The following is a 68224-nucleotide window of genomic DNA, read 5'->3' as shown; positions in this document are numbered from 1 at the left end:
TTAATTGAGCTTTGTCTATTCTCACAAAGGAATTGTGAAGTGAAGGTGAACAATTTGTAAGGGTTATCCTAAAAAGGATTCTGTAAGACATAGTCAACATATTGGCAGGAATCTGACCATTCTCAAGCCAAGATTGTACAGAGCCTCCAATGAGATCAATGGCTAACTGATTTTGGTCTTCAAAACATTTTGTCAAATCATCAAGGACCTCAACAAAGGGTAAATCCAAAAAATCCCTAATAACCTTATCAGTAAACTCAATCCAATGACCTCTAACGAAAACATGATTTCTTATATACTTCACTTTATCAATTTTAGACCTAAAATTTGAATAAAATTCCTGAACAAATGCCTGATAAGGCAAAGGAGGACTATCAATTGTCTTAATCCATGTTCTATCAACCACAATTGATTTTATATCAGGGAAATCATCTAGTTCAACATGCGATTCACACATAATAGGTCTATGTACAACAAAATCCTAAAATTTTGATTCAACAGTAGGTGAGAAAAAGAGAAGTTGTTTACCCAACTCCAGTGGTTCAGACGAATCAATTTTCACCTTCTTCTTCTTTTTCTTGGTGAGGACGGTTTTGATGCCTATTCTGAGTGTTTTGCCTTCTTTTTTCCTTCTTGTGCTTCAATTGCTCAACAGGATATTCATTAAAGGAGACCTTAGCAGGTGAAGTTGATGGAGAGGGAGTTTTGTCAAGTGAAACTGGAGAAGAGTCTAAAGGTTAATCAATTTGACTCGCCTGGGTTCTTTTCTTTGATTTTGATGCACTTCTGAAGTCCACGATTAAAGCTTCAAGATGCTCTATGAATCCTGGTCAAGTGAGGAGCAAAACTTTTGCAGAGAAACCTAGTTAGAAAAATGAGAGAAAATCTTAGAGGCGACACAAAATGATTCAAAATGAGAAACCCTGAAGGTTGTGACTTTTTAAAGGTTAACCTTAGAAAAATTAGGAATTTTAATTAGACTCGTCACTTACAAATGAGGAAGCACTTTTAGCATCACCAACGTCAGGGTGATGATCACATGAAAGGAAAATGAAGACAATCAGCGGGTGGTGACGCACAAGTCAGAGTGAGCATTTTTAGAAACAACTTGATCAAATTAGAGACTGAAGAAGGTAAAGTGATCACTGTGAAACAGTAGGTTAGCACATGAAACCTTAAGATGGTGACTTATGGGCAAAGGCCACAGACAAGGAACACGAAAAAAAATAATAAAATTAAAAAAAAAAAAAAAAACATAGTCATGAGTTCAATACAAATTTTCACAAGGTTTAGAAAGGCAAGTCATATTGATCTGATTCAGAAATCACAAGAATCATTTCTTAATCTTATGAAAGAAAATGCATAAAGAGTATCTCATTAAAAAAAATAACAACTTAAGGTGGTCACTCCTTTAATTCAAAAATTGAGCAATAAGGCACGCATTCTTAATCATATGTGTGTGAAGTGTCCTTAAGGGATGAGATTGACTCATTAGTCAATTGAAAAGAAAACAACTCCCCCTTTCCCTCATGCCTTTTTTCCGTTCGAATAATTCTTTTTCTTTTGAACTTAATCTCAACATTTTGGCTTCCTTTTCATATCATAGAGATTAATGGGCATAACTCTCAAGAGATAACCAAGTGTAGCTTTCACACTTACAAGTAGGTAGCCCTCTACATGGTAGATTTTCCAAGGACATAGGGGTCTCTACAACCTAGAAAATTATCAAATATGATTTTCACACTACACACAAGGTAGCTCTTTCATATGGTGACAAGAAATATGCATTAAGTTCTCAAAAATGAAAGAAAGTCATTACACTTCTTGAGGTGAAAATCAAGGTGGACATATCACTCACCACACCCATTTCAAAGATAGAACCAAATCTTTTATGAAACATCACAGATCATATAGACTTGTATTTTTAAACCAAAAAAAATTATGCTCGCATGACTTATTAAAAAAAAAAAAAAAAAAAAAAAAAAAAAAAAAAACCTTACTCAAGTTGAGTTACCAACGGATTTTCTCAAATTCATAAAAGTTTGAAAGTCTAGGGCCTTTGTAAATAAATCAGCAAGTTGAGATTTAGTGTTCACATGAGCTAGGATGATCACCTTATCTTCAACTAAGTCTCTAATGAAATAATGCCTAATATCAATGTGCTTAGTTCTAGAGTGTTGAACTGGATTTTTTGAAATGTTAATAGCACTTGTATTATCACGGAAAATAGTAACACATTCTTGATCAAAACCATAGTCGCTCAACATTTGTTTGATCCACAAAACTTGTGTATAGTAGCTTCCTGCAACAATGTATTCTACCTCGACTATTGAGAGAGAGATGGAGTTATGTTTCTTGTTGTACCAAGTTATCATGTTGTTTCCAAGGAAAAAGCATCCTCGAAAAATACTTTTCCTGTCGTCCAAGCTACCAACCCAATCTGCATCATTAAAACCAACCAAGGTAGAGTTAGTGTCATATGCAAACCATAAGCCAAAGTCAATTGTTTTCGCAACGTATTTCATGATTCTCTTCACTGCAGCAAGATGAAGTTCAGTAGGCTCAACTTGAAATCTTCCACAAACACCTACACTACAACATAAGTTAGGCCTACTGGCAATTAAATACAAGAAGCTACCTATCATGCTTCTAAACAATTTATTATCTACCTTTTTCTCATTCACATCGCTAGACAATTTTAAGGTAGAACTCATAGGTGTTTTAGCATGTTTTGCACTTTCAAGATTGAAATGCTTAAGTATGTTCTTTGCATATTTTGATTGTGATACAAACAAACGACTATCAAATTGCTTAATTTGAAGACCTAAGAACATGTTTAATTCTCCTACCATGCTCATTTAAAATTCTTCCTTCATTAAGTTTATGAAATCCTGCAATTGAGTGTGAGAAGTGGAACCAAAAATTATGTCATCAACATAAATTTAAGCACAACGAAACTCACCATTATTATGCTTGATAAAAAGAGTTTTATCAGCATTACCTCTTCCAAATTTGTGATCAAGTAAGAACAATGTGAGTTTATTCTACCAAGCTTTTGGAGCCTATTTCAGTCCATACATCGCTTTCTTTAGTTTGAATACATGATTTGGCTTGTATAGATCCTGAAACCTAGCAGGTTGCTCCACATAAACTTCTTTCATAAGAATGTCATTCAAAAATGCACTTTTCACATCCATCTGGTAGAGTTTCAACTTTAGGCAACAAGCAACTCCCAAAAGCAATTGAATACATTCCAACTGATTTAGGAAAATTTTCAAAATTTTTGTGTTTAGTTTGTTCATGTGTTTTAGCTCGAAATTGTGTTTCTTTTTGTTTTAAGTTCTTTGATTGTTATTTGTTTAGTGTGTTTTGTGTGTTGTGTTGTTGTTGCTTAGATGAATTGCATAAGTCTATGATGAGACTAGAATTGTTAGGATATTATTTTTGGAAAATGTTAAGCATTGCTTCAAGTTTAGGTTAGTTGACTTGAATTAGCTTGAGGTTCGTTGAGTGGTTCAACCACCATTTTCACTCTTTCAGCATGCTTAGAAACATTTTATGTGGTTAGGTGAAGTCTTGCTAATGTTGGTAGACTCTAGAACCTAGTAGAGAAGTACTTGAGGCGAAATTCTAGGATTATACATTGTTGAGGAAATGATTTAGGTATTTTTCGGAACGTTTGAGCCTTTCCAACCAACCCATGAATAAATCTTTCCCTAGTCACCTATTTGAGCCTTATGAGATTATCATTGCCTTATTTTCCTTGCAAACAAAAAAATTGTCCAATCCCTATACCCTAAACACTTTATCATACCCTTTAGGAGAATTATGGACCTAATGTATGACACAAAAGAGCTTTGAGAGGTGTGTGAATAAGTGATAGAGCAAATCTTAAGTTTGGGGGTTGCAAAAAGGGCAGGAAGAAGGGGCAATAGACCTCAATGGTGTTGTAAATATTTGTAATAAAAAAAAAAATTTATTTAGTTCAATTCAAAATCAAAAATAAGAAATGCATAAGTTTAAGGGTTGTAAAAAGGTTGACACTTTGATTGGTGGTTGAGAAAGAAAGCAAAGATTGATATAGCTCTTAGTGTTTGCATGAGGAAAACCAAGTTCTCTTACTTTGTTTATCACATCCTTTTCCTTGGAGCCCACTATCCGAGCCTAATGTTATAAGCTTGCAAAGACCTTTTGATTCTTAGCGATGTCTAGTCTACATTAGCGGAGAGTAGTTCCATACTTAGGCTTATGGAGTCTACCACCATTTGATAAACTTTATATTTCTGTATAAAATAATCCAGGAAGTCAGAATGTGGATTAAAGTGGGGATCACCTACTCGAGGGACCAATAGAGAAAGATAGTCAATGCAACTTATAACTTCTTGGAGTGCTGAACATTTTCTAGTAATAATTTTTCAACAACCTTAGAGACTTGTATAAATTCTAGGCAATTCTTGTGTTGAGTTTGATTCTAATTTTTGTTTGTTCATTTTCAGTTTTGTTGTTTTCCATTTTTGGTTGTTTGTTGCTTTTCTTTCTTTGAGTTTTTATTCCTTTTTGCTCGAGGACGAGCAGATCTTAAGTTTGAGGGTATTTGATAATCATATTTTACACTATGATTTTGCATTGAATTTTGATAGGATTTAGGATACTTTTCATACAATTTGGGTCATAATTGCTACCTAATTCTATTAATTTGTCTTTGTAGGCCTAAACGATGATTTTTAGCATAAATGACAGTTTTGAGCGTAAATTGTGTAACTTGAGCTTGAAAACTCGGAATAACCTGAATTTAGAAGCTTTGGAAAGCTAAGAAGAAGAGCTACAACGTTCATGTTTTGGGTTTTTCCTAATTCTGACTGGACAAAGGTGAAAACTTGGCTTGAAGTCGTGAAAAGGACGCTGGGAACTGAAGAAAAACGTCTTTGGACGTGCTTCAGTATTTCTGCCATAACTTGAGCTGTAGACCTCGGATTGTGCTGATTCTTGAACGACCAGAAAGATAATTGAAAGGGCTACAATTAATATGTTTTACACTTTTCCAGATTCTAACTATTTCATGCTCAAATTGGGCCTGTAAGTCTTCGCCGCGGCGAGGAAAAAGCTTCGCCGCGGCGAAACCTGCGTCAGATGCAAAAATAAAACGACGCGTTTTGGCTTGCTAGGGCTTCGTCCTTAAGTGAGAGAGGTATAAATTAGAGCGAAAAGGAAAGAAAAAGAGGCTTGGTTCGTGATTTGGGAGGCAGCTCATGGAAGGAGAAGATTATTGAAGATTTGGGCTTCAAATTAGAGAAGATTTCTCCATCTTTTGCTTGCTTTTCAATGATGAATCTTGATTCAGTTTGTTTTTGTTGTTTTATTTCGTTTTTGAGTATGAACTGAGTTGTTTAGCTAGGGTTTGATGTAATCTTGATACAATGATTCAAATTTATATGGATTGAATTACTTTGAGTTTTAATTTCATGATTGAGTGTTTATCTCTTTGCTTAATGTCTTTTGGATGCTTGATCACCATTCAAATGTGTGTTGTTCACAATGAGACTGAGAAGTGATTTGTGATTGTGCCTCTTGGGATAAATACCGTTGATTAAGCAAACGCTAGAGATAGGTTTAGCGATCTATGAAATCTAGATAGAATTTCATAAAGCTTAAAAGACTTTAACCTATTAATCTTCATTTTGTTGGGTGCGGAAGCTTAATAGGGATAAGTAGGGAAATGTAGCCTGAGAAGGTATATTTTACAACTTAGGGAATTCGATTTTTAATCAAGGAATTAGAACTTGAATAATAGATTCTATGATTTGGATTAGCGTATCTAGGTGAAATCAACACCCTAGCAATTTTTTTAGCATTGTTTAATTAGTTAAGTTGTTGGGTTTCGCATTTGTATTTAGTTTGTTAATCGTCCATCAATCCAATTTATTGTTGCTTCAATTAGGACTTAAACTATAAAAATCGATACTTAGTAACACTATCCTCGTAGGAACGATACTCACTCATCACTTTATTACTTTTTACGGCTAGTGCACTTGCTATATTACATGTTGTAGTAAGTAACAACGCAACGCCAACCTTGCTACTAGAGCAAAAGTCTCATCAAAATCAATCCCCTCAACTTGTGTATACCCTTTGGCAACAAGTCTTGCCTTGTTCCAAACAATATTTCCAAATTCATCAGTCTTGTTCTTAAAAATCTACTTTGTTCCTATGATGTTTATCCCTTCAGGTCTAGGAACCAAACTCCACACATCATCCTCTCGAATTGTTCAAGCTCTTCATGCATGGTAGCAATCCAGCACTCGTCTTCCAGATCTTTTTTTTCATTTTTTTTTTTTTTTTTTTTTTTGTTTTAAAAGAGAAATATAGCAGAGATGATTAGTTTCATTAAACCTTTTTCTCCTTATAACCATTACCTCTTTAGGTTTTTCGATGACAAAAGATGGTGAATGAGTTTTCTGGATCCAAGAGGGAAGATCTTTAGTCTTAGGAGTTCTTCTCTGAGTGAATTTGTCTGATAGATTGACAACCAAGTCAATTCCTTGACTTTAAGGAGTAGATCCATATTGTGTAGTAGTAGTGCTCACTTTAGGTTCTGGGGTGGTCACTTCCTCTTTGGAATTTGATCTAGAAGGAGGCACAATGGGCACTTCATCCTGATCAGTGTTCACTTTAGTAGGGGTAACTATATCATCATTTTCATCATCCTATGGAGACTTTGAGAAATCTTCTAAATTAGAAAACACCACATTAAAAGATTCAATGATATGATTTGTTCTATTATTAAAAATTATATATGCCCTACTATTAGATGAATACCCGAGGAAGATTCCTTCATCATTCTTAGCATCAAACTTCCTTAGATGATCTCTATCATTCAACACACAGAACTTGCAATCAAAAACATGAAAATAGGAGACATTTGGCTTCTTACCTTTCCACAATTTGTATGGAGTTTGAGATGTATCTCTCCTTAAGAAAATTTTGTTTGAGATATGGCATGTGGTGTTAATTGCCTCTGTCAGAGTCTTCGAGGCAATCTTTTTGCATTTAACATAACTCTTGCCATCTCTTGAAGGACTCTATTCTTCCTTTCCACAACAACATTTTGTTGTGGTGTCTTAGGAGCAAAAAATTCATGCCAAATGCCCTGTGTATCACAGAAGTTAGAAAAAATAGAATTTTCTAACTCCCTCTCATAATCTCTTCTTATCCTCATCACTTTCTTAACACGACAATTTTGCTCAACCTGCAACCTTTTTACAAGACACTTAAAAGCTTCAAAAGCATCAAATTTTTCTCTTAAGAAATCAACCCAAGAAAATCTTGAAAAATCATTAACACACACATACACATATCTCTTACCACATAAACTTTTAGTTTGCATTAGACCCATGAGATCCATATTGAGAAGTTCAATAACACATGAGGTAGTCAAATGAGACAAGGGTTTGTGAGATAGTTTGTTTACCTTGTTGACAAGGTCCACATACTTTCCTTTGGGAAACTCAAGCTTTGAAAATCCTTTCACAACATCTTTTTTGGAAAGTTTTACAAGATCTTTGAAGTTCATATGTCCAAGTATTTTGTGCCAAAGATCGATGGTGCTAAAACAAGAAACATTATTAGACAAAAGATAGGAATTATCGTTTGATCTCCTTCCCTCAAGCAAGAAAGAATCATTAGCATTTAAAACATGACACTTATTTTTTGAAAATTGGACCACACGGTCTTTGATAGATTGACTAATGCTAATAAGATTTGCCTTTAAGCTTTCAACATAAAACACATCATTTAACTTGGAAACTAGGAAAAACAATAAAACCTTTCCAGGATCTTACCCTTTTTCCCATCACCATTGTACATGACCTTCTTCCACAGTTCAAGATTGATTATAAGGCTTTGTTACCTGTCTGTGTCTTGAGCATCCACTATCAAAGTACCACAAATCATTTTGAAAAGCAAGCAACGAGGTATGGCAACAAGACAATTAGCACTAAGCTTAGGTTTCCACATTTTATGGTTTTTGAGCGAATTTTTCTTGTGATGACCCGAGAAACTAAGGTGGTAACCTTACTGATTAAAATCTTTATTTACAATGCATCTTTTTAATATGAGATAAGTTTAAAAAGTTTGATCTAATATGACCTTTCTTTTGCCAAAAATGACAGATAGGAATGAAATGTTTTACCATGAAGGTCTAATCATGAGGGTACCACCTGATTTTTGCATATTCAGTGCGTTTCACAAAAGTGATGGCTCGAGTTTGGAAGTGATCATTAAGAGAGAATCCCAACCCTGTTTATCACCAAACATCCCCTTGTCCAAGAATTTCATCAAGCTTGCATGAACCTGCATTTAACCTTTCAACAACGGCCTTGGCCTCAGTTAGTTCATTAAAGCTTGATTCACCAAAATTCTTTATTGGACAGATCAGAAAACAAAACTTTTATTTTGTGATTCAAAATTTCTTATCTTCTAACAAGTGAGATTTTTTAGATTTAAGAGATTTCATTCTCTGATGCCTTTTAACCGAGATTCATACATCTTGTCATAAGCTTCCTATTGCTCTTTGTAACATCACTAGAGTCATTCAGGACACGCTGTTACTATCCTCTTGATTAGCCATAAAGGCTAAGAATGTTCATTTTCTAGTGTCATCACCTTTACTTTCGAGTTGTCACTTTCGCTCAAGGTGGCACATGGCTTTTCCTTTTTTCTTAAAAGTGTTTGCCCACGCAGATTGAATATGTCATAGCCTTCACACTCAAACATCTGATCCCTTTATTTTTCTTTTTATTTTCCTTTGAAAATCTTTTTGTAAATCCTCTTTGACCAGATTGGTCAAAAACTCTTCTGACAAAAGTTGTTTTCCTTTTTTAGAGACATTCGGTTTCCTCAGTTCTTTTTCAAAAAATTTGATAGTTTTTAGTGATTAAAGCAAGTTCGTCGTCTTCATTTCACTAATCACCAAAAAACCAGAGAATCAGAAGCTACGTCATGTTTTAACGCAAGCCCTTTACCTGATCTCTCGTCCCATCGGTTCAAGTTAAGTTCGAAGGTCTGTAGAGATCCAATCAGTTCATCAGTTGCATTTCATCAAGGTTGCGGCATTCTCATAGAAGTTGCTTTGGATATAAATCTTTGAGGTAAGGAGCATACTCTTCCAACAAGTTCAGCATAAAAAAGATTTATCCTAAGCAAAACACTCATTAGTGATTTGCACAATCTGCCATGAAAATCAATAATTGTTTCATTAACATGCTTAATGAGATTTTCATAATCCATAATTAATCTTCTTAGTCTAGTCTTTTTCACAATGTCAGTTCCATGATTTTATTTGGAGTCTATCCCATGCATCTTTAGCCGTTTCACATTTTGCAATGTTTTTCATTTGCCCTATGCTAACAAAATTAAAGATGGCATGAAGTGCCTTAGAGTTAAAATTAGATGCTTCTAACTCCTCCTTGGTCCATTTATCAATTGACTTCCTATGACTCCCACTAGCTTCATCAGTTTAGGTTCTTCCCATTCAAGCAAGCATGCATGCCAACCTTTTCATCAGTGATTTTAGGAAGGCACGCATCCTAGGCTTCCAAACATATAGTTGGTTCCCTCCAAAATGTGGTCTATGTGGTAGACTGTCCTTCAATAAACGAACCCATGATGAACAAACTATCAGTGATCACACACAAGACGGCAAAGGTCACCTGTAGAAACAAAGCCAAAAACAACAAAACAACACGGCTGTCACACCGCCCCCAAGGTGGTCACCCAAGGTCTAAAGCAAAAAAGCAGAAAAATCAAAAATAAAAAAAAAATAAAAAGCATTAAAAGATAAATCAACAAGAAATGATCAACTGAGATAACATCTAGAACATGCTCTGATACCAATTGTAAGTTCTAATTTACCAAGAATTTAAACCTAAGCAGAAATTGTTCTATGTTGATTTTAAGAGTCCATTAAACTAAAACATAAAGCAGCAAATATAAATCAAAGTAAAACACACAGATTTTTACATGGTTTGGCAAAATGCCTACATCCATGACCAAGCCCAAATGAAGCTAATCCTGGGTTTAGTTTACAGTTTAATTCAAAGTTAGAGATTAAGCCTCAGTTGCCAAAACCTTGTTTTGCAATGCTTCAATCTCTACTCTTTGGTTAAACAACGTACAACCATAGTTAACTACAAAAACACCTAAACAATGGGTGATCTTAAGCTTCTCTCAAGGATCAGAATGAAGGTGCACTTCAGTTGAAGAACTCAAGAAGCTTCTCACATCAGCTATGAAATAACACGTAAAAGGCAAGGATGTATTTTGGTACTTGAGTGAAGGTATTTATAAGCTTTACCTAAGCATAAAAACCTGACAAACAAAGAATAATTCAAAGAATTTCATTACAATTTCAGAGTAATATCATGCTTAAGAGAAAGTGCATTAATGGAGAAAGTTTATATAGGAAAACAGCTAGCCATTGCACGGATGGTGGCAAGCATCTATTAATTGAATTACCTTTGTAAAGTTTAATTCAATATCAAGATACCACCTATCAAGAGAATAATAACCTTCCACACATTGAATAAATTTTGACAGTGTTATGGACCACACAAATATCTCAAAAGAATTTACGCTCAAGCATTCTAGAAGCATATACGTGTAACTCAAGTAATGCTAGATACGAGGTGATCACTGAGTTGCTCACCCAAAACTACAGATAATGACATAAGCGAGGTTGTCACCTTAAGTAAAAGGTGATCAAACTGGAAGTCTATCTAACTTTATTGTGCTAGGCCAAGGTAAGAAAATCATACCAAAATTGAGAGGGGCCACTCTAGGTTCATAATTGACAAATAACTTACAATAGACATTACGAAAAACTACAATGATAGGGTTGAGTTGTCAATTAAACCATCAGCAAATACAAAATTACAACCTCAAGGGATGCCTAAACCTCAAAGAGGTTTGCTTTCTTCCTTGAGTTCATGAGTTCAGCCTTGGGGCCACCTACCATAATAAATTATATTACTCGGTCCCTTTGGCTTGTAATTCTTCAATAGACCTTAAAGATTAGTTGGTGTGCGTGCAAGTTGGCCTGGACACCCCGATTACTAAAAAAAGATTCAAAATTATCAGATTAATTAATAACAAAGTACAGTAGAACCTCTCTATGGTGATACTCTGTATATGAATCACCTCTATGTAATTATACAAAAATTCTAGTCCCAACTTGGGCCAGTTATAAATAAGAATAAATTTCACATTATAATTTTTCTAGGTCCGGTCTTAAGGATCTTGCCTCTACATAGTAATAATTTTAGGTATATTGCAAAAAATATATGTTATGTTAAATTAAAGGTTTAAGATGAAATAAAATATTTATTTAATTTGAGACAATGATTTATAATTTAGAGTTGTTACAATATTTTTTATCTTGCAAGTATGTAATAAGTCGCTAACATGGACACCTTCATATGAAGCCAGAATATTTCTAACACCTTCATGTTGAAGCCAGAATATTTCTAACTTCTCAAGCATGTTTAGAGCTTCTTGGCATGAAACTTTTGGTATGTTTTGGTATTTTTGTACAATCATCCTCAGGATTATCTCTTTCCTCTTTTTGTCTAATTTAGTAGTGATTTCTTCTTCAGTTAAAATATACACGATTTGTTGTTCATTTGAATGATTGAAGAAGACATTAATATATATTTGATTAGTATAGTAAAGTTGTCGAATCTGATCATTCAGTTAATTTGTACTACTAAAACATAAATTATAAAATAAAAAAAATAAAAAAATTGAATCAAAACAATAATTCTTGTAACTACACCTCTATTAAGTTATAACTTCCTTATAACAATAAATATAGTTAGTTGGCTTTACTGTATACGGAAGAAAAACAAATCTAACTGACACATCTTATTTTATTAGTTATCAACTGATTATTTTTATTTTTATTTCTTTGATAAAAATCTAAAATATCCTCTAACCTTGTTTTACATAACTGACATTAAATAAATAATTTATTATATATTATTGAAAATTATTTATTTTTATTTTTTAAAAAAAAAAAAAAAAAACACTCTCATCCTATTTGGTTATGTTAACTCTTAACCATTTTTCAATTATGGACCCCGCCACCCATGGATACGCTTGAGGAGCTCCATGACTTGCAAATCATCATCTGAGGCCTCTATCTTGACTCCATAACCAGTCTTTTTCCCATTACAATACATGGTCCATATAGCTATTCTAACCATACCCGAGCCTTTTGCAAGATATTTGTTTGCTCAAGAACTATTTGGTGACCCCATCAGTAAACGTTGATGATCCGAGAACAAGAAGGCCACATGAGAGAGAGGCAAACTCAACACACACACCCAAAGAGAGAGAAAGAAAGGACGGAGCTAGGAATATTGGTCGTTAAGTTAGGTGTATAATTTATGTGTATAATTGAATATAAAAACATTGAGGCATTCTAGAAATATAATATGTTATTTTGGTTTAATTACTAAATTTAATTATCATAATATATACTGTGGAGGCACAACAATTTTAATAGTAGATATATAGAATTATAACTTCTTCCCGTATATAGAACTATAACTTCTTCTCATATAATTCTCTTTTTCATTTCTCTATGTGATCTTCAAGAAATAAAAGATATATGTTTCTTAATTTGATTAAATGTGATAACGATTTTTGCAAGAGAGAAAATGACGTAGTGGAATAAGATAGACATTAGATAGGATGGACCAAGCCCAGAATGAAGCTAATCCACTGGGTTTACTTTACAGTTTAATTACAAAGTTAGAGATTAAGCCTCAGTTGCCAAAAGCCCCTTGTTTTGCAATGCTTCAATCTCTAGTCTTTGGTTAAACAACGTACAACCATAGTTAACTACAAAAACACCTAAACAATGGGTTGATCTTAAGCTTCTCTCAAGGATCAGAATGAAGGTGCACTTCAGTTGAAGAAGCTCAAGAAGCTTCTCACATCAGCTATGAAACAACACGTAAGAGCAAGGATGTATTTTGGGTACTTGAGTGAAGGTATTTATAAGCTTTACCTAAGCATAGAAACCTGACAAAAGCAAAGAATAATTCAAAGAATTTCATTACATATTTCAGAGTAAATATCATGCTTAAGAGAAAGTGCAATGGAGAAGAGTTTATATAGCAAAACAGCCAGCCATTGCACGGATAGGTGGCAAGCATCTATTAATTGAATTTACCTTGTAAAAGTTTAATTCAATATCAAGATGCCACCTATCAAAGAGAATAATAACCTTCCAGCACATTGAATATAATTTTGACAGGTGTTATGGACCATACAAATATCTCAAAAGAGAATATTATAGCTCAAGCATTCTAGAAGCATAGTACGTGTAACTCAAGTAAAACTGCTAGATACGAGGTGATCACTGAGGTGCTCACCCGAAACTACAGATAATTGACATAAGCGAAGGTTGTCACCTTAAGTAAAAGGTGATCAAACTGGAAGTCTATCTAACATTTATTGTGCTAGGCCAAGGTAAGAAAATCATACCAAAATTGAGAGTGGCCACTCTAGGTTCATAAGTTGACAAATAACTTACAATAGACATTACGAAAAACTACAATGATAAAGGGTTGAGTTGTCAATTAAAACCATCAGCAAATACAAAATTATCAACCTCAAGGGATTGGCCTAAACCTCAAAGAGGTTTGCTTTCTTCCTTGAGTTCATGAGTTCAAACCTTGGAGCCACCTACCATAATAATATTATAGTTTACTCGGTCCCTTTGGCTTGTAGGGTGTTCAATAGACCTTAAAGATTAGTTGGTGTGCGTGCAAGTTGGCCTGGACACCCCGATTACCAAAAAAAAGATTCAAAATTATCAGATTAATATTAATAACAAAGTACAGTAGAACCTCTCTATGGTGATACTCTATATAGGAATCACCTCTATGTAATCATAAAAAATTCTAGTCCCAACTTGGGCCAGTTATAAATAAGAATAAATTTCACATTATAATTTTTCTAGGTCCGGTCTTAAGGATCTTGCCTCTACATAGTAATAATTTTAGGTATATTGCAAAAAATATATGTTATGTTACATTAAAGGTTTAAGATGAAATAAAATATTTATTTAATTTGAGACAATGATTTATAATTTAGAGTTGTTACAATATTTTTTATCTTGCAAGTATGTAATAAGTCGCTAACATGGACACCTTCATATGAAGCCAGAATATTTCTAACACCTTCATGTTGAAGCCAGAATATTTCTAACTTCTCAAGCATGTTTAGAGCTTCTTGGCATGAAACTTTTGGTATGTTTTGGTATTTTTGTACAATCATCCTCAGGATTATCTCTTTCCTCTTTTTGTCTAATTTAGTAGTGATTTCTTCTTCAGTTAAAATATACACGATTTGTTGTTCATTTGAATGATTGAAGAAGACATTAATATATATTTGATTAGTATAGTAAAGTTGTCGAATCTGATCATTCAGTTAATTTGTACTACTAAAACATAAATTATAAAATAAAAAAAATAAAAAAATTGAATCAAAACAATAATTCTTGTAACTACACCTCTATTAAGTTATAACCTCCTTATAACAATAAATATAGTTAGTTGGCTCTACTGTATATGGAAGAAAAACAAATCTAACTAACACATCTTATTTTATTAGTTATCAACTGATTATTTTTATTTTTATTTCTTTGATAAAAATCTAAAATATCCTCTAACCTTGTTTTACATAACTGACATTAAATAAATAATTTATTATATATTATTCAAAATTATTTAATTTTATTTAAAAAAAAAAAAAAAAAACTCTCATCCTATTTGGTTATGTTAACTCTTAACCATTTTTCAATTATGGACCCCGCCACTCATGGATACGCTTGAGGAGCTCCATGACTTGCAAATCATCATCTGAGGCCTCTATCTTGACTCCATAGCCAGTCTTTTTCCCATTACAACACATGGTCCATATAGCTATTCTAACCATACCCGAGCCTTTTGCAAGATATTTGTTTGCTCAAGAACTATTTGGTGACCCCTTTAGTAAACGTTGATGATCCGAGAACAAGAAGGCCACATGAGAGAGAGGCAAACTCAACACACACACCCAAAGAGAGAGAAAGAAAGGACGGAGCTACGAATATTGGTCGTTAAGTTAGGTGTATAATTTATGTGTATAATTGAATATAAAAACATTGAGGCATTCTAGAAATATAATATGTTATTTTGGTTTAATTACTAAATTTAATTATCATAATATATACTGTGGAGGCACAACAATTTTAATGGTAGATATATAGAATTATAACTTCTTCTTGTGTATAGAACTATAACTTCTTCTCATATAATTCTCTTTTTCATTTCTCTGTGTGATCTTCAAGAAATAAAAGATATATGTTTCTTAATTTGATTAAATGTGATAACGATTTTTGCAAGAGAGAAAATGACTTAGTGGAATAAGATAGACATTAGATAGGTTCTAAGGTAGTGGTTTGAATCCATGAATAATAACTCTTGAATCCATGAGAAGATGTTAGTTCGACAACGAAATAACTCCAAAAGGAACCATTTGAGAAATTTTATTAATAATCCATTAATAATAAAATGTGCAATAACCGTATCAGAAATGACTCTCTAAAGAGAAAAAAAAAAAAATTAATCTTCATTACTTTTGTGATGTGGTGCATCAAATGTATTTAAGATTTCCTCTAATGTAGATACTCCCTCTCTTATTATTCTAAGGTACGTACATCGATGCATGCTAGACTTTTCCAAGAATAACATTTAACTTTATTATTAACCGACAAAATAAAAAAATAATTAATAAAATGGATAATTCTTTTTAGACTTAAAGGAAAGTGACACAAGTTTTACATATATCAATAAACATATTGTTCAAATTAGGAAATATAAATTCAGTTATAAAAATTCAGAACATTCAATGTATGAAGTCTCTTACAACAATGTCCAGCAATCAATATGTTTTGATTAAGAATTTTATTTTTAAAAACCCAATTATTGAAATTTTTAGTTATAAAAAATTTACTTCAAACGCCTGTTTTCAGGGAAGACTTTCTTATTGAAATGAGGATTAATTATATTCTTTTCAATTTGTGCTTAATTTATTTATTTACATCGAATTACGTATGTGTATAATTGAAAGGGATATTATTTAAATACCCCAAAAATTTAAAAACAAAATTAAATAAACAAATTATTGTTTACATGGATAATTTTACAAGTTTGGAGTTTATTACACACTAAACAATAAAACAAGTTTGCTCATATCCCCAATACACGTTACAAACATGAAAATCCTAAAATTTTCATGTCAAGGGATGTGTCATGTTATATGACTTTAATTTTCAAATTAAGAGTTTATGTGGTAGGTCATGTTATACACATAAAATGAACTATCACTTTGTATGAGACATTTTGAATTTTATTTGGGAATAGCATTAATCGTTTTCAAAACCAAGTATTGTTAAATGATAGAAGGTAGATGATATAATTCATGATGGAAGTTGGATAAAAGAGAAAATTTGGTATATATATGATAACACATGTTATGCTGTTAGACAATCTCATCGTACCAGTAACATGATCTAGTGAGACTGTCACATTTCAGTATTATAAATAAATAAATAAATAGATACCAACACGCAGATTCACAATAAAGGGTTTGGTTGTCAAGATCGATTTTAATAGAACAATGTGAGATTCTAAGGCTTTATTCATTTTATTTAGTTCCTCGAGAATATCATATTAATGCAAAGAGTGGAAATAGAATCGGATGACAGAATATTATATAAAGTTAATTGGAGTATGAAATGACAGAGCTAATATAAACTTTTTTGGAATAATGAAATAAAGAGGTGGTGAGTGGAAGGAGGAATGAAAGAGCATTAGTTTTTTTCTTCCTTCCATTTTAATTTCTTTTATATTTTTATGCAAAGTGAACAACAAAAACAAAAAGTTGAAATCAACATCCAACTACAAAATATGAAAGCCGTAAATTATGAGGTTTTGCTTTACACTTAAGATTCAACTTTCTATTTATAATAAAAATGTGCAATCACTCATCTCTATTATTTTGATGTATGCACATCGGCTGATGTTAGACTTTTCAAGAATCAAAAAATATATTGTGTCTGAATGTTTTCTTCCAGAATTTTCAAATTGTTTAAAAAATTTTGTCTGGTTCTTTACATAATCTGATGTTAAGAAAGGGAAATGATATTTACCTCGTTATTAGGAAAGAAAATGCAGTATAACATTTTTGAGTAGAATATATAAATATACTTCTTCCTTATAATTCTCTTTTTCATTTCTCTATGTGATCTTCGAGAAATAAAAGATATATGTTTCCTAATTTGATTAAATGTAATAATATGTTTGCAAGAGAGAATGGCGTAGCGGAATAGGATAGACACTAGATACGTTTTAGCATGCACTTTGAATCCACCATACAACTCCCGAATCCATGAGAAGATCATAACTTCAAATGAACCATTTGAGAAATTTTATTATAATCCATTGATAATTGTTTATAGGATAACAAACTTATTTTTGTAAACTAACCCAGAAAACAAAACCGTTCTAAATTAACTCAAATCTTAATTAATTAGAAACCAAATAAGAAAAAAGAAATAAAATAAAATCCTAATAAATGATTTATCAACACTAATACATCAGAAAAACATTCTTTTTTTGTTTTTCAACCAAAGTGTTAGAATCAATTTACGCATACCTCGACTATCCTTGAGGAGACTAGTACAACACCTACCAATATAACCCCCCACTTAAATCACAGATGTTCAGATGAGAAATTAAATCTGATACCGTACGCATATCCATATTATCCTTAATTCGTCCTAACCATCTGGACAATCTAAGATGGTTTCAAAAAAACTATACATTCCCATTTTTTTTTTTTTTTTAAATTTACCAACTTTTAACAAATGATTTATCAACCACTACAAATATATAAAAAAAAAAAAAAAAAAGCAAAATCAAACTTGTACTAAAAACAGTAGAATTTGTCTTTTAATGTAAAAATGTTTATAACAAATATTTATTGCGGATCAAACTAGGTACATGAAAAAATATAGATATATAAAATTACGTGTCCAAACTTCCAAAACATGAAGCCAAGAGGAACATTAATTTTGCAAGCATCCTTAGAGTAGTAGGATGCTACGATTTTTCACATAATCCTGAAAATGGTATACGACACAAAAGATAAAGTAATCAACCCAATAACATTACACTTAATCGATGTAAAAGAGTGAGAAAAATATTTTCTTACCGTGAATCTGTCTTTCAAAGACGAAAAGGGATCCTCTGAATCCTCAAAGAAAATGAATTTCAACTTCTTTAGCAACCTAAATTTCATCATACATCAAATAAAAGTAACTCGATTAGAAGCACTTTAAATTAGTAAGAGAATTTTATGATTATCAATATAACATCCTTTTAAGTCGTTAATCTTTGCTGATTTAATAATGACATCTCTGGTCCAGTTCAGGTTCAGGGGGGTTCTACTATATTTCAAACCTATGGACTAAATTAAATTTTATAGGGGTATTTTTATAATGATTCAAATATTAGGGACTAATAAATTTGGGCATTTTTGCAATAAATTAATATTTCAGGATTAATTTCAATTTTGGGGTATTTGTACAATATACTAAAATTTAAGGAACATTTGTAAAAAATTTACAACATCATTGTTGCTGACATCATCGTCCAATCATTGGACCAGTCGGGACACAGTCAGTTGGATCAACAGAGATGAATGTTTCATCACCGGTCGGGACCCATCAGTTGGTCAACAGAGATGAATGTTTCATCAGGAAAGTCAAAAAATTAAGTCATCCTATATATAGACTTAATTTAGCAGCCTACATTTCATCAAACATAGAATAAATTAACTAATTGGAAATATCGAATATGTTAGAGCATGTTAGTGGTTATGAAGGGATCACAGTGAAGTTTCAATTTGACAGCCTCTATAGAGCGGTTGGTCAAGCCGAAAAACCTGGCTAAATTTTGAAAAAGTTTTTTGAACTTTTTATCATTTTTCCATTTCTTTCTATTTGTCTTTATTTTTTCTTTGCAATAATTTTTTTTTTTTTAAATTTGCTAGTTTATTTTAATTTTTAATTAACTTAACTTATGTTCATTAAGTACCCAATTAAGTTCGTTTTCTCTTGAATCAAAATGGATAAGGGAAAAAAATTATATATAAACATGGATTTCATACCTTTTCGACCAAGAAGGGGAATCCTTCCACTCCTTAAATATAATGTAAAGCCAAAATAGACGGAGAAGAGTGCTACTATTCTTAGCATCAAATCAAGTGTTGATCTTCCTGCCATGTGATATATTTCTTTTGATTAATTTGGAATTTCGAAATTGCAAAAGAAATTATGTAAATCGGCAACATAAAGAACTGCTCTAATACCATATTGAGAAATAGAAAACGTATACAAAACTAAAGAATTTGAATCATAGTAATACATTTTCATTACAAGAATAGTTTTATTTTGCTGACCCATAATAAAGTACTTCTAAAACCTTATTAAATATAAGTATTTATTTATATATTATCTTGTAATATGACTTACGTGATACTGCTAAAAAGATTACTGCATCAATTATATCTTAATAAAACAATAAGGAGATATTTTCTAACCTATAATGTTGGACTATGCTAAACGATACTAAACTTGATAGTCTAACTTTAAGTATGATTTAGCAATTTGATTAAAATATGCTAGATTTAGTACTGTATAGGAAAATTCTCTAACCAAAATTAACTACTAACCTCTGACTTTAAGCCGAATTGATAAGCTGCAAAGCCATGCAGACTGAGAAAAAGATTAAAGAGAAAATTAACAAATGAGAACCACAGCAGATTGTGTATTAATTACAAATACTAGACGATTTTATTTACCTGCTGCCCTCAAAATGGCATTTCTGATCGTCTATGTATTCCAGTATGAAAGATTCCAATAGAAATGGTTCCAAACAAAACAGAAATGATCCTGCACATTATTTCTGAGTGCTTTTGCAAATAGTGAATCCTCAAAAACACTTCATGCAGAAGCCTCTCAAATGCACCACCTGAAACGATATTCATCACTAAATTCTTGAAATTCTCTGTGAAGAATCACTTGATTGGTCCTTAAAGCATTTACAAGTGCTTTTACAATTAGCAAAATGACCTTGAAACCTGTACACTCATCACTTAAATCCAGATATTCCTAATTAAAACTATGTAACTCAATATCTCAATTTCGAAACAAATATGTAAAAGAAACCAGAACCAGAGCACTAAATCAACAACATTGGCAGCAATCCACATCAAACCCATTCTCATCTCACCACAGAAAACTGGTTTTCAGGGCGTAGAACATGTCAGAGAACCAAGTCCTCGTCCCACTAGAATTCCCCGTTGTTCGATGGTGTCTAATTACATAATAAAGATTATGATTGGACAGTCTCATCATGCCAGTAAAGTAAGGTGTTAATGTTTTGACATATGTATTTCTCCAATTTCAGATTCACTCTGTCACATGATTTAACATACATATATGCAAAAGATTAACAGACAGATCAAACCAAACCTCCAAGATAATTTTAAGTGGATCACAGCCAAAGTAATCCACATAATGGATCGCATTTGATGTCTTCTTTCTGCAAGAAATCCCAACAAAATATTGATGTTTTAAGTGAAGCACGGTGAGAATAAATGGCCCAGCATCGATGGAAGAATGTAAATAATGAATTCACAGTATTCAAAACACTTACCTTTTCCTTTGGATTCTTTGTGTAATTGTTGTATAGTTATGTTGAGATCATCCTTCCAATACCTTTCATTATGCTTGGATTTCTTTATGTTCCGTAAATTTGGTGCTGTTACCTTGCCTTCACAGAAAGTTTTCATCTTGCGACAATTATTCACTTTTAATTCCATCAAAGATGGGAAGTTGAACTTGTAATTCCCGAAACGTTCGAAACTTTCCAAATGCTTAAGTGAGAGGAACTTCAAATTTTTTAAAACAATCGTTCTATCTTTTCCTGTGCCATCTCCCTCATTTTCTACCACTTCTATCATCATTTTGCATGCTGATATTTTCAGTTCTCTCAATTGCTCCAAGCTTTTGGCTGTTGAAGATGTCACTAAGTTGATCAATCTATTGCAACGCTTTACCTTCAGTTCTGTTAGATTCTGGAAAGTTATAGAGAAGCAAGCTAGATTAATCAATTTGTCACACCCATCTACTTGTAGAACTTCAAGATTTTGAAGACCAGAAAGACTCGTTTTCATTGATGATGCTGTCCCAATATGTTTCTCAGCTTCCAAAAATTTAAATCTTTGAAAGATTCCAAGTGGAACACTTGTTGATTCATCATCATGCTCGACCCGAAGAGCTTTAAGACTGCAAAAGTGGTCGTGAGGAAATTGGCCTTGCCATATCATCTTGCATTCCATTTCGCTCAATTTCAATGTCTCCAAATTGGGATTAATCTACAAATCAGTCACACAAAATCAGGTTGGAGCGGATATTCCTTCAACCAATTTCAAGGAATATATAGTCATTTTTTTTTTCAAATTTATTTTCAATAAGAAATAGAAAAGAGATTCATACCTTTTCAAACAAGAAGAAGGGTTGTTGCCCTGAAATGTCAAGTTGGCCTTCACTATTTTTTGTATTGAATATCTTTACTTTGTCACAATAACATACTACCAACTCCTTTAACATTGGCCATTCAGAAGTATGTTCTCCAGGGTAGAAAATTTCTAGTTCTGGTAGCCATTTAAGACTCAAGAACGTTACTCGCGGAAAGATAAACTTAGCAGCTTCTCCTTCTCTTTCACCTTTATCAACAATCACCTTTAAAGATTTACATTTGAATATCTCAAGGCATTGGAGCTGCTCAAAGCTTGTGACCATAGAAGATGGGAAAACATACTTTAGTTTATTGCAACCCCACACATTCAAGCGCGTTAAATTTTTATAATCAGAAGACATTAATGTCGAACATTGGCAGTCCCAAATCTTTTCAGAATTAATTTCTCTCAATTCCAATGCCTCCAGATTGGGGAAAACAACCTGCAGTAAAAGTTAATTTTCAATTCAATATTTTTTCAAATATATACATATACACTAAAATCTAAAATCTAAAATCTCTAGACTTTTATGTTACGTTGCCATCCCACCTAAAAGAAGGGCTCAACATTATATTAGTCCACTAGGCCTTAGTTATCATCCCACGTAAAAGTTTAAGCTAATAGTTGAGGACTCAACATTATATTGATCTAATACTTGAAACTCATGCATGTAAGATTTTATATTAAGAGTTATATATGTGGGATTCTTCTTTCTCCTTTTTTCGCTGAGGAATTTAATTTTGTATATATGTTAACAAATGAAAATTGTAACCATGAAAAAATTAGAATACATATAGACTAGAATATATAAGGTTATTGTCAATCAAACCTTTATGTCGAAAAGTGGCATGAGAGTATCATTAAGCTTATCCTTTTGTCTCTCTTGCAATGTCGATGGTTTCTTTCCTTCTGAACAGATGCTCGTAAGCTGTGGAAGAGATTTGAGGGTCAAATGGTGTAATTGAGAACATTCAAGTACTTCATTGCTGTTGTTGTTGTTATCTTCTCTTTCATTGGAAAAAATCTCTTTTAAATTCTTGCAATCATCCACACTCATCATTTCAAGTTTTGGAAGGACTCTAGCATAGGAGAATGAGAAGATATTTTCCAATTTATTACAACTTTCCACAAGTACGATCTTTAAGTTGCCCAAAGAATTTGTTGTGGGATGACCACGAAATATGTTCTGCAACTTACTCAAATTGAAAAGATATAGCATCTCCAAGTTGGGGAAGGCATCATGAGCTATGTTCTTTGTTGAGTCAACAATGCATGAAACGTTAGGATTATTGTGGACATGGAGATGTTTCAATTGCGAAAACCCCTGATTGTCTAATTCATAAAGAACATTCTTGACACCTTTCACATATCCTATGCATAAGACTTCAACATTCTTGAAGCATTCCAATTCCCTTGACCTAATGATAGAATTACGCTGGATCAATTTCAACATTCTTAAAGTCTCATGCACATCAAAGAGCTTCTTGTAATCCCATTTTCCAAATCTGCACAATATACAATCATTAAAATCATCCTTTCCTATGGATATATTGTACCTTTTCAGCTTTCGGGAAGACGAGCATTTTGGAAAGATTTTGCTATCTTTAATGTATATATCTAAAGTGGTGAGATTAGGCAAATGATTCAACTCATCAAGGCTAGCTTTACTGCTTTTAAAATTGAGTATTCCTTTATTCTCCCATTGAACAGCGCATCCTCTCATGTATAATTCTTCCAATCTGAATAATTTTGATATCACATTTGGTGCAATAACTTCTAGTTCATGACAATCCCTTAAATCTAATAACCTTAATTGAGACAATTGGCCTATTTGTTCAGGCAATTGCTTAACATTTGAACCTCGTAAGCTAAGAACTTTTAATTTCTCTAGCTTTCCAATAATCACCACATCTTCGAAGTTACTATAATCCAGACACAATGTTTGAAGGTATTCTAAAAGATGCAATGATGATTGCAACGAGGAAATCTGCATTCTAGTCAATTCTAAAACTTTGAGCTTGGTCATCCCTTTGAAAAAGTTCTCAGGGATTTCAACATGAGAATCGCCAACCTTTGTATTCATAAAGAAAGACTCAAGTTCCGGACATTCCAATCCTTCATGAAGCTCACTAATAGTGCTGTCACGTATAAAGATCATTTTGCAAATTTTTAGTCTATCACAACTAGGCCATTCTCCCTCAATCTCATTTCTCATAGAAAAGACATGGTTGTCTCGATTTGCAATGGATAAAGCAACTTCACGAACAAAGTCATGCATTGAAAATGATTCGTTGGTTTGATCATTAATCAACAAACCAGAATCTTTAAGATCATTGATCAATGTATATACTCTATTTCGTGCTTCTGCTATCTTATAAATGGCTTCAAATGTATCCAAACCCAATACATATTTGACCAAGTCTAAAATGGAACATTGATGTCTCATTAGACTGCAGAGCAAAAAAGTTCTCTTCAGTTCCTCACCACTTAAGCAATTGTAACTCAATTCTATTGATAAATATGCCATTTTTAGAGGTCCTGTTAAGTTTGTTGATGAAGACCTGTTCAATTGTAGCAAAGCATCTTCAAAATCACGTAGATCTCTCTTATTCTTTAATGCTTTTGCCACAGTAACAATGGCAATAGGCAAACATCCACATTTCTTACATATGTCGTTCACCAAAGATTTCAACTTATCACTTGTTTCAGTAAAATCACCTATAGGGAAATAGGATCACAATATTTAATGGACAAAAATAAAAATTTTCATAAAGTAGAGCAATTTAGAGTCCTTTAAGAACTTTCAACAAATTTATTTTGAAATTTCTTTTAACATATAAACAAGACAAATTAGGTCTATTGATGAAATATAAATTTTGAATGTTTCTAATAGCATAACTGAAAACAATATTATAAAACACATATTAGGAAAATCCATACTATATCTGTAGTATTGTAGACTGGTTTTGATATTTATTAGTCTAATATATGTTGAGCCTTCAACTACTAACCTAATCTTTTAGGTGGAATGCCAACCTAACAATATTGATAATATGTTCAGAATTTCATTCTACTTGCAATCTTATTTTAACATTACATATAGGGATGGCAACAGGGCGGGGTTCTCATCCGGGTACCCGGATCCTAGTTCCAGGTCCGATTCTGGTTCCTAACACTAGTGGAACCAAAACCAGACCCGCATAGTACCAGTTCCACCTAATAGGGAACCAGAACCGAACCAGGACCCCACGTAACTGCTGGTTCCGGTTCTACCCTAATTTCTTGCACACCCCTAATTGGTGTAGCCAGGATTTGGATCTTGGGGTAGCTAGTTTGTAACAATTTTTATATTTAGCTCATGAGATATATTAGTATAAAATAAGTTCAATTACTATGTAGCTCTCAAATCCTATTATCAACTACTGTGGTTCCTATAATACTTCGAGATTTTAGAAACTAGAGCTATTTAGAATTGACAATAATATGAATACTTCCAACCTTTGGCTGCTTTTTGTTTTTCAACCTTATGTCCCAGAAATTATCTTTAAGATTATCTTTACACTTTTGTAAACTATTTTCTTATGTTAGTTTGCTCTAATAAAACAACACAAGTTTAAGAAGAAACAAGAACCTACTCATAAACTATTGGAACTTATATATAATTTTACATTCAATAAAGATATAATATGATATAAACAACATATAAACAATTACATATAACCTCTTAGAAAACTAATTAAGCCACCTTCTATCAAGTAAATTACATAAAATCCTGTAGCAAACTACGTTCAACTACCTTTGGTTAGGATTTCAATTAAGAAATAAATTATTATTCTAGATATCTAAGGAGAAAATGCGATAAACATAATATTTTTAGATGCAGATTTCCTATTTTGAATTTTTTTTTATAAAATTTTAAAATACAGATAAAAAGATTTGATTGATTCTAAATAAAATTAGCAAGAAAATATTTAAGGAAACATGAAAGTGAGATTACCTATTGTGTTCTTGAACAACCTCCAACTTTCTTCTTCACTTAAAACGCCAATCTCAACAACTTTAGAACCCATCCTCACCAACACATCTCGCTTTCTTGTAGTCAACAATAATTTACATTTCCCATTATCACCTCCTTCAGGAATTCCTATACTCTTCAAATCAATCTCTTCCCAAACATTATCTAAAATAATCAGGATCTTCTCCTCCTTTTTCTTCTCCATCTCCTCCTTCCTCTTCTCTTTCTCCTCCTTCTTCTTCTTCTTCTCGTTCTCCTCCTCGTTCTTCTCCTTGCTTTTAGTCAATCGAGCATACAACTTATTTCTCATTTCAGTCTCATTGTTGAATCGAAGACCTAAATGATCTCCAAGTTCTTTCTGAATCTTTTTTTCGTCTACCGTCTGAGTTACTTCTACAAAAACCACCTCATTAAACAGCTTCTCTTCCTTCACTTGCCGACCAACTGCTGTAGCTAGCATTGTCTTGCCGACTCCAGGCATCCCATTAATCCCTAACATATAAAGATTATTATCATTCAACGCGTTCACTATCTCCTTCAAAGCGGACTCCCTGGATTGGAAAGGATCGTAGTCTTTGTCAGCTGCAAGCGATCTGTCCTCCAGAATAATAGCGGGATAGGAGACACTAACCATGTCCTTTTTCTCCTGCAAGAGTTCAGGAATCTTGTCCTCCGTTAATTTGAATGCTTTCTTACTATGTTTGTAGCGGGTGATGAAGTCAGGATTGGAAGAGCTGTTGTTTTTTTGTTCAACCAAATTCTCAGCTTCATCAATGATTGAATTCGCCTTCTCCTGCCATACCTTAGCACTGTGTTTGATCTTTTCCATATTTTTTTCGGCAGCATCCACATTCCCCTTCAATTCTTCTCTTGCATCCTTCAGCTTCCAAACTTCTTTTTCCAGTTTCTCCAAGTTGCTCTTGTAGTTGAATGCGTACTTAATTTGACGCCCAATCGGATAAGCTATCCACTTGCCCACAGGGGCAACAGCACTCACGATACTGGCAATATTTCCGGCAGGTTCCACCATCTTCAATTTCGTTTCCTTTCTCTTTCACTTCCCTTTCAAGTTCAAAAGCTAGAAGAGAATACACAAACTGAATCAACTAGTGATGGACAGAAGTATGAATGAGAACAACAAGGAAACAATAGCCAAGTATTAATTTTCTTGATTTGAAAGAATCAGAGATGATAACCCATGAAGTTACTTTGGAATGTGAAATTTCTTGGAATCAAATAAAAGAAGTGATGAGTGGGAGAGGGAAAGAAGAAAGCATATGTTTTGTTGATGTAAAGTGAAGACAGCATTTAGACAAAAGCAAAAACAAAAACTCAAAAAGATTGCAATCAACAATCCAAACAATGGAACATAAGCGACAAAATGCAATGAGCTGTGAAGCAGAAAAGTTATGCTGATGGTTTAGGGACAGATATCGTTTTTGTTCCTGAATGTAGATAAGTCAAGGCCATGATTGAGGAAGAAATAAACTAAAATAATAAAATTTTATAGAGGGATCATCATTCAAAGACATTTTAATTTTAAACTTAAGAAAAATCACGTAAGTGTTATATAAATCAATAAACATATTGTTCCAATTAGGAAATCCTCAGTAATTAAAAATTTAAAATTTTAGAACATCCAAAGTATCAAGCCTCTTACAATAATGTTAAGCAATCAATATATTTTGATTAATAATTTTATTTTTAAGAACCCAAATATTGAAAGTTTTTAATTATAAAAAATTTTACTACAACATTGCTCATTGCACATCTGTTTTTGGGGAAGACTTTCTTATTGAAATGAGGATTAATTTTATTCTCTCTAATTTGTGCTTAATTTATTTATTTACATTGAATTATACACGTGTATAATTGAAAGGGATATTATCCTTGAGGGTACACGTATAAATACCCTTAAAATTTAAAAACAAAATTAAATAAACAAATTATTTTGACTAATCAATAGTATTTATATGATAAATTTATAAGTCTCTTATTCTTCTTTCATTCTATCACTGTGATTAATCAATTTGTAACCTTTCCAGGATGAAGTTTCTTACAGATCTTCAAGAAAGACATTTTATTGTTTAGTGTGTAATAAACTCCAAACTTGTAAAATTATCCATAAATTGTTGCATCTTACATTTCATCAAAAATCAATCTCAATCAAAACAATCCAAAAATCATGTCATAATTCACAATAATATGTCAAAAATACTGTTGTTGGTATAGTACTGAATTGAACATGTATTAATATAATAAATAAATTCAATATTCACCAATAACCACTTTTAAATAATTAAGATTAGTAAGTTGCATCTTAGTTTGAAGTATTGACTAAAAACAAAAAAATTGGATCTCATACCTTTCCCCCCTAGAAGGGGACAACACCAATATGGCTTTAAGCCAAAGTAGAAAAAGGGTGCAGATGAGTAGAATTATTCTTTGAGAATTAGTAAGTTGCATCTTAGTTTGAAGTATCGAATAAAAACAAAAAAATTGGATCTCATACCTTTCCCCCCTAGAAGGGGATGACACCGATATGGCTTTAAGCCAAAGTAGAAAAAGCGTGCAGATGAGTAGAATTATTCTTTGAGAATTAGTAAGTTGCATCTTAGTTTGAAGTATTGAATAAAAACAAAAAAATAGGATCTCATGCCTTTCCCCCTAGAAAGGGACGACACCAATATGGCTTTAAGCCAGAGTAGAAAAAGGGTGCAGACGAGTAGAATTATTCTTATCAGCTTTTGATAAAAACATTCAAATATTGTAATTTGTGATATGACTGACATAATATGAATACTGACCTGTTCTCAAAGCGCAAAACTGTAATAGTAACTTATTGTGGCGAATACAGCTGAAAAAAGACAAGGCAAATTGAGATTATAAGCAGATTGTCAACAATAGTACTTAGATTATTTTGAAAGGCAAAATTAATTCACCTGCTCTAAAATATGAATAATATGATTGTCTCCATTTCCATCAAGAATCAACCTAACAGCATTAACTTTAAGCAGAAATAGAAAGCACCTGCAAAATAGTTTTATAAAACGTTTACAAGCTTTCAAATGGCCAAATGTTCATTTATATCATGATAAAGTTGAAACAGGCATAATTGGAGATCAAAAGATCACTTAAATTGATTCTGGAGAGAAGCATTATGCATATGTTTTTTTTTAAATTAAAACGCTTGGGTAACGAAGTAGCTGAAGGTTAAACACTTTTTTTTAAATTTAATTTCTTAAAGCATTTTTAGGTGCTTTCGCAAATAGTAATTTTTGTAAAAAGCACTTCATACAGAACCTTCTCATCACTAGATTCCTGAAATTTCCTCATCAAATCACTGTTTTCTAAAATACTTTATGAATAACCACTTTGAACCTACAAGGGCTTTTACAAAGAGAAATTTTACTCAAAAGCACAGCCTACGCAAGCACTCTCAATTAATGCACCCTGAAACCATACTCACTCATCACTAAAATCCTGAAATTCCCTCATTAGAATGCTATAGTTTTGCTCAATTTCAAAACAACATAAACATGGGATCAAAACAACAGGCACAAATACCAAAATCAAAACAACTAATGCAGTGGAGATTAATTATCCACAATGTCATTTTAATGAATGTGTTTAATGAATGTGGTTAAACATTGTTTTAGCCAAAAAAAAAAAACTAGGGGTTTTTATTTTCTACCCCCTAAGAGATGAGGAAGTTTTAAACGCCACCAGATTTTGCGAAAGCATTATGTACCTTCCTAGATTATCATTTACCCCTTTAAGAATATCATTTACACCTTCATAAAGTATCAAAAAACCCTCTGATATGGGGATATATAATACTTTTCAAAAACCATTGGGCGTGTAAACCTTCCTCATGTCTTTTTTTTTTTTTTTTTTTTTTGGGGGGGGGGGGGGGGGGGGGGGGTGTGGATGGCGTGTGTTGTGGTTGTGGGAAATAAAAACCTCAAAAGAAGCTTTAGAATAAGAACTATAATATTTTCCTTGTGAAAGAACCTATTGGATTAATATAAAGTTGAGCTCTCACCTACTAGCTTAAGCTTTTAAGTGGGATGACAACTTAATATAGTATCAAAGCCAAATGTCTAAAATTTGAATCCCCCATCCAACTGGATCAAAGGAAATGAAAAAATCTTAGTTATGTTGAGTCCTCGCATACCACTTTAACCTTTTAGGTGGGATGGCAACATAATTAGTGATGTCAAATGAAAAACATATGGCAACTTAAAAATCAGTGATGTCAGATGAAAAACATTAACAAAAAAAAAATAAGAAAAAGAAAAACTTATACCTTAACCTTTAGGTGTATGGATCTCCGATCGGGAAACCGTGTCCAAGCTCCGTGGCTAGTCTGCGTTCTCTCAACTTAACAATCAATGATGTCAAATGAAAAACATTAACCACAAAAAAAAAACCTATGATAATCGGTGATGTCAAATGAAAAACATATGGCAACTTAACAGTCAAGAACTTGCCAACTGGGAGAACAGCACTCACCATACTCGCAATTAAGTAGGACCAGAGAGGTTTTTTTTTTTTTTTTTCAAATGAGAATTGAGGGAATGGGATGGAGATTTCTTGCTTCGGTTGAGTTTAAGCTAGGGACTTGTAAGAGAAAATGGGAAAGAGTAATGCTACGAAATATAATTGAGTTTATCTGGGAGAGACTCCTTGCTTCGGTTGAGTTTCAGCTTAGGATTTGATAAGAGAAAATGGAATAAGTTATTTACGAAATTTAATTTAGCTTATTTGGGGGAAATTCTTTACTTCGGTTGAGTTTTAGTAAGGGATAAAGAGAAAAGGGAAAAGAGTGATGCTTCATTTAGTTTATTTGGGAGAGATTCCTTACCCTGATTTAAGCTTCTTTTTTTAAAAAAAAAAATAAAACCAGAAAACTGCACCAAGGTTTATATTTATAAATGCCAGCAACTATCTGAAAACACAATTCTACAGAAATCAAACAGAATAGGAACCAGAAGGTTGCAAATTCATTAACTAAAAACAGGTAATCTGTTTTCCTTTCAAACTGTAATGAAGAAAAGTTCTAAACCTCGTCCGCTAAGCTTAATTAGTGTTGTACTCCCAACCTCAGATCTAACTTTAAACTCTAGCCCTCTTGCTACTGCAACTGGGGCACTTGTACTGCTTCATATGCTCGGCCTTTGCAGGGGTCATCTTTACGCATTTACCATGGTACCATTTCTCGCACACATCACAGCAAATCCAGAATTCGTCAGTGCCGCTGTTATCTCCACATGCCCCACAAGTGGCACCCTGCTCATCATCTTCTTCCTCTTCCTCCCCACTATCATCTTCATCCTTTGGTGGTGGAGACATCTTCACTGCCTTGGTCTGGTGCTCAGATTGACGAGACACCTTCCCGCTCGATTTGCTTTTACCACTATTGTGAGTAGCAGCAGATCGGTCTTTTGGTTGCTTAACATTTCCTGTCACAACTTCAAAGATGGTTGGGAGTTCATTTATCATCTGAAAGAGTTTCTTCCTTTCATTCTTACCAAATCCATAGCGTGCACCAAAGTAGAATGCAACAGCAAGCAACCAGGAATCGCTATGCATTGCAACCAACGATAACCAGTCTTTCTCCTGCATTCCATCCCTCGCAAAGTTTATACCTAAAGCTGGCTCAGGAAGCTCGGAAGGCACTTCCTCAACAGGCAGGTCAACTTTCCATGTCTCATTAGGAAGTCCGTATAGGCACAAATTCTCCTTTTCAGGATCGCACTGCTGGTATAACTTCTCAACATCAATAGTTAAAGCCTTGATCAAGCCAGCTCGTCTGCCCTTGAAGTCGCCGAAGAATTCCTCCACAGTTCTGGGTATTTGGTGCGGTATTCCCTCCATAAACACTTGTATAACAAAAATGGGTTTGCGGGTATTGAAGAGCAGAAGAAGAAGAGTCAAATAAAAAGAATTTTAACAGAAAGAGTCTAGAAACGCTTACTTGGAGAATTAGGGTTTTTGTTTGGGGGTTTGAATTGACAAAATTGGGTTAAAAAAACAAAAAAACAAAATTTTGAAAGGAACCTAGCAGGCCAGAAGACATTAATGGACTCCATTCAAGGCAGGAAACAATATGCAATTAAATGGGCTAGAGCCCATACCAAAAGCCCATTACTTTAGACCAAATTTTGAGAAATTTCTTGCGTTTAAAATGACCCTCTACGTACAATGTAATAACAAAAATTTCTCCCAATGTTTCTCAAACAACAAATATTTATTTGACTTTGGTAAATATTTATTAACTCTTAATAGTATTAGTTCTAACGGTTTATTAACAATAGAGCGGATTTTGTTTTTTTTAATCCCCAAGATTTTCCTCCTCTAATCCATTTATGCACAATATGATATTATATGTTTTCATGATCAATTCTATTTTAATTCACTTTTCAACTTTCACTTAGAAAGAGAGTTAAATTCATCATCAAGAAGGATCTGGATTTTACTAAGATTAAATTACTCATTTTTCTTATTGTTTATCCTTCAATCGGTAGCATCCATTAAAGAAAACGTGCAACACATTTTTCACATGGGAATTTAAATAATTCTAACAAAAGAATTCATTTCAACATATTGTATTTTATTTGTCATTGATTCAATAATTTAAATGAAAAGTTTACATGTATTCATCAACTATGTCTAGTATCGTGGGTAGTATGTGTATATAACTCTTGGGTGCTCCTTAATTTGTCATATACGTTTTTTAAAAGCTCGAAAGCATAGCCATGAAGATTGTGTATCCAAAACAAATAATATTTGCCTTACTAACTGTGACCGTTCACATTCAGTTCGTACATTAAAAACTATAAGAAACAAGAAATCATTAATTATATTTATAAAATTTCGAATGTGAACACTATAGACCACTAATTATAATAATAATAATAATATATTTTTGATGATAATTTAATGGCTCTTATCTTACATGAGATGATTAAATTTAAAATTAAAGCGTATAAAAAAAATTAAAATATTTAAAATCATATCTAATAATTTTTAATTATATTTAATAATTCTCAAATTATTAAAGAAGCTAGCCTACTTGCTTCCATAAACAAGCTGCCAAGAAGCTATTAATTTAAGTCTTCTCCCGGTAAGCTGGGGGCCTACCACACCGCCCCAGCAAATAAGGCTATTGGGGCTTTGTCAGCCCAAACCAGCTCATGTGCCGTTAGTGTGGGGCCCGAAACCTTTTCTCATGAATTATTTATTCACATTGTAGTTTTACACATACGACTGTTCTTTGATGTTTGATGGCCGTTGATGTAACCAGATCATCGGATTGATTGGACCCGAAATTAATCTGGACCGTGCAATTTGACTTCCACATCAAATAACCTTAGTGAGAGCTGGCATTGCACGTGCTTTGCTGTCGTTTTCGTGCTCATGCCCACATGAAACTGCTAAACGCAGGCATACGCACAGGAAGTATCAAGTAAGTTCCACACGCTTTTTTCCTTTTTAAAATATTTTTTTTCCTCTTAGGGTTCTTTTGGTTCAGTCATATAAAATTATGGGGATAATCTTCGTTTACTTTTTAAGATTCCATTATTTGATTTGTAAGTAATAAAATATTACTAGTATTTTTTATTGCAAATAGTATTTACTGTTTCATGACCATAGAAACGGCCAAATCTAGTTGTTTTCTGTCATGTATAAGAGATACATGGCCGAAAACGGTCTTATTGGGGCACCATCGGCCAGATCCCACTGGTCGTGCTCCATTATAGTGACTGCCAATGGTGGTGGCTAGCTGTCGTCAGCGGCTTGAGGTGGGTGGGGGTGATTTTACTACAAATTAAAGTTTTTATATGACTTGAGTATTTTATCAAAATTTCAAATATAGGAGGTTAAAAATGATTCAGAAAATAATATTATATTAATATTTGAAAAAGAGGCCAATTTAGTAATCTATATAACATGTCCACCTATTTATCTTCCCAACCAAACATATAAATATAACATACTCACCAATTTATTTCAACTAACTAAACGCATTTCCCTAAACATTCATAATAATCTTCAAGATGATCTATCTTTTCATTAATATAACATTCTTCTATAACAAAATATTCTATAAACTAAACACACCTAAAGGTTTTCATGAGCCAAATTGAGTCGAGCTGAGTTTTTGGCTTAACGAGCTCAGCTCGTGAAATGGGGTAAAGAAACAAGCTGAGCTCGAGCCAAGTCGGGTCGTAGATTTTATGGCTTGGCTCGGCTTGTAATGGATATAAAGGTTTTTCAAGCTAGCTTCGCGAGTCAAGTTCGAGCCGGCTCGAAAAAATCAATTTAAAAAAAAAAAAAATTTGCTGGGTAATGGGCGGGCAGATTGCAATTTTTTCCATCTCTTGTCCTCATACATCACCCAACAACTAAACCTACTTAAAATAAACATCAAATGAAATGCTATTGCTATTAACAATTTATCATTCAACATACTGTATGTACCACAAATTAAGTTAAGTGAACTAAAGGTTTTTTGTTTAGTTCACTTGACTTAATTAAGTTTTCATCAAAATAAAATGGGAGGTTAGCATAACTATACATGAAATGACATCCCCAACCATCAATATGTAGATAAATTGTATAAAATGTATAAATTGTCGAATAACTAGAATTCTCAAAAGATATTGGTTGTATGTCCATTGTAGCTCCACTCCTACAAACAAATTAATGTGAAACACATTAAGTACAATTGTCATTTTATATAAACCGTAAAGGTGAAAATGCAAACCTAAACACAAAACTAATAAATATAGACCTGTAGAATCCTACTGCCACCACTGATGACTCACAGGTAAATCAACCAATCTGCTGACTCCCATCATCTGACAGGACAAGAAGTTGAATCTTCAAGTGATCCTCCTCTTTCTAAAATGAAAAAGAGATAAAAATAAACCGTAGGTTAGAATAAAGTAATTTTAAATATTGAATTAAACAAAAAATATAATCAATGGAACTTACTTTGCACCATTTCTTCACTCCATTCAAAGTGTGACACTAGTCACATCCACATAACAACATCTCCACCGTAGCTGGAGACAAAGAAGCTCGATAGCTATCAATAATCCTACTCCCAGCACTGAATACAGACTCTGAAGCAACTGTAGTGAGCCTTCCACCACTGTAAGGCATCGAATGAGTCATGATCCCCCACACACTTATGGCATCATTCTCCCAAATAACAGTCCAACTCAGACTTTCTAGGCTCAACAATTTCAACTACATCCAGAAAACGACTAAAATCATCCTAGGCCTAGGCTCCCTCAACCGTAGCCACCTCACCAACAGCTCCATGTCCATCCCCTTCTGATGTAGAAGCACGGACGATAGTCACACCTTGATTAACTTGAACATACTCCCCATATAACTCATACAATGCATCTCGGACCGTCATCATATTTGCCTACGCTTTTGCCTTAGAATACATCTTAGGGAATGTCCATTGAATAACCCTCATTTTCAACCGAGGAGCCAATACAACAGCCACAGACATCAACACATTACATTCCCCCCAATATCTATCGAATTTCTCCTTCATTTTCCTTATTGTTACTCTAATAAAATCATCTTCAGATTCACTTTTACTATCCAACATATATTTCACTAGACACACCTCCTTCAAGAATAAATTAGACGTCGGATAATCATTTCTTGAAATGAGTTTGGTTAAACCATTGAATACTTTTAAAACTCCTTCTGCAATTTCAATTTTCATGTAAACAAATGCCCCACAATTTTCATGTAAACAGTGTCAAATTAACAAATTCTTTAAAACAATTTAAACAAACAATGAAACAAACTGGCCTACAGGTTACAACTGACTACTCTTCAAAGACAATACACAAACGTTAACCAGGATACTAGATCAAGTGCTCAACAGTTCTTCTATGGGTTTCACAACGACACCATGACAGTCAACGACGACAACACAACCTTGATACAAGATTTCCTGCATTGTTTCACCAAAAAAAGCCCCCTAATATAGAGAAACAATTCACGAAAATCATGAAAAAAAATCCATTCAAATAGTTCACAAAAACCAATCACACATAAAGACACAAGCAACAACAACTCAAGAAGATCCAAAACAAACAACCTTACCGTGAGAAATCAAAGGTCCACGGCGTCGCAAATGGGTTTCACGGCAAAAGAGAAAAGGAAAGGAATCGTAGCCAAGCGTTGGTGAGAGTTGAATGGGTTTGACGGCGGCGAGTCTGCGACGAAAATCCAACGAAGAAGATGGTGTTGGCGGCGAAGACTTGACGACAACTGGAAGTTGTGCTGCTGGTTTTTGAGTTTGGATGACTCTTACAGCAAAATGTCGATGTGTCGACATTTTAGGGATTTTAAAATCGGAGGCATTTTATCATTTTTAAAAAGTTTTGTTATGAAACTTTCATTTTAATCTGCTGCACTTCAGAAAACCCCAAAAAACCCCCCAGCTTTATCTAGCCATGCTCGGCTTGCGAGCCTAACGAGCCGAGCATGGCTCAAACTCAGCTCGTTCTGTCTCACGAGCTGAGCCGAGCTGGCTCGATATTAGACGAGCCAAGTCGTTAACAAGCCAAACTCAAGCCAAGCCGAGCCGGCTCGCAAGCGGCTCAGACCGTTAAGCACTCCTAAACGCACCCTTAAGAGTTTATTTCATTTATTTTGACAAAACTGTTTTATATCAAAAAAGGATATTTCATATTAAAAGATTTTAATCTGCAAGTTTTTACCAGCCAACAGTTATGATTTTACGAATTCATTTTTTCTTTTTTAGTTTTAATCAATTTCAAACTTACTTAATAAGCGTTTTTAGTAAATTCAAAAGCATTTCTTCCAGATGTGTTTTGAATTTAAGAAAATAAAAAAGTTTTTTTGAAAGTAATTTATTATCAAAATTAGTAATCTATAAGAAACTTAAACTTAGTACATCTTGACTAATACATCTAAGAGTCTTTTTCGAATCACTGGATCACTTAAAGGTAATTAAATAGATATATATTCACATTATTTTTTCAAGATATAATGTTGTTGATAAGTGCTTTTTGGGAGAGAGAGCTTCTAAACAAGGCCTGAAATTTATTATACTTTAACTAATCACAAGGAAGTTTCCTAGTAAAGTGGTAGAAAATAAAAAAAATAAAAACTTATCCTTCCATGCTTTCCTAAATTTGATGGGTGATGTAGATTCTCAGTGAACCTTTGAAGCTATGTTATATCTCATACTTTATCTATAATCAATGGAATCTATTATTTATAAATTTTCTTTTTTAATTTTATTGAAAATATTATTTTAAGAATTCAATTATGTTGGTTTTTGTGAATAAAAGAATCTTCCAAAGCAAAAGCTGAGGGCAGCATTCAAATCAATCATCTATATAAGGAATTATTTGGTTATTACATTCAACAATTATTGGTGTTCAAAACCAGTTAACCGCCTCTTTTTTTAATCGAACCAGTTTTTCAGTTCAAAGAAACCTCTAAACTAAAACTGAATTGGTTTTGGGGAAAACCAATTTTGAACCAAACTTATTTTTCAGTTAGTAAAAATCAGTTAACCGGTTTTTCCATGGCTTTAGACGATTTGAACGAAGTTTCCAACTAAACAAAGAAACTTATTGCCTCAGTTTTGCTACACCAATATAAAAAAAAGCTTTCAAACATTGTTTTCAAGAAAATGAACCCAACCGTCCCATAGAAAATTAGAAATAAAAACAGGGTTGCAGATTAACAATACAGCTTCAGCTCCAACTATCCCACAGAAAACTATAGTTTTTTATTACAGCTTCAGCTGCTTTGGCTTTCGTCTCAACCCATGCTGGTTAGATCTCTGAATGTAACTTTCCTCTCTCGCTTCAGCTACTTTGGTTTTGGCTTTCTTCTCTCTCTTCTTTTTCTAACATTAACCCAAGCATACCGAACTGAAGTGGTTTGAAGAACGAAGAACGAAGAACGAAGGGAAGTGGTCTCAGTTGGTTTGGAGGGAAGACTGAGTGACTAAGTGAAGAAGGAAGAAGAAGTGAAGTACTGGTCTGTGTGTTGAAGTGCGGCGTAATGAAGTGAATGAGAAATAGAATTGGGGATTAGGTTTTTAACTGAAAATCGGTTTATAAAACCAGTTCAGGCTAACCAATTCTAAAATTTTGTTGCTGGTAAACGAATTGGAAAATCGATTAAAGTATTTTTTTGAACTAAAACCTAATCGATTTCACTAAAAAACCAATTTTCCAGTCTGATTACCAGTTTGATTTACAAATCTTTTTCACCGATCGCATTCAACATAATTATTCCCGACTCCTTTAGCAACCTACAATTCAAACATCAAGCATCAAACAAAATTAACTCCATCATATAAACAATCTAAAAATCATGTCATACTTGGCAAGAATATGTCACTTTGTTGTCTTTGTCGCTCAAAAACTTAATTTCCAATTCAAAGCATTAGACTAAATTAAATTTTAAAATATTTTTACTTACCTTTGTATGCGTACTTCTAATATATTAATTTCAATCCTTTTGTTAAGTTAACAAGTTGGATTAGATTGGTAATTCTATAAACATGTAAATATCGGGTCACATTATCAAATTTTTTGTCAAATTCAATAGTTCAAAATACCAGTTTAAAAAAATAATAATAAAAATAAATAAATTAGTTCCAAATACCTTCATCATGAATTTTTATTAAAAAAAAAAAAAGATGCAAACTAACGTCTCCAATAAGTCTCATGCACATTATTGATTGAGCATATGTGGCTGTGATTGATTTTCTGTTTTTATCCAACACCCTATAGTTTCCGAAAGCCATGGTTTTTAGGTAACATAAATACTACACTCACAAAAGCCATAATTTTTAGGTAATTATAGATGTTGTAATCAACTTACCCCAAAATTAAAAAAAAATAATAATAATCAATCATGCTCTAAATGTCATAGGGGTGACAGTCGAGCCGAGTCGCTTCGAGTGACTCAAGCTTGGCTCGCCAAAAGCTCGAGATTGGCTTGACAAAAGTCGACCTGAGCTCGAGCTCGAGCAACTCGACTACAGTGTCAAGCTGAGTTCAATCTCGCCTAACTCAGCTCAACAAGCTCATGAGCTTCAGCAAGCTCAAAACAGGAAAGGGGGTATATGCTTTTTTTACAAATATTAGGAGGTACATGTAATTTACCGGTTTGTAAAACTAACAAATACACTCCCATAGAAATCAAAGAAAGAATTAATTAATGGGCCATTCATCATTGGTGGGCTCGAGACATTGTGTTTGTGGCAGCAGAGGAGTAAATAAAGGATAGAATATTAATTGAGTGCTAATAAAAAATCATTTTCTATCCCTCTTAAAAATAAAAGATAAAAAATCATTTTCTCTGTTCCTTCTTAGCAAAAACAAACTGCAACTCCATAACCAAATTAATGAAATTCTTCCATAACAAAATTAAAGTCCCGATTTTTAACCATATTCCAACTAAAAAAAAAAAAAAAAAAAAACCAAAAGTTTTTCTTCGACTTATTCCACTTAAAGAATTTCTTCCCAATCTCAGTAATTACAAAATCAAGCCGTATGAAAGAGAGAAAAAAATACTAAGACTAAAAGAGAGATTGAAGAAAGGTTGAAAGAAAAATAAGAAGAGGAATCAAACCTGGATTGAAGAAAGGTAGAAGGGTGGACGTTTGAAAGAGAGATTGATGAAAAATATGAAGACTGGAAGTGAGTTTGATACTTTGATTGATTAAAGAAGGTAAATGAAAGAAAGAGAGCAGGTGGTTGAAAGCTTGAGCTAATTGAGCAATACTCGAGCTTGATTAGCCTGAGCTTGACCTCGAGTTCGAGTATCCAGGTATCGGCTCGGCTCAAACACGGCCCACCTAAAGGTACTGAGGGCAAGATGATATTTCTCTTTCCTCGTTCTTTATTTTTTCCTTTCCCTTTTTTTTTTTTTCCCTTGTTCCCCTCATTTTCCTCGTATCAAGCTTTCAATCTTTTTTATTTTGTTTATATGTGAGGGTTCAAACTTGAAACCTTCTATTTTAATACCATATTAAGTTATCATCCCACTTAAAGCTTAAACTAATAGATGAGAGTTCAACATATATTAAACTTGTATTTTTTTCATTTTGTTTATCCAATTTGTATTTGGAGATTCAAATTTACAATAGGAAGGAAATGAAAGGAAAAGAAGGGAGAAAGGAAATTGGATGGCAGTACGGTTTTAGGGGGTGACTGATTATATTTTGAAAATTCATGGGGTAAGTTGATTAAAAAGTTTATAGTTACCAGAAAACTTGAATTTCAGAAACTATAGGATGGGAAATTATTTTTTCTCTAAAACAATAATCAGCTTTTGAATGGTTTAGTAAACAAGACCTCTCATTTACCCAAAACAAGACCTCTCATAAGATTTTTGGACACTTCTACCACTATCTTTCACACTTAATCACGAATACTATAAAAAAGTCATTAAAATTGAAACGTAGAGTATTATGGTTTTTTGGGTTATTTTTTAAGATAATATATTGTTAAAAGACATATGAGATGTCCAAAATATGTTTAGTGTATAAAGAAAGCAAAAAAAGAATTTTGTTAATTCAAATTGGGTTGAAATTCACCTTTCCGAAAATTGATAAATAACTTAAGACAATTCTCAAGGCTGCTAGAGTAGAGTATAATGATATTAATCTTGCTCAGATGGACTTTTTTAATATTTTATATAGCTCATATGGATAGTTTACATGTAATCTATTATATAAAATATCAATATCTCCTATATAGAATATCAAAAAGACTAATCGAGCAAGATTAATATCATTATACCCAAGTTGAGCGGGGTTAATATTATTATATTGCACTTGAGCAACTCAAGTTTATTCAATTTTTCGAGAAATTAGTCCTTAAAAAATTTTTCTGCAATTGTTTTCCTAAATGTATTATCCCATTTATATTAAACACAAATGAACATGGTATTTACCTCTAAACAGATACAAATGACACAAAAAGAAAAAAAGAAAAAAGCAAATCTAGAAACATTAAGAGAAGAAAGAAGAGAAAAAAGTGAATGGTAAAATGGTCCAAAATTTGCATCAAATATCTTACTTACAAAGACAAATGGGTTGTTTTTTTAATTTGATTCTTAAAGTAGATTATAAGTAATTATTTTTTTTTTAGTGATTAACCACCAATGAAAAATTAACTTGTACTTTGTTATGGTAAAGATGGTAAAAAATAACCACCAATGTGCATCTTAATTTAAAAGCACTTAAGAAGAAAAAAAAAAAAAAAAAGGAGGATCTCATACCATTTAGCCCAAGAAGGAAGATCGTTTAACCCCTGTAATGCGGCAAGAGCCGCAAAGAAACTGAGAAATACGAACATTGCTAGAAGCACTTCCAGCGCTTTTAATAAAAGAAGTTCCTGCCATGTTGATAAATAAAAGGCTGTCATTGATGAAAGAGGTGTTGAAAATATATTAATTTCTTTTGTTAAGGGGTCAGGGCCGCAGCCAGGGGATGGCTCCCCTGCTGTCCAATCCTGGTGAAAATTTTAGGGAAAAAAATTAATTCCTTTTTAATTTTATATAAATTCATAGTCTATTATATATTTTGATTTAATTATTGTAAAAAAATCTTTTAATTATAATTATTTAAATTTTTTTTATACATTGTTTTTCCACATATTTCCACATCATTTTTCTTCTGTATTAAAATAAAAATAATATTACATATATGAACTAATATGACAATCTTATATGTTTGACATGTGATTTCTTTTAATTATATAGTTTATTTTTAATTCAAAGCTATCGAAACATCTTTCTTAAAATATATCATTTTATTTAAGTTTGTATAAAAAGTTTATATATAAAGATTTACCTTACTATGATACCAAATTAAGAAACAAATAACTTGGAATATGAATGCATAATTAAGGGGTAAAACTTCTGCCCATGCCTCAAAAGACAACTTCAGATATCAAAGAAGAAAATTAATTACTCACCTGTGAATGTAAAACTGGGCGATAACAAATACATAGGATACCTAAAAAAGCTGCATTAAAAAGATTGAGAAAGACAAGCCACAATGAGATCGTATCACCCATAACCAGATTGTCTAATGATTTTAAAGGCAAAATAAACTTTACCTGCTGTAATTAATGAACCTCTTGATCGCGCCAATATACCATGAAGACTCAACCAAATAGCCATGAGTCCAATTAAAACAAGAATTATGCTACAAAAAATTGTTACATAAGCACTCTTAGGTGGCTCCCACTCTGTCCAATCCTGGGAAAAAAATGAATTCCTTTTTAATTTTATATAAATTCATAATCTATTATATATTTTGATTTAATTATTGTAAAAATATCTTTTAATTACTCACCTGTGAATGTATCACTGAGCAGTAATAAATACATAGGATACCACAAAAAGCTGCATAAAAAGCTGCATAAAAAGCCACAATGAGATGATATCACCCATAACCATTGACACTAATGATTTTCAAAGGCAAAATAAACTTTACCTGCTGCAATCCTATTAACTCTTAATCGTGCCAATACACCAACAAGAACCCACAAAATAGCCATGAATCCACTTAAAACAAAAATTATCCTACAAAAAATTGTTACATAAGCACTCTTAAAAGCACCTGAAACTATACTCACTCATAACTAAACTTCTTCAAATTCCCCCATTAAATCCTCATAATTAATTAAATTCAATAATCACCATAATCAACAGTATTGACAACAATCCAGATTCACTCCATCACATAACCTAACATGCATAAACACAAAAAATTAACAATTAATAGATTAAACTTAACAAACCTGGAAGGTTGTTGCACCGAGGCCAGATAGGCAGTAGCCCACAAAATCAATCGCAATTTATCCCTTATCACTGCACACAAGCACAACAGAAACGGCTATAAGAAAAATAAAATGTTTCAAGAAAATCATTATAAAATGTTCAAATATTACTCCTTCAGGAGATGATTCTTCAGGTAGCTGAAGTGCCATAAATTGAAGAGATTTGTGGGTTAATTTCAACTTCAAAGAACGTGATACAATTTGAAAATATATTTCTATCGAATTAAATTTATGAAATTTGTATAAGCATCATCATGAATGATTAGCATGCAAGATTTACAAGTGACATTAAATATATAAATTACCTCTGAAGGGGGATATTATAAAAAAAAAGATAAAAAAGAGTATCAAGGTGACATTGAATTCACAAAATTCAAAAGTACACTTACTGTGTCTTCTGTATACTCGTAGTATGGTTGTATTAAGGTCATCCTTCCAAAACTTTTCATCATATCTGAGATTCTTTACTTCGAGTAATTTTTCAGCACGTAAGACTCCTTGACAGAATGTTTTCATCTTGTGGCAGTCATTCACTTCTAATTTTTCCAAAGATGGAAATTCCAAAGTGCAGTTCCCAGAATAGAAGCATTTGAGACTTTTTAGATCATTGAGTAAGAGGTACGTCAAATTTTTGAAAACAATCTTTTCATCTCCTCCTGCGTCTCCCTCATTTTTTACTACTTCTATCATCACATGACATGCTGTTATTTCCATTTCTCTCAGTTGCTCCAAGCTTTTGGCTATTGAAGATGTCATTAAGTTTACAAATCCATTGCAATGCGTTACTTTCAGAACTTTTAAATTTTGGAAAGCTACAGGGGACGATGGAGATAGACTAATCAATTCATCAAACCCCGTTATTTCGAGATGTTCCAGAAATTTTATCTGAAAGATTCCAAGTAGAATAATGTCAATGCCTCCAAATTAAGGTTAATTACAAATCAATATCGAGTTAGAGTTGATATTCCTTCAAACAGTTTCACACAATTAATACCCAATAAATTCCTTCTATACTTTTAACGACAAATAGAAAGGGGAAAAAAGTTCAATTGCTGGTCCTAACTAGAAATTTTATATGTATATATAGACATGTTTGATGTTTGAAGTCCCCAGCCCACCGTCGCCACCCTAACAAACACGCAAAATCTTCCTAATTAATCAACTAAATCTCTCCCCCTAAAAAAAGGCCGAGACAGACTGACATCACTACCAACAACAAAAATGTCAAACCAACAAACCCTGTTCTCAACACCAGTCAAGCATCAACAAAGAGAAACAGCTGAAAAATCCAACACAGTCACCGGATTAAACAAACCCAATACCGACCAAAAAAAAAAAAAAAATGCAAGCTAAGTCAACACAAACCTGTGAGGGTTGAGGGTCAAATCTGTGAGGATGGAGGTGGGGGTTAGGGAAGATGGTGAGGATGGCCTTTGAAGATCCGGTACTTCAATTAGTTTTATTGACAAGATTTTCATTACAAGATTCATCTCAACCCAACTAATAATTAATTTAATTTAATCTTTTTTTTTTTTTTCTAAATTCATATTGAAGAAAAAAGAGATATTAAACATCTTATAATAATGTTACTATAAATTTATGAATATAAAGATTTTGTTTTTTCTTTCTTTCCTCTTTTTCAGTAACGGAAGAAAAGAGACTCGTACCTTTTTCAACAAGTAGAGGTATCGTGGCTCTGAAATGTCAGGTTGCCGCTCATTATCTTCTGAATCGGATCCCTCTACTTTTTCATGGCAAGACACCAGCAATTCCTTTAACAGTGGCCATTCATGAGTATGTTTTCTAGAGTAGAAAGCTTTTAGCTTTGGTAGCTCTCTTAGACTCAAAAAGGTTACTCTCGGAAAGACAAACGCAGTAGCTTCGCTACCTAACTTAACAATCTTCTTCAAAGATATACAATTGCGAATCTCAAGGTGTTCGAGCTGCTCAAAATTTTTGACTAAAGATGATGGGAAAGCATACTTTAGGTTTTTGCAATCCCTCAAAGTCAAGTGCTTTAAATTTTTGTAGGAAGGTGTTAATGCTGGATTTTGGTGGTTCCAGATCCTCTTAACATTAATTGCTCTCAGATTTAAGGTCTTCAAATTTGGAAAAGCAACCTGCAATAAAATTTAATTTAATTTTAATATTTTCTCTTATAAAATATAGAATACATGCAATTCAAGCTAAAATTGTCTCTTTTGTCTTGATATATTTCACACCAATTATGACATAATTTATGAGTCCTATTAATGAATTTGAATGATTGTTGCATCAAACTCATAACGCTCCAAAACACATTAATTATTCAAGTTGCATTGAATCTCAACCATCCAATGATTCTAACATTTGGTCATAATTTATCATGCAAAATCTTTCTACTCAAATTTCAAATCAGTACAGTAGAATAATTTATGCAAAAAGTGAAAAGCAAATCAATAATATGGAGTAGTTAGTTAGAGTAAAGACTTTTTTCCACGTTAATGATATTTTTCACCGACAAACTTTTAAAATACCACTTTCCCATCCAAACGACACTTTTTAATGAAAATATATTAAAATATATAATAGAAAACTATGAGGTTATGTAGACCAAACCTTCATGTTGGAAAGTAATGGAGTGTCAAGTTCATCCTGCCATCTCTCTCGCAATGTTGAAGTTGTCTTCACTTCAGAATAGAAGCTTGTAAGATGTGAAAGAAAATTGAGAGTCAAAGAGCGTAACTGATAGAATTTAATCTGATCAATTACTTCATTGTTGTTTTCATTTTCTCCTCTTTCAACAGCAAAAATCTGTTTCAAATTGTCGCAAGATTCCACCTTCATTGTCTGAAGTTGTGGAAGGCTACTAGCATTGCCGAATGAAAAGATATTTTCCAATTTAACGCATCCTTTCACATCTATGATCTTCAGGTTGCAAAAAGACTCTTTTGTCGGATGACCAGAACATATGTTCTTCAACCGATTCAAGTTTAGTAGAATCAGTGACTCCAAGTTGCAGAAGACAACACCATCTGTGCAATTTGTTGAGTTAAAAATGCAAGAGAGATTAGGAGTATTGTGGAGATGGAGATGTTTCAGTTGAGAAGAACTCGGTTGTGAAGAACTTTCTCTCTCTAATTCGTTAAGAACATTCCCAATACACTGCAATTTCCCTATGCATAAGAATTCAACATTCTTGAAGCATCGAAACTTCTCTGACCAATTGATAGAATTGCACTCCAGTCTCAGTGTCCTTAAAGTCCCATCCTCATCAAACGGCCCCGAGTCTTGAAAATTGCACGATCCACAAGATAAGAGAAAATTATCACTTATGGATATATTGTACCTTAGCAAATCTTTGGAGAACAAGCCTTCTGGAAAAATATTTGCATCGTTAAACTGTATTTCTAAAGTGGCGAGACGAGGCAACCCGTTCAACTCATCAAGGATGGCTTTCCTTCTTTCAATATTGAGACCTCCAATTTTCTGTAGAACAAAACATCCTTTCATATACAATTCTTCCAATCTGTATAAACTTGATATCACATTTGGTGCTATAACTGTTAGTCGTTGACAATTACTTAAATCTAACAATATTAACTGAGTCAATTGACCTATTTCTTTAGGCAATTGCTCAATTGTTGAATATCGTAAACTAAGAATTTTTAATGTCCGCAACTGTCCAATAACAGCTATGTCATCAACTACACTATTATCTAGACGCAATGTCTGAAGCTTTGTTATGAGACGAATTGACGATGACCACAAAGAGGAAAACTTCATCCTAGTCAAATCTAAGACTTTGAGATTCCTCATCCCTTTAAAAAAATCCTCAGGAATTTCAACATGAGAATCACCAACCTTGGTATTCATATAGAACAATTCAAGTTCTGGACATTCCAACTTTTCACGAAGGTCAGTAATAGTGCTATCACGTATGAAGATCTTTTTGCAAATCTTTTGTTCATCCTCACTAGGCCATCTCCAATTCATCTCATTTCTCACGGAAAACACATGGTCCTCTCCTTTTGCAAGGGATGAAGCAACTTCACGGATAAAATCATGCATTGAAAAGGAATCGTTGGTTTGATCGTTAAGCAACAAAGAAGAGTCTTTAAGTTCACTGATCAATGCATACACCTTATTCCAAGCGTCTTCGATCGTGAAAATGTTTGGAAATATATTTAATCCCATAGCATATATGACCAAGTCTAAAATAAAACCTTGATGGCTCATTAGACTACAGAGCAAAAAAGTCTTCTTCAGATCACTTTTTAAGTAATTGTAACTTAATTGTATTGATACATATGCTCTACTCATATCTCCTGTGAAGTTTTCTGGAGAAGATCTTTTCAACTGTCGCAAGGCTTCTTTCCATTGTGGTGGATCTCTTTTATTCTTTAATGCGTTTGCTACAGTGACAATCGCCATGGGCAAGCATCCACACTTCTGACATATATCTTTCGGCAAAGATTTCAACTCACGTTTTTCAGTCAAATCACCTGCAGAAGGTAACAAGAAATACAATTTTTAAATTATTATTTAAATATAGTTCAATAAATAATTATGAAAATCATGTTGGGGAGCAATCAAATCTTAAATCACTATGAAAACAAAAATAAAACGGACAAAAGACAAAGAATAAACCATAAACACAAAGATTATAATGGATACTTCCCGTTAAAATCTAATTCATTTTGCCATTACAGGATTTCATAACTAGGAAGAAGGAGAAAATTATAAGAATCTCATATAAGCCTCACAAATTGGCTCTCTCTTACTAAACCTTCTTTGGTGGCTCTTACTCTTAATTATAGTTTTGTCTTCATTTATTAAATTACCTAACTATAGATTTAATTAACCTATTTTTATAGGTAATACATGAATTATTTTCTTATAGGACTCAAATCTCATACCTAATAAGAATTTTATTTTAATTCTAATATAATTATATTTTTTCCTAATACAATACTAATTGAATTGAATTTGGCTCCACAATCTCAACATCAATAAAAAATTAAGTGAAAAATGTGATACATGTTGTATTCTTGTTCTTAAACATCTTCCAACTCTTTTTCATTAAATTGCTAGTCTCAAAAACTTTACAACCCATTTCACTAACATATCTCATCTCTTGTTGTCAACAATAATTTACATCTCCATTATCATCTTCATCAGAAATCCCTATACTCTTCAAACATCATCTAAAAGATCAGGATCTTCTCGTTCTTCTCCTGATTATTCAATCATGCATACAACTTACTTGCTTTTTCAGTTCTGACTGCTCCGCGATTTGTTTTTGAATCTTTAAGAATTTTTACAAATTTGTTTTTTAACATATAAACAATGTTGAGTATTATTGGCCCATTTTATGAATTGTTTCCTTGTAAATTCACATCTTTTTAGGAAGGTGAAAATTTGTTTTTGAACAATCTTGTTGATGCTTGATATTGACACCAACTACTCGCGTGTGTAAGATGTTAAGCGGACTTAGAAATTACACATGATAGGAGAATATCAAATGAAATAATGAATGAGAGGTGATATTTAAAGTGGTTTGGATACTTAAAAGTGAATCATATGTCCACTGTTATTGTATTAATAAAAGGGTAAAATCAAGTCGCGCACAACCAGCTGAGTTACAATTTAGAGAGATACACAGAGAGGGGGAGAGAGAGAGAGAGAGAGAGAGAGAGAGAGAGAGAGAGAGAGAGAGAATGAGTGTAAGCTATTTTAGAGTGAGATTAGCCAATCCTGCAAATGAGAGGGGAGGCCTCTATTTATAGTGGGAGATTTCAAGGTAATGATTACAAATCTACAAGTGGGTAGATGTCATACAAATCCTTCTTTGTGTCCCAGTGGTTGCCTGCCCGAGAGATATCCTCAACTCGCATAGTGTTTGGACATGTGGGCGATCTCTAACCACTCACAAGCCTGGCACTCACCCACTACGCTGACAAGAACCATGCCACTTGTGCCATCGCACAATGTGGCCGCACTTGGGCGGCACAAAACTTTCCTGAGCCCTGATTGACCCTTGCTGATGAGGTTCTACATCACCCTAACTTTTCAGGCATAACAGAAGTCCCCTAAGTTTTAAGGTTTAAGGATTAAACCTTGATAACTTCATAATTATGCCATGACTTGACCTATCCCAAATGACGCCTCGTAGAGTTGATCGGGCTATAAGGAGGTCACAGCACATGTCTCTACAAGCGACCTGAGATGGTCTTCTTCCACAAAGTCGACGACCTAGATTAGACCCTACTCAGTGTCGCACTGATGTGCTTTAAACTTCAACCGAAGTCTACGACCTGAAAGTACTTAGCATATTTTTACAAAAGACAAGGAATCATACTGTCTCGTAATCGATAAGCGGCGAAGAGTGTTCTGTCCCAATGACCTCTTCAGATGTTATCTATTGCGCTTGACAGCTAATCCGTTAATAAAATAATCTTTATTCTGACAGACGTGTCCTACGCGTAATAAGTGACAGCCATGCATATTAAATGCAAGCTATTTTGAAACGACATTCCTTTTCAGGACATTAAATGCAGATGAGGGCGCATTCAATGTGGAGGAGAGAATCGAGCCGTCGCTTGGTTATTTCAATGGAGGGGAGCGCCGATTTAATTTCTCGAAGCATGGCGATTACTTCTTGTCGCCGATTGATGACACGTGGTCACAATCAATGGCGCGAAAAAGGAAGATTTCTCTATTACTTTCCCCTTTTTTCTGTGTTGTAGATAGCTTGGCTTGGCGATAATGGTGGGTGTTGAAATTGCTTAATAAACCTTCGAGGTGCGTGTTTATGGGCAATCGAATGGAGAAGGTTTTTTTTTTTCTTTCGTAAGGAGTAGGTTTTTAGGCACAAATCTTTGGGGGTGATCCCCAAGGATTTTTTAGGGGTTTTCTAGGGTTTAAGGAAGATACATTAGGGTTTTTTTTCTTCCACGTCATCATACAGAATACTGTACAAAGATTAAGTAACCTTTGCATGTCACCCTTTTTAGACCATAGAAGATATGGATGTCTCAGCGACCAGGACAACCGAGGGGACAAGCTCGTAAGCGCAGGATGCTCCAATAGGTCCTGTGCAAGAGATTCTATCACTGGCCACCCGAGATGAAATACAGAGGGTAGTGGACCAATACGCACGTAGCGTAGATGTCTACCAACACAGTGCATATACAGCTCGGAATCCCCTAGAGGGAATGGCCGCAATCTCTGAGGCGATATTCAAATGCGAGGCGCTGATACCCTTTCACTCCTTTATTAGGTCAATCCTCGATCACTTAGAGGTCACACCATTGCAATTAACACCCAACACGTATATGATAGTTGTGGCTCTGTATATCGCATGTAGTGGGAACGACCTTGGCTAGTTAACTACACTAGAGCTTGCTTGCTCTTATTATTTGAAGAAGAGCAAGGACAAAGATTCTGACTACCTCTCGAAACAGTCTACGATTAGGGGAGGCATATTTGGTTACCCAAGTAATGTCAAGTAATACGAAACCAAATTTTTCTTTTTCCAATATGATGACATCTGCCAATTTAGGGAGCCGAGTAGGTCTTCCCTTCTTTTACTTAGCAAATTTTTTCTTTTCCTTTAGTCTTTGCTTTTTAACGAGCTTTCCCATCTCTTCGCAGGAAACAAGATGAATAGGTTGACGGCTCTAACTGGCTTCAACTGAGTATTAGCATTCGATAATCTGTTAAGCAGAGTTGCAACGCGAGACTGCTTATGACAACTGCTAACTTGAGGAAGTATGGTTTCTTCAATTCTGAAGCGACCTTAGAACCCTTAGTTCGTAAGTGTCTGCGAACTTTAAAAGTTCTCTCTTTTGCATGCAATGCCCTTTTTCACTAACTGTACTTTTTATACAATGACCATGCCACCCAAAGTGTCAAGATTGTCAAGAGCTAGAGGGTTTATTTTTCCCCGAGTTGCCCCCACTGAGCCAATTGAGGCAACCCCTAGTGACACCCCTGTCGAAAGAGCGTAGGTGGGAGCACGAACACCTACCAAACTACTAGCGGAAGCTTCCCAGCCTAAGGCTGCTCGCCCTAAGCAGAAAACTACGGGCCAAAAATCTAGGAAGAGAAGGCAGCTGCAGGCTGAGGAATCAAAGTCTGAGCCAAAGGGCTTGAGGGTGCAGCCTAGGAGGTCACATCCTTATTAGGCTTTCCGCTTGGGGGCAACCCCGAGGCGCACAGCTGGCGTTACACTAGTCCCGGAGTGTTCACGCAAGGGATAGGGGGAGGCTGCGGCCCACGGAAGAAGAGTGGAGAAAGAGCCGGCTGGTGAGGTGCCAACTGCTTCAAGGGCTGGCACACCTGTGTTGGATTCCATGGGACAACTTCCGGAACACTTGTAGCCAATGGTGCATACCCTTTTGGAATGCCAACTTGCCAAGGTTTTTGAAGAGTTCATGGCCTCCCAACCTTCAGACCTGATGATCAGTGCGCTGCAGCTGCAAAGCCAGATAAGACGGATTGTCCTCGTCGAGGACTTTCCAATATTGGTTGGTTTTCATTTCCTTTGTTTTTTCAAAGAAATTGAGTTTAACCGTTGCTTCCTTTATTATGCAGTCTTTGCTCACCCTGCACTTGGCCCAATAGAAAACCCACCTATACTCTGCTGGGGGGCTTCACAAGCTAAAGGAAGATAATGCACAACTGAAGCAGGACCCAGCATCTATGGATAAAGAGGTGAAGGTGCTCCTCCTTCAGGTGAACTAGTATATGTCGGAGAGGAACTCTACACTTTGCACAGTAGATTTTCATAAGTCCGAGCCAAAAAAGAAAGGAGACGAGACTAAAGAGCTCCAGAGGATAGTGGACCGACTTGCCAAAGAGTGTGGCAAGAAAGAGCAGGAGCTCCAAGCGAACTCCAAATGGGCCTTGAGGGTAGAGGAAGAAAAAGCTCGATTGTGGGAAAATATTGAGAAGCAAAAGAAAGCACTAGAAGTAGACCTTGAATTATCCTGAGGGCAAGTCGCTTCATTAACTGATCAGATGAAGAGACAAAACCTGAAAATTGAGAGGAAGGTCACTGACTAGGCGATTCAGGCCATTTATGCCCTGCGGCCAAAGAACCCGAAGATAGACCTCACCAACCTCCTGACCTACTATCAAAACATCCTTGCTTCCATGGCAGAAGCTGATGATGCGATCGAGGAGGAAGGACAAGGGCCTCATCCAGAGAGCAATTAGCCAAAAGAGTATGTTCCAGAGGACCCAGTAGTTGACCAAGTGGTCGGTGACCAACCGGGGGATACTGAGGTCACGCCCTCAGGGTCTGGAGGTGGACACCAATGATCGTTTCTACTCTTGCACAACCTTGCTTTTGACTATCTTGGCACTTCATATTTCCCTAGTTAGTAAATACGGGTACGACAAAAAAAGAGTACTGGAATTTTACGAGTATAATACGGCAAACGGTGAAAAATACATTTATAAAAATTCGGCCATAAAATTCAGATACGGGAAAAATACGGTACGGGTATATACGGGTTTAATACGGTGCATTGTCAATAATATGTTTTGAAAAATACGGTAATATCAATCTTAGTTTTAACACTTTTATGGACTACCTGGTTAAAATCAATATAACATTTCAAATGCAAAGTATTCAATTAACCAATAACACAAATACACAATATATATCCTACTGATTGACGTTTTATTAAAGGATTTTTTTTCCTTTTTAGGCAACTTTCTAATTTCACAGTGAAATAAGAAGAAAAATGTTACTACTGAATCTAGTATTGAGACATAATATCGTTCTATTGGCATATCCAATTATGCGAACAATGTGTCAAATAATGGATTAAAGAGATTGATACAGAACAGTGCGCAACAAATTATCATAGAGGCATACATTACCAAACATATCATTATTCTATTTCATTTACAGTATAGGGGTTTTTATGGTAACAGGGCAAGTACATGTCAACACATAAAGTGACTGAATTGGCATCAAATGCCATAGATGTACATTCCACTAATATCAACAACATTGAGTTATCAAAGGTTGGAGTTAATGGGATTCTGAACTTGTGAATTGTTGTCTGTAGCTTAATTAATATTTTTGGTTAATTAGTTCCAGGTGGTTTCAGCAACTAAGATAGTGGAGAAAACAACTCATTCAAGAATGGATTGTCACCTAAAGAAGGTGAAAACTAAAAATGTAAGTTTTCATGTTTTAAATTGCCATTTTCTTAATTTATGTTTTTTTTTTCATGGCTCTCTTATTTGGTGAATTGATTACACATAATAAAAGTGTGTATTTCATGTGAAACAAACACATAAAGCAATTGAAATGAGATCAAATTGCAGACATGTAGTGGTGAATGAGACAAATACTGTGAGTATAATTTGGTGAATTGCTGGTGATTTATTAAAGGGTTATGTTAACTGCATTTTAATTTATTTATTTTTGTTATCAATTGATATTAATGATCTGAATACTTTGCAGCCTATCATTAGAGGTAATCAAGAACAAAACCAGAGCACTAGGAGTAAGGATAAACATGGCCAAGAGCAAAAAAAGAAAAAACCGAACTGAGAAAAGCTGAAAATGCGAAGAACTGAGGAAGAAAAGCTGAAGAAGAACTGAGGAAGAAGAAGAACTGAATTGAGGAAGAAAAACTGAAGAACTGAAGAAGAGAGATCTGTTTTAATTTTTAGTAAAAACCCACTAAAACGACATTGTTTTGGGGGTGAGATTTTGTTTTTTTTTTTTTTTTTTGCAATAATTCACGAATAGTTCGTGAATTATACGGGAAGCTGTATTATATGTGAATTATATGACATATTTTACAAAATACGTATACATGTATTTTATACGCGAATTATACGGTTGTCCGTACAATTCGTGTATAATACGCGTTTTTACTAACTAGGCCTATCTCCGTACTTACTATCATATGAATAAAAGAAATATTTTCAAGCCATTTGTGATAGCACTTATAATTTTTCGTATTTAACAAATATTACATATGCGAACAAAAAGCTTGTAAAAACATTGTGAGAACAAGATCATACAAGATAAATTTTTCTTAAGAGTGATCTTATTTACAAAATTTACAAGAAAATTAAAAGAGCGAGTATGGAATTACTAGTATTAGGGACGAAGATGCTCAGCATTCCAAGCTCGCGGTACTTCAGAACCGTTAAGCCTTTTGAGGTGATATATCCCTGGTTGTATCACTTTGGCAATGCGGTATGGGCCTTTCGAGTTTGATCCTAATGCCCCGGGGCTTAGTTCCCTTGTACGAGAAGGACTTCTTTCAAAACCAAGTCGCCGACCTGAAAGTCTCTTTTCCTAGCCTTAGAGTCGAAAAATCTTTTTATGTGCTGCTGGTAGGATGCTATCCTTAGCTGAGCTTTGCCGCAGTGTTCTTCGACTAAGTCCAGACTTGCATGAAGAAGTGTTTCATTGTCTATTTCATTGAATAGGTCTCTCTGAAGTGAACCAGTCCCTACTTCCACTGGGATCATAACCTCGCAGCCGTATGCTGGCAAGAAAGGCGTTTTTGAAGTAAAGGTTCTTGGAGTTGTCTTGTATACCCATAAGACTTTTAGGAGGTTGTCGACTCAATTACCCTTGGCAATGCCAAGCTTGGCCTTCAGAGCGTGGTTAATGGTTTTGTTAACAGCTTCAACCTGACCATTGGCTTGTGGTTTTGTGACTGAGGCGAACTTTTTATGGATCCCTAGCTCATCACAAAACTGCTTGAATTAGTCGTTGTCGAACTGCTTCCCATTATCAGAGATGAGTGTATGAGGAATTTCATAATGGCACACTATATTCTTGAAGACGAAGTCCCTAAGCTTCTTGGTAGTGATAGCGGCCAATGGTTCAGCCTCGGCCCACTTGGTGAAATAATCTACTGTGACCACAGCATACTTGACCCCTCCCTTTTCGACTGGCATCGGTCCGATAAGATCAATTCCCCACATGGAGAATGGCCAAGGGTTGGTCATGGTTATCAGTTGGTGAGAAGGAGCTCGCAGTATGTTCGCGAACCATTGGCACTTGTCACACTTCTTTACAAAATTGAAAATGTCTTCCTGAAGTAGGGGCCAGTAGTACCCTTGGCGAACAATTTTGTTGGTGAGGGATTGCACAGCAGTTTGATTATCGCAGATCCCTTCATGTATCTCCTTCATGATATAGTCTGCTTCCTCATTGGTTACACATCGAAAGAGATGGGCGCTAAACCTTCATTTGTAGAACTGATCTCCTATAAGTGTGTAACGAGCAGCTCTGGTGTGCAGGGTTCTTGCCTTAGTCTTGTCATTGGGCAAGGTCCTGTCTCGGAGATACTGAATAACTAGGTCATCTAGGAAACTGACTCTGTTGCGGCCACAACCTACTCGAGCGAGCTGATACTAGAGATCTCTATGTACCAAACAAGAATACTTTCTAGTGCATCTGAGTCCAACGACGAGGCTATTCTTACCAAGACATCTGCGATAGAATTACTGTCTCTAGGAATCTGCGTGATCGTGAAGTGCTTGAAAGACTCGAGTGTGGCCTTAGCTTTCTTCAGATAACTGATCATGTCTTTTTCCTTGACTTGATATTCTCCCACGATCTGATTGACAACCAACTGGGAATCGCTGTGAATACTGATTGCGGTTGACCCTATCTTTTTGTCAATCATAGTCCAGTGAGCAACACTTGTATTATTCATAGCTTTGAACCCAAACTTAAGAATACCGTGGATGCGAGTCCCTTCAAGACTAAGAAGGAGAAGGCCTCCCCCAGCTCTTTTCCTGTTCGAGAAACCATCGATATAGAGGCTCCAAGTTGATAAGTTCTTAACAGTTTCTTGGGTGACTTTGCTAGTTTGTTGCTCGAATTCCTGATTCGGTTGGTGTGAGAACTCCGAAATGAAATTGGGAACAACCTGCCCTTTAACGGTTGCCTTCGGTCTGTACTACAGATCGAACTAACTTAGTTCCATTGCCTATTTGAGCAACTTACTCGAAGCCTTCGGCTTTTGAATGACTTGCTTGAGCAGATAGTTGGTCAAGACATGGATTGTGTGGGCATGGAAATAAGGTCGCAACTTCCTGGAGGCAATCAACAGGGCATAAACTAATCATTTCATTTCTGGATACTATATTTTTGTGTCCAGTAGTCACCTGCTCACATAATATATTGGCCATTAGACTCTGCTTTCTTCTAGAATGAGAGCTACATTGACCGCATACTGAGAGGCGGACATATAAAGGAGAAGAATTTCCTAAGGTAGAAGCTTAGACAGGAGAGGTGGCTTTCTGAGGTGTTTTTTTATGCTCTGAAAAGCATGTTCGTAATCCATTCAAGCTTTTTATTGGCCCTGGGTATACTGAAAAATGGCAAGCAGTGATCTGTTGCCCTTGATATGAAGCGATTGAGAGTCGTTATTCTCCCATTGAGACTTTAAACCTATTTTCAGTTGGTCAGGCTTTTCATATTAAGAAGAGCTTAGATCTTCTCAGGGTTGATTTCTATTCCCTTCTGGTTAACCATATACTTCAGGAATTTTCCCAAGGATACTTCAAATGAATGCTTGAGAGGATTGAGCTTCATTTTGTACCTTTGAAGTGTACTGAACATCTCAGCAAGATGTGCTATGTGATATGAAGCAACATGCGATTTGACCAACATGTCATCAACATAGACTTCCATTGATTTTCCGATCTGCTTAGAAAACATTCAATTAACCAGCCGCTGATAAGTTGCCCCAGTGTTTTTCAAGCCGAAAGGCATAACCTTATAACAATACAGCCCCCGATCTATAACAAAGGAGGTATGCTCTTCGTCCGACGTGTACATCAGAATTTGATTATATCCCAAGTAGGCATCCATGAAACTCAGCAGGTCGTGCTCGGGGGTGGCATTGACTAGTTGGTTGATTCTCGACAAAGGAAAGTAGTCCTTCGGATAGGCTTTGTTAAGGTCGGTGAAGTCAACACAGGTTCACCATTTTTTGTTAGGCTTCTTTAACAAGATTGGATTGGCAACCCAGCTCAGGTAAAGCGCCTCTAGGATGGACCCATTCAAGAGGAGATTATCTACCTTGATTTTCAAGGCAGTATATCATTTAGGGTCCATTACTCTTCTCTTCTGGTGAACCGGCTTGACCACACTATCAATATTCAGTGCATGGCATATAACATTTGGGCTTATCCCAATCATGTCAGCATGGTCCACGCGAACACCTCGAGATTTTGTCTGAGGAAACCTGTCAGGTCTTCGGCGAGTTGAGGGTTTAGATTACTCTCAATTTTCAACACTCAGGTTGGCTTGTTTTGGTCGACTAACACCTTAGATAAATCCTCGACTGGCTCACTGTGAGGGCATTCTTAGATGTGAGGATCCAAGTTATCCTCGACCGGGCTAGGTTGTGGCTTGATCCTACTAATCGTCATTGCTTGTTCGGGGATGCCAACTGGTATTCTATTTCCCTTGCACACCAACTGCACTGCTCTTATATAACAATCGCGAGATGCGCGTTGAGATCCGCTTACTTCCTCTATCCCCGTTAGGGTCAGAAACTTCATCTTTAGATGGTAGATTGACGTGACTACCTTGAAGCTTCTCAGTAGAGGTCGTCCTAAAATGCCATTGAAGGCAGACGTACAGTCTAATACCAAAAATATAGTCATCCTAGTCATCTCAGCGGTTTCTCCCAAAGTGATCAAGAGTGAGATCATTCCCCTGGGAAGCAAATGATCCTCAGTTAAACCATAAAGAGGGATGGAGGTAGGCTTCAAATCTACCTCGTCCAATTTCATCTTCTCGAAAGCTCGCTAAAATAAGATATTCACGACACTTCCATTGTCCACCAACATCCTGTGGACTTTGCATCAGCCTATTTCAGGCGCGATGACGAGAGCAACCTCAGGGGGATGATGTAATAGCACGCGTCTTTCTCAAAGAGGGTGATCTCCTCCTCTTTGCAAACCTTAGCAGGTCGCTGTGCCAAGTTTATTACACTTATGGAGTCCTGACGGGCTTCCCAAGTATGCCTTCCCTGGGCACCTCGAGAATTCCTTGCAAGGTGTGGTCCTTAAAAAATGATCCCCACACAGTAGAGGCCTTTGCGACCACGGCACTTCTTCCCTAGTTCTTCTTGATTTTTCTCTCAAACAGGAGTTGAGTCATCGACAAACTCTTTGAAGTGCCCCTGCTTAATGAGGTTCTGAATTGCTTAATTGAGAGCTCGACACTCATCGGTGTAATGCCCATTATCCCGATAATAGCGACAATACTTTTTATTGTTTCTGGCTGAAGGGGGATTCTTCATCGGTTCTGGCTCTCTGAGCAACCCGGCCTCCTCTGACTTATCCAGAATGGCCGAGACTGAGGCATTCAGATGAGTGTATTGATTTTTATCATGATCGCGATGAGGAACTGGGGCATAAGATTTCTTGGGCTCAAACCTCTACTTTTTCTTTTCTGTTGATCATCATTAGCCCATCTGCGATCAACCCTCCTATTCTCCCCCCCGGTTATGAGCATTGCTCAAAGTATCGGGGTCATGATGATTGAGAGTGGCCATGGAATTTTCAAAGCGGAGGTACTCTTTCAGTGAGGTTGTAGAAGCAAGTGAAGGAAACATTATCCTGGGATTATAGTTCCTTTCACAAATCTAACTGCAGGCAAACTCCTGCAATAATGAGTCCAAACAGACTTTTCGGGTGTATGAGCCACTTTGTGGAGTTCCCTGTGAAACCTATCTATATAAGACTAGAGGGATTCATCCCTCTCCTGCCATATATTGCTCAGATAGCTTAGCAGCATTGAGAACTTCCTGTTCACCTGTAAGTATATCAGAAATGTCGAGCTCATTTGAGGCCATGAGCTGACTGATCCCGCTGGAAGCGACTTGAACTAGCGCTTGGCATGGGTAGTTAGGGTTACTGCCAAGCAACAACATTTTTTCAAGTCAGAGATTTGGTGGAGTTCATGAGGTCGTTGAACTCGTATAAATGATCCTGCAGATCAAAATTCCCATCGAATGTTTGCACGTTCAGGTGTTAACGAGCCGAGACGAGTTTTCAGCTTAATGAGCTCAGCTTGTGAGAGAGGATTATTAATCGAGTCGAGCTTGAGCCGAACCGAGCCATAAATTTCATGGCTCGGCTCGACTCAAGAAAGAGTTGGGAATATTTCAAGTCGGCTCGCAAGCTGGCTTATCGAGCTGAGTTCGAGCCGGCTCTCGTGCCAACTCTCAAAAATTCAAATTTTCTAAGAAAAAATCAATTTTTTTCGAGCCAGGCTCAGCTTGCGAGCCTAACAAGCTGAGCCGAGCATGGCTCAAACTTGGCTCATTCTGTCTCATGAACCGAGCCGAGCCGTTAACAAGCTAGACTCGAGGCTGCTTGCGAGCGGCTCAGCCCATTAAGCACCCCTGCTCGCACGTCGGGCATTCTGAATCTCGATGGGAGAAGAGCAGCTAACATTACTGGAGAAAAGAGAGACGCCTCAACGACCTTTCCCTACTCATTCTGTTGAGCCTTAAGCTGATCCAGTGCTTGCTGTAGTTCCTCAATCTAAGATAGCAGAGTTGCTTGGGGATCACTTTCCGCAACATGGGTTCAACCCTCATGGTTGCAATTGAGGAAAGACCGCAAATCGGACTCTTTCTCTACTCTATTGGAAGCTCCGAAAAACCTTGACACACGCTGGCTGGAGCCGTGTGATGGCATTGAGTGATTCAAAAAAACTTTTGATCTTCGTGGTGGTACAAACCAACTAGCGGACGATGGGAATCCCTCGCTTGACGATGATCAAGGTAGTCATTTCAGCAATACTGAGAATCTTCCCGCCTTGCACTTTTATGGGAGTGCTCATGTGATGTGGCGTGGGATTGCTCATGATGTGACATGTCATCGAGTCGTAGTGCCATGGGTATTCTATCCAGTGCGTGATCGGTGTTCACTGGTCCCTCGGAGCCCTTTGGTCTACTGTGCGCCACTTACTTTCCCTTTCTTTGACACGCTGCAGTGTGCGCGGTATGGGCTTTTGCCCTTTTCATGTGACCTGTAGGCATTTTTGGATGTTGCACCGCCTTATTGGATTCAGGTGGTACGACCAGATCCAATCGGTTGAGCCTTTGGCTAACCATTTGAAGAGTATTATTGAACCTCTCCAGGTAACTCATGACGGCTAGATCGAGCCCTGAGCTTGAAGGATTATCCTCTATGATACTCTGCTGGACTGGCGGCACTTCAAGAGAAATGTCCTTCTGTACTTAGGGGATTTCTTCATTGCCATAACTGGTTTGCTCAGATTCAAAACCACGAGCCATTTGCTGTGGTGGGACCGATTAGTCAAAGATTTTCTGATGAAGAGCAGATACTAAATCAGGGCCTCCTTCTAGCGACAAACTGTTGATGCTTGATTTTGACACCAACTATTCGCACATGTAAAATGCTAAGCGGACTTAGAAATCACACATGATATGGGAATATAAAATGAAATAATGAATGAGAGATGATATTTAAAGTGGTTCGGATGCTTAAAAATGGATCCTATGTCCACTGCTATTGTACTAATAAAAGGGTAAAATCAGGTCACGCTCAGCGAGCTAAGTTACAATTTAGAGAGAATACAGAGAGAGAGAGAATGAGTGTAAGCTATTTTAGAGTGAGATTATCCAATCCAGCAAATGAGAGAGGAGGCCTCTATTTATAGTGGGAGAGTTCAAGGTAATGATTACAAATCTGTAAGTGGGTAGGTGTCGTGTAAATCCTTCTTTGCATCCTATTGGTTGCCTACTCGAGAGATATCCTCAACTGGCATAGGGTTTGGACACGTGGGCGATCTCTAACCACTCGCAAGCCTGGTACTCACCCACTACGCTGACAGGAACCATGCCACTTACGCCATTGCGCGACATGGCCGCGCCTGGGCAACACAAAACTTTCCTGAGCCCTGATTGGCCCTTTGCTGACGAGGTTCCATGTTAGCCCTAACTTTTCAGGCATAACAAATTTGAAGTTGTTTCCTTGTAAATTTGTGATGAGGAATATGAACTAGAAATACAAGTCCTATTAGCAATAAAATATGGCATGTGTATCATCTATAAATATATAAATATATGGGTGAAAAACAATTCTATCACATAAAATAATTATGTGTTACACAGGTTATGATATGACAGCACATATAAAAGAAGTATACATGTAATTTACAATTATGCCCTCAAATTTATTATCAACTTTAATGGTTTCAACACTTCGAGATTTTTAGGCTAATTTTTAGAAGTGGGCGATAAAGTGTTTACTTCTAAGCTTTGGTTACTTTTGTTTCTTCTATCTTAAGTTGTAAAAATTATCCTTTACAGGGCGTTTGGATCATATAATGTTTTGTTATAGGAAGATATTATATTAATGAAATAAAAAATCACCTTGAAGATTACTGAGAATGTTTAGAAAATGTGTTTGGTTGGTTCGAATAAATTGGTGAATAATATGTTTGGTTGGGAGGATAAATGGGTGGGTATGTTATGTAGATTACTAAATTGCCCTCCTTTTTAAATATTAATATAATAGTATTTTTTATTATTTTTTTTAATAATTTTTTTAACCCTCTACTTTTCAGATTTAGCAAAAACACCCTAGCAAGTAGCAACCAAAAAAGTTTTAAACTTAACAAAAATACCCTACCACCCCAAGCCACCTCCGACAGCTAGCTACCACTGTCGATGACTGCCAACAGTGCCACAGATCTAGCCATGACGTCGACAGTGCCATAGATCTGGCCATTTCATGGCCATAAATCTAGCTGTGAAACGTCGACTGTTTCATAGCTTGTTTTCGACCATATACAGCCGTTGTAAGCCATTATGGAGACTTTTGGCAACCTCCAGTGGCGGTCGATGGTGGCTGGCGGTGGTGGCTACTTCTGGGTACAATGACATTGCTGCAAATAATGACAATAACAAGGGCAATGTTGTTCGAAAAATTTAAAAAGTGAGGACAAAAGGGTCTGCATAAGTGAATTAAGTGTTTTGTAAATGTTAACAAATATAAGGCTAATTTGGACCAAATGCTTAGTTGTGTAGGGGCAACATAGGAAACAAAATTGGGTTAAGTTTTAATAACAGCAGTCTGCCTTCCCCTTGGCCCCTGGCAATGTTGTTCAAAAAATTTAAAAACTGAGAACAAAAGGGTCTGCATGAGTGAATTGAATGTTTTGTAAATGTTAACAAATATAAGGCTGATTTGGGCCAAATGCTTAGTTGTTTAAGGGCAATATGGGAAACAAAATTGTATAGCTTGGGGTAAGTTTTAATAACAGCAATCCGCCTGCCCAACCCTAAACCCTAAACAGGAGTCCGCCTTCCCCTTGGCCCCAGGCAATGTTGTTTGAAAAATTTAAAAAGTGAGAACAAAAGGGTATGCATGAGTGAATTGAGTGTTTTGTAAATGTTAACAAATATAAGGCTAATTTGGACCAAATGCTTAGTTGTTTAGGGGCAACATGGGAAACAAAATTGTATAGCTTGGGGTAAGTTTTAATAACAGCAATCCGCCTGCCCAACAACAACCAACACCCACCCCCCCCCCAAGGTAATAATATTCCCAGCAACTTATCCCTCAAATGCCACTGTTTGTCATAAAAGATTTCGGGAATAATTTTTTACAAATCAACCAAACATCCTCATCTACTCAATTTAAAAAATAGTACCCCCGTTATCTAATATTACCCCCACCCAAACGGGCCCTTTAGAGTATGATTATATTTTGGTAACACAATTTCCACAAATTAGCTTGCTCTAATATATTAACAAGAGTGTACAAAGAAATTTTTTTTTTTTTTTTTCCTCCACAAAGCTATTTTTATAAGCTTTACTCTAATAAGTTTTTCTCGAAAAACCTGTACTAAACAAGTCCTAAATTCCATCATCATCAATTCATCGTAATCTAAAAAAAGAGGTGTATTTAAAAAAATAAAATTAAAAAACATAATGTTTAAAAGGTAGAAACAAAAATAAAGTTTACCTGGCCACGCCGTACTCTTAAACAGCCTCCAACTTTCTTCTTCACTTAAATTGTCAATCTGGAAAATTTTAGAACCCATGTTCAGCAACACATTTCGTTCTCTTGTTGTCAACAAGAATTTACATCTCCCGTTATCATCTCCATCAGGAAGTCCTATAGTCTTCAAATCAATAGCTTCCCAAAGATTATCTAATATGATTAGGATCTTCTTCTCCTTGTTATTCAATCGTGCATACAACTTACTCGCTTTTTCAGTCTCGGTGTCAAATTTCAGTCCTAACTGCTGAGCGATTTCTTCTTGAATCCTTTCAGTGCTGGGATTCTGAGGTACCTCTACCAAAACAACGTCATTGAAGAGCTGCTTTTTCTTGGCTTGGTTGCCAATTTCTTTCACCAGCGTGGTCTTACCAATGCCGCCCATCCCATAAATCCCTATTATTTTCCTCTCATCATTGTTTAATGCCGTCAATACATCATTCCAAATGGAGTTTCTTGATTCAAATGCCTTATAATCGTTGTTAATCAACCGTCTGTCTTCAATAATACTTGGAAGGGAAACTTCACCGAATGTTGCTTTGTCCTTGAGGAGTTCACTTAGAGCCTCCACCTGTTTCGATGCTTTCCTCCCATTTTTGTAGGAGGTCATAAAGTTGAAACACCGGTAGCTGGTTTGTTTCTTTTGAATCAACTTCTCTGCTTCATCAATGTTGGAATTCACATTTTCCTCCCAATCCTTAACATTATGTTTGATCTTTTCCACATTTTTTACGGCAGCATCAACCTTATCCTTCACTTCGTCTCTTGCATCCTTCAGCTTCGTAACTTCTTTTTTCATTTTCTCAAAGTTGCTCCGGTAGTTGTACAAGTACATAAATTGACGCCCAATTGGAGAAGCCAAGGACTTGCCAACGTCTAAAACAGCAGTCACGACAGTTTCGACCATTTTTAACTTTTTTTTTTTTTTAGTTCCAAAAGTATGATAGAATGAAAGCAAATGAAAATAAAAGAGAGACAGTAACAGGATAACAAGTGCGCAAAATCAAGCAACAGAACAACAATGAGGACAAGTGCTGAAAATAACAAAACAGAATAAGGGAAGGGAGGAGGATTTTTTTTTTTTTTTTTCCAAAGAGAAATGAGGGAATGGAAGAGGTTTTTTTTTCTTTTTAGGCACCAAAAAGAAGACCACTGAAGAGATGAGAAAGAAGAAATTCAACTGAAAAGAAGAAGAAGAAGAGATTAATAATCGATGGCAGTAAGACTCAGAGCAACAGTGAAGACAATGAAACAATAGCAAGTGTTTCTTGATTCACAATGAATGCAGAGAATTGGATGGCTGAATATGAAGTCTTTAGTTTTTCTGAAAAGGTGAACACATCAACTATCAAAAAGAAACAAAACATTGAAAGCCGAGCCCACAAAACTTGCGCGAAAATCATTTAACTATGCGTTATTTAAGCAAGCCCCCATGGGTTTCACCTAATTATATAGATAGCCCCATTTATTACGGACCTTAAAAGAAATTCGGTTAAAAAAAAGTACTTCAGATTGTGGATATCTTTCTTCAAACCCAAGTTACCCAACTCCTTTACTTTAAATTATAATAACAGCGTTTCAGGTACTGACCTTCCACTGGGTTGNCACCAAAAGAAGACCACTGAAGAGATGAGAAAGAAGAAATTAAACTCAAAAAAAGAAGATTAATAATCGATGGCAGTATGACTCAGAGCAACAGTGAAGACAATGAAACAATAGCAAGTGTTTCTTGATTCACAATGAATGCAGAGAATTGGATGGCTGAATATGAAGTCTTAGTTTTTAACATTGAAAGCAGAACCCACAAAACTTGCACGAAAATCAGTTGACTATGGGTTATTTATGTAAACCCCCATGGGTTTCACCTAATTATTAGGTAGCCCCATTTTTTACGGATCTTTAAAAAAAATCGGTTAAAAAAGTGCCTCAAAGTGTGGATATCTTCAAACCTAAGCTATCCGACGACGAAATTTTTAGGATGTGTTTGGTTTAAGGAATGTTGTATTACTGAAAATATTATATTACTGAAAAAATATATTACCTTAAAGATTACTAGGAATGTTTAAGAAAATGTGTTTGATTGGTTATAATAAATTGATGAGTATGTTATATCAATTTGTTTGGTTGAAAGTAATAAATTGGTGGGTATGTTATATAAATTACTAAATGGCCTTCCTTTTTAAATAGTAATATAATATTATTTTTAAATTATTCTTTTAACCACCTACATTTCAGATTTAGCTAAAACAGCCCAACAACAAAAAAGTTTTAAAATTTAACAAAAACACTCGTACCCACCCAAGCCACTGCCAGTGGCTTGCCACCACCACCTTAGAAGCGCATAGTCAACCAGATCCGACCGATCGTGCGCCATTCTGTTGCCGCTGGCGGTGGTGGCCAGCGGCTGACGGTGGTGGCCAAATCCAACCACCACCTTTGGTCAATTTTTTTAAATTCCAAGGGTATTTATGTCCTAAAAACTTTGTATATAAGGATAAAATAGTCAATTAGTATTTTTATAAATTGTTTTTAAAACAAGGGCATTATTGTCCTAAAATTTTATTAATAAGGGGTAAAATTGTAATAAAAATAAGATTACCAAGTAATCTTAACATACCTAAGAAAATTAAGGTAATCAAATTACCTCCTATATTACCAATAATAACTACTATTGGTTTTGGAAGATTACAAAAATATTATATTATTTAATAATCAAATGTGGTAATCAAGTAATATAAGATGACATTATTTCAGTAATCCCCTACTACCCCCAACCAAACACACCCTTAAATTATAATAAACCGCGTTTGAGGTATTGACCTTCCACTGGACTGAAAATTCAACCCTAACCCCTATTTTCTTAATTAAAAAAGTAATGCTACACTTACACCATTTTTTTACATAATTTTGTAAATATCATGATATGACATATGTTACAATCACACAAATTCTATTATAATATTAAAAATTCAAAATAATTAAAAATTTGTGTAGTTGTGATATATGTCAAATCATGATATAATAAAAATTGTGTAAAATAGTAATGTAAATGTAACATTACTCTAATAAAAATCTAATAACATATAGAATAACGATTAATTATCCTTATCACCCTTTACTTAACTCCCTCTAACCGTTAAACTTCTCAACTTCACCCATGAGCCAACGTTGCGATAGTTGGCCTCGCAGCTTCCAACTGTCTTTGATGTCGCGAAAGGGCCTCAAGACACGTGAGAGGCTAGATCTAGCACATACTGCTGGAAAAGATCGCAAGGTCAAATTCAGCACATAATTCTGAAACCAATGAAGGATCGAGTGATATATATCTTATATGTAAGACCTTTTTGGTTAATTAATGCTAGAAAATTCTTTTACATTTTCCTAACCAAACAACTGGTAACTTTTTCATAAAAGCTTTACTTTCAATAAGTTTTTCTTCTATAAGCTCTACTAGAATAAACCGTACCAAACGGACTTTGAATCCATTAAAATAATAATGGATATTGGTAAAGCTCAATCTTAGAAACTATTAAGTCTCTTTTTATTCTTATAATATTTGTTTTTGATAATTGTTTGACTACTTCTATGTTTCAATACTAGCTTAACAACTTTCTCTTACAATTTTCTTTCACAACCCCTTATGTAGCAATTTATAATTTGTGAGTTGATAAATGAGCAGGCGAGACCCATAACAAGCTGATCAATTATAAACTACCACATCAGGATTGTGAGAAAAAGTTATAAGATTGGGTTGTAGACCTAGTATTACTCTTTATGTTTTAGTTCTTTTAAGGTTTTATTTTATTTACTCTTATAAAATATGTAGAGGATTTTTGATAATTTTATAAAAGGTTTTTGATATTTTACGGTGCAGTTTTTTTCTTTTTTTAATAATTATAAGGGATATACATATATAATACTTTTCGGTATAATAAACACTGTTTCCAAAATACTTTTGTGAAGAACCACTTTGAACCTACAAGCGCTTCTACAAATAGCAATTTCACTCGAAAGAACATCCTACATAAGCACCCTCAATTAATGCACCCTGAAGCCATACTCACTCACCACTAAAATCCTGAAATTCCCTCATTAAAATGCTATAGTTTTTCTCAATTTCAAAACAACATAAACATGGGATAAAAACAGCAAGCACAAATACCAAAATCAAAACAACTAATGCAGTGAAGATTAATTATCCGCAGTATTTTTTTAATGAATGTGGTTAAAAAAAGGGGTTTTTATCATCTACCCCCTAAGAGATGAGGAAGTTTCAAACGCCGCCAGATTTTCCAAAAGCATTACATATATACCTTTCTAGATTATCATTTACCCCTTCAGAATATCATTTACCCATGAAGTTACTTTGGAATGTGAAATTTCTTGGAAATAAATAAAGAGGTGATAAGTGGGAGTGGGAATGAAGAAAGCATAAGTTTTGTTGATTCAATGTGAAGACAGCATTTAGACAAAAGCAAAAAGAAAAAGACTGCAATCAACAATCCAACCAACGGAATATAAGGCTACGTGTAAAAGTCTTTCTGGGATGACCCCAATACTTTAAATAAACATTTGAAGTAATGCTTATGGGTTGGGGATAGTTATCGTTTTTGTTCCTGGAATGTAGATAAATCAAGGCCCTTTTTAGAGAGTTATCATCATTCAAAGACACCTTTCAAAAAAAAAAAAAAAACTTGAGGAAAAATGACACAAATTTTATATATATCAATAAACATATAGTTTAAATTAGGAAACTTAAATTCAGTAATTGAAACTTCAAAACATCCAAAGTATAAAGCCTCTTACAATAATGTCAAGCAATCAAATATATTTTGATTAAGAATTTTATTTTTAAGAACCCAATTATTGAAAGTTTTTAGTTATAAAAAAATTAACCGCTCTCCCATTCCCTCAGTTTGGAAGCAATTCCTTACTTCGGTTGAGTTTTAGTTAGGGATAAAGAGAAAAGGGGAAAGAGTGATGCTTCATTTAGTTTATTTGGGAGAGATTCCTTACTTCGATTGAGTTTTCGCTAGGGATAAGAGAAAAGGAGAAAGAGTGATGCTACGAAATTTAATTTAGTTTATTTGAGAGAGATTTCTTGCTTCGGTTGAGTTTTAGCATGGGATTCGATAAAAGAAAAGGTTAAAGAGTGATGCTACAAAATTTAATTTAGTTTATTTGAGAGAGATTCCTTGCTTCGGTTGAGTTTTAGCTAGGGATAATTTGATAAAGAAAAAGGGAAAGAGTGATGCTATGATATTTAGTTTAGTCTATTGAAGAAAAAATATCATTAGATATATCATGAAGTACTTGAATTATGGTTCATACTTAATATTCAAACCTTGCAGTTGGTTTCCAAACTTTTTTCCAAAGAAAAAGTTGAAATTGAAAGTTTTTTATTCTTTCAAAGTCTTATTAAATATAGGTTTTCTTTTGAGATAAAATCTAAGATTTGTTTATGATAATGCATGCCTCTTTATAACAGTGTTATCTCTCATTTTATAAAATTAATATAAGAAATTTGACAAATGAGATAGAAGCAATTAATAGTGACTTAATTAATTTCTTTACCCTTCATAAGATCTAACTACTT

General features: G+C 34.8%; 4 protein-coding genes and 1 long non-coding RNA gene across 5 annotated transcripts; all 5 read right to left on the bottom strand.

Annotated features, from left to right (window-relative positions):
- Window positions 1-18165: 18165 nt before the first annotated feature.
- LOC116136263 lies at window positions 18166-19885 on the bottom strand. The gene is made up of 4 exons (XR_004129015.1): window positions 19843-19885; window positions 19279-19386; window positions 18322-18397; window positions 18166-18229 (listed from the first exon to the last, which is right to left on the bottom strand). It is a non-coding gene; the product is annotated as an uncharacterized LOC116136263 (long non-coding RNA).
- Window positions 19886-19977: 92 nt separating this feature from the next.
- LOC116136306 (disease resistance protein RPS2-like) lies at window positions 19978-25913 on the bottom strand. The gene is made up of 6 exons (XM_031422022.1): window positions 25691-25913; window positions 22523-24411; window positions 21671-22135; window positions 20829-21549; window positions 20645-20714; window positions 19978-20062 (listed from the first exon to the last, which is right to left on the bottom strand). The coding sequence occupies exons 1-6, from the start codon at window positions 25911-25913 to the stop codon at window positions 19981-19983; spliced, it is 3450 nt and encodes a 1149-aa protein (XP_031277882.1). The 3' UTR covers window positions 19978-19980.
- Window positions 25914-26167: 254 nt separating this feature from the next.
- LOC116136305 lies at window positions 26168-26738 on the bottom strand. Its single transcript, XM_031422021.1, has 2 exons — window positions 26340-26738; window positions 26168-26259 (listed from the first exon to the last, which is right to left on the bottom strand). Exons 1-2 carry the CDS (start codon window positions 26736-26738, stop codon window positions 26221-26223), a joined length of 438 nt encoding a protein of 145 aa, XP_031277881.1. The 3' UTR covers window positions 26168-26220.
- A 3862-nt stretch (window positions 26739-30600) lies between these two features.
- LOC116136283 (PHD finger protein ALFIN-LIKE 7-like) lies at window positions 30601-31648 on the bottom strand. Its single transcript, XM_031422000.1, has one exon. The coding sequence runs from the start codon at window positions 31586-31588 to the stop codon at window positions 30827-30829; it is 762 nt and encodes a 253-aa protein (XP_031277860.1). The 5' UTR covers window positions 31589-31648; the 3' UTR covers window positions 30601-30826.
- Window positions 31649-41024: 9376 nt separating this feature from the next.
- LOC116136304 (probable disease resistance protein At4g27220) lies at window positions 41025-47007 on the bottom strand. Its single transcript, XM_031422020.1, has 8 exons — window positions 45193-47007; window positions 44262-44714; window positions 42984-43479; window positions 42556-42625; window positions 42108-42157; window positions 41869-42010; window positions 41725-41774; window positions 41025-41142 (listed from the first exon to the last, which is right to left on the bottom strand). The coding sequence occupies exons 1-6, from the start codon at window positions 47005-47007 to the stop codon at window positions 41985-41987; spliced, it is 2910 nt and encodes a 969-aa protein (XP_031277880.1). The 3' UTR covers window positions 41025-41142; window positions 41725-41774; window positions 41869-41984.
- Between the last annotated feature and the right edge of the window lie 21217 nt (window positions 47008-68224).

The sequence above is a fragment of the Pistacia vera genome, unplaced genomic scaffold (assembly GCF_008641045.1).
Source record: "Pistacia vera cultivar Batoury unplaced genomic scaffold, PisVer_v2 Contig310, whole genome shotgun sequence".
NCBI classification, from domain to species: domain Eukaryota; kingdom Viridiplantae; phylum Streptophyta; class Magnoliopsida; order Sapindales; family Anacardiaceae; genus Pistacia; species Pistacia vera.
The sequence above is the reverse complement of the archived record's forward strand: the minus strand, read 5'-3'. Positions and strand labels throughout refer to the sequence as shown.

What these genes read in the sequence shown, in the direction of transcription:
- LOC116136306 (XM_031422022.1), bottom strand. Translation starts at nt 25,913, where the DNA reads ATGGAGAAGAAAAAGGAGGAGAAGATCCTGATTATTTTAGATAATGTT. An exon ending in CAAAGAATCCAAAGGAAAAG is followed by an intron (nt 20,715 to 20,828) that starts GTAAGTGTTTTG and finishes GATTTCTTGCAG; the next exon opens with AAAGAAGACATCAAATGCGA. An exon ending in CACTTAAAATTATCTTGGAG is followed by an intron (nt 20,063 to 20,644) that starts GTTTGGTTTGAT and finishes AATAATGTGCAG; the next exon opens with GATCATTTCTGTTTTGTTTG.
- LOC116136305 (XM_031422021.1), bottom strand. Translation starts at nt 26,738, where the DNA reads ATGGTGGAACCTGCCGGAAATATTGCCAGTATCGTGAGTGCTGTTGCC. An exon ending in TGCAGGAGAAAAAGGACATG is followed by an intron (nt 26,260 to 26,339) that starts GTTAGTGTCTCC and finishes TTTCCAATCCAG; the next exon opens with GGAGTCCGCTTTGAAGGAGA.
- LOC116136283 (XM_031422000.1), bottom strand. Translation starts at nt 31,588, where the DNA reads ATGGAGGGAATACCGCACCAAATACCCAGAACTGTGGAGGAATTCTTC.
- LOC116136304 (XM_031422020.1), bottom strand. Translation starts at nt 47,007, where the DNA reads ATGGCGATTGTCACTGTAGCAAACGCATTAAAGAATAAAAGAGATCCA. An exon ending in CATTACTTTCCAACATGAAG is followed by an intron (nt 44,715 to 45,192) that starts GTTTGGTCTACA and finishes ATTTTATTGCAG; the next exon opens with GTTGCTTTTCCAAATTTGAA. An exon ending in TCGGTGCAACAACCTTCCAG is followed by an intron (nt 42,158 to 42,555) that starts GTTTGTTAAGTT and finishes CTTTTTATGCAG; the next exon opens with CTTTTTGTGGTATCCTATGT.